Below are 72,089 nucleotides of genomic sequence, written 5' to 3'. Positions count from 1 at the left end.
TGGGGAAAGAGGAAAATAACAAGAATGTCCCCACTTAAAAGTGCAAAAAAAGTTGCCCAGTCATCACGGGTCACCTTACAACTCATGATGTCTGGCTATGAGTCATCTCCACAACTCGTAGTTTGAATAGTAGCTTAAGGACCTATCACTTTTGACCCGATGAGTTCATACACTACGACTTGTAGTATTACCTTATGACTCGTAAGGTCCAGTCATCAGGATAGAAACATTTAGGTACTACATTGGTTTGGCTACGAGAAATACTATACGACTCATTTATAGTCTTGATGACTCGTTAAGTCTAGTCGACTCAGAACAAACACCTTGTGTAACCTTACTGGTCACCCTACAATTGGTGTCCTACGACCCATAAGGTGACCCTGCAACTCATAAAGTAAGTCATAGATTAGGCAGTAAGTTCAAAATCAATGAATTTTCCAAGGTCCAAATCCAGGGTGTTACATTTCCCTTCTCCCAGGATCATTCATCCTCGAATGATGAGTGTGACACCCTAAAAAATCCAAGCCAATGTTAGAACCATTCTTTAAGTTCATGCAAGATCAAACCTCATGTGTTGGTAGTTTTATTTGTGATTTATATGCATATTAAGGTCACAAAATATCTCCTAGCTTATAGGCAAGTGAAAACATCCCTTAGCGATTAAGTTCTCATGAAGAACATAACTTTATTCATCTTCAAACGAGCATAATTTTGGTGTACTTATAATTTTTTATCTCAAGACCCATCAGCATATAGATAATTGAATTATACTTCCAATAATAACAATTTTGTCTTAATCTAATATTGGGATGAAAAGTTATGGCCAAAATACTGAAGCATTGTCAAAGCTGCCTAGATTACGACTCGTAATGTCTCATTACAGGTCGTTAGGAGGGAGTCGTAATCCGGGAAATAAACGTTGAAAATGGGTTTTTGAATACCACCCATGACTCATATCCGGACCTTAATATTTATGACCTAAGTCATTTGGACGGCTTCCAGGCGTTTACCAGATGATTCCTAGGGGTTCTTTTGGTCTTTTCCCACTCTCTTAACCCTAAAACTACATCGTTTCACCCTCCAAACAATAGTTATCAAGAGTAAATATTACCCTAACCTATCATAACACTGAAAGCATTCATCACAAAGCAAAAATATGTGATTTCTTTTTCCTCAAAGCCAACTAGGATTCTTCAAGTTCAAGTTCAACCCTAAGAAATTTATCCAAGGCTTCTACATTTGGGTATGTGGGGTATTCATCAATGGGTTCCTTCCACCCATTGAGCCCCAAAATCTCCTTCGTTAATTATGAATTTAATCCATGTTTTCTTAGTAATTTGAATTCAAGCCATGTCAGCATGTGTTTCCATGTGATTTAGGTTATTTCATGTTTTGAATTTCAATTAGCCATGTTATATTCAATTTATTTCATGAAAGATCATCAAGTTATGAATTAAACCATGTGAATATGTTGTCCTCTCAAGTTTAACACATCCCGATATTCAAATTCATGTTTCTCTCTTATCTATTGAAATGTTTTATGTTTTGGGTCTTTGAACTATGATCTTATACCACTGTTTTAAGCATTGTTATCGTATTTTATGATCAATTAGTGTTGGAGGGTTATGAACAACCAATAACTATCTGTTTATACATGTATTTATTTTCAAGTTAGAAGTCAGTCAGACCATGATTTTACTACTACATTTAGAACATCATATTCATGCTAAGCAATTATTAGTACAGTATGGTTTGTGAAAACATAGTTGCATAAGGTTCAATTCAACATCATAATGCCACAATTCAAATTCCCACATTTCTCATAACTGAAAACCAGTTTCACCATACAGGGATAGGGTTAGAACCACTTCAAGAGTCACAAGTTTAAGAAATCACAATTTCCAAGTTCTTTCACCATACCCATGCACCCACATGTTGAAAATCATATTTAAAACATGAATAATCATAATTAAACCATGGGAAAAAATCATCAACCACAAGCATTCAAAATTCCCAACCCTTGTTTCAAAACCATATCAATACCATGAAAGCCATACCTTAAAACATATGCTTTTAATAAAATAACAATGAGGGAAGAGTAACAAGCCTTAATCACCAAGAAGTATGGAGAGAAATCACCCTTCAAAGCCCCAATTGGTTAGCTTGATGAAAACCCTAAGTGTTCTTTACCTTGAGGATTTGGGAGTGTTCTGAGAGGTTATTTGATGTGTTTATGAGAGATAATAATTTCCTAAAGAAGTTGTGGGTTTTAATTTGGGCAAGCGGGGAAATGTCCAAAATTCCTTCAACTTAAAAGATGGAAAAAGTCGCCTTGGGTTACGAGCCACCCCTTGACTCGTACCCACACCTTATGACTCTTGACCACGAGTCGTAACCACGACAGTAACTAGGATCCCCGTACACTGCCACCTTACGATTCCACCAACCCACTCATAATGAGATCTTTTGACTTGTAAGGTCTAATCGTGAGCAACATAGAAACCAAATGAATTGAACACTGGACATCCAACGACTTAAACCTACGACTCGTAACATATCCTCATAGCTCATAGTGAGCCACTTGTACTCAGAGCAGAACTTTGCACTAAGTTTCTGATTTGGTTACGACTAAAGTCCTATGACCCATAACCACATCTCATGACTCGTCACTATAAGTCGTGACCAAGGTAGTGAGCCCAAAGCTCAAGAATTTTCAAGGGCCAAAAATCTGGGGCATTACATTCTCCCCTACTTAGATCGTTCATCCTCGAATGATAGGTCAAGGAAATACAAGCACAACTGGACTCCATATACCTCTACTCTTACCTATAACCAAGTTAGAAAACAAAGATGCCAAGGAAATCACCCTTTCCTTTAATAAAGTTAGAAAACAAAGATGTTAAGAATAACACATACATTAGGCACAATTTTCCAGAGAGGAAAACAAGAACAGCTACTTGGATATCATGTCCTCTTCAGCTTCCCAAGTGGCCTCTTCAACCTTGTGGTTTCTCCAAAGAACCTTTAGCAAAGTCATATCCTTCGGCCAAAACCGACGAATTTGCCGATCTAATATTTCAACCAAGACTTCCTCATAAGACAAAGAGTCTAAAATACCTAACCCCTCCAAAGGGACAATCGATGAAGGATCACCTACGCATCTTCTCTATGTCAAGACATAAAACACTGGATGAATAGAGCTCAAACTAGAAGGCAACTCCAACTCATATGCAATATTACGGACCCTCTTCAAAACCAAGTACGTACCAACATAATGAGGACTGAGTTTTCCCTTCTTACTAAACTGCATCACCCTTTCATGGGAGACACCTTTAAGAACACCCAATCACTAACCTCAAACTCTAACTCCCTACGCCTCACATCTGCATAGGACTTTTGGAAACTTTGGGATATCTTAAGCTTATCTCGAATCACCTTCACTTTATCCATGGCCTGGTAAGCTAAGTTAGGACCAAACAATTCATTTTCACCAACTTCATACCGCCCAATAGGAGAACGACACCTCTTACCATACAATACCTCAAAAAGAGCCATATCAATGCTGGAGTGATAACTATTATTATATGCAAACTCTATGAGAGGAAAATGATCGATCCAACTACCACCATTATCAATCATGCAAGCTCAAAGCATATCTTCCAAGACCTTAACCATTTTTTCTTTTTTCCCATCCGTCTATGGGTGAAATACAGTACTAAGGCTCACCATAGTTCCTAAACTTCTTTGAAATGATCACCAATAGTGAGATAAGAACTAAGTATCACGATCCAAAATGATAGAAACTGGAGAACGATACAACTTCACGATCTTCCCAAGAAACAACTTGGCATAATTCTCAACCGAATAATTAGTCCTCATTGTCAAGAAGTGAGCAGACTTAGTCATCCTATCTACGATGACCCAAATTGAATCAAACTAATTCTGAGACTGAGGAAGACCGTTAACAAAATCCATATTAATCACTTCCCACTTCCACTCAGGAAACTCGATCTCTTGAGTTAACCCACCGGGCCTCAAGTGTTCAACCTTTACCTGTTGATAGACCAATGCACTTAGCCACAAAACTGGCCACATCTCGCTTCAAATTATTCCACCAATAAATCCCCTTAAGATCATGATACATCTTCATTGAACTAGGATAAATAGTATAACATGACCCATGAGCCTTAGCCAAGATCCTTTCTCGCAATCCATCTATGTCAAGAACACATAGTCTGCCTTAGTACCTCAAGATACTAGTGCCACCAATCGCAAAAGCTATAACCTTCTACTGACCCATATCTCTCTTAATCTTCATCAAGATAAGATCCAATACCTATTCATCCTTTATCTCAGCAGCAAAAGATAACACTGCCACATCATGCACAAACACACCACCATCCTTAGAGTCTAAGATATAAACTCCAAGGTTAGCTTTACCTGGGTGGTAATAAAGATTCATATCGTAGTCCTTTAGTAACTCAAGCCACCTCCTTTTCCTGAGATTAACCTCTTTCTGAGGGAACACATATTGCATTCTCTTATGATCAGAAAAGATATCCATATGAACTCCATAGAGATAGTGACGCCAGATCTTCAATGTGAACACCACAGCTAACAACTCTAAATCATAAGTCGGGTAGTTCTTCTCATGAACCCTCATCTGCCTAGAAGCATAGGCCACCACCCTGCCATGTTGTATCAACATATACCTAATTCCTACATTGGATGCATCACAATAGACCAAGAATCCATCATTACCCTCGGGCAAGGTCAAAACTAGAGTAGAAGTCAACTTATCTTTTAGCTTCTCAAAACACCCTTCACAAGCCTCATACCATAAAAATGTTACTTTCTTCTGGGTTAACTTAGTTAACGGGGCAGCTATAATAAAGAAACTCTCCACAAATCTTCTATAGTAACCGAAAAAACCAAGAAGCTCCAAATATCATTGGAGTCATGGGTCTGGCCACTTTTTAACTACTTCCACTCTTGCGGATCCACCATGATCAATTCACTACAAAAGACATGGCCCAGAAAAGTAACAGTTTTCAACCAAAATTCATATTTAGATAATTTGGCATACAACTGCTGATCTTTCAGGGTCTGCAACACGATATGGAGGTGATCATCATGATCTGCCTCACTCTTAGAGTACACTAGAGTATTATCTATGAATACAATGATGAATAAATCCAAGAACTAGCAGAAGACCCTATTTATCAGGTCTATGAATGCTGCCGGGGCATTGGTTAACCCAAAAGACATGATAAAAAACTCATAATGACCATACCGGGTTCTGAAGGAATTCTTAGGGATATCCACTTCCCTAATTTTTAGCTGATGATAACCTGATCTAAGATCAATCACAGAGAAATATCTAGCACCCTGAAGTTGATCAAACAAATTATTAATTCGAGGGAGAGGGTACTTATTATTTGTCATCACCTTATTCAACTGAGGGTAATAAATATATATCCGCAGAGAACCATCCTTCTTACGCATGAAAAAAATAGGCGTACACCATGGAGACACACTAGGATGGATAAAACCCTTATCTATGAGGTCTTTCAGCTACTTCTTAAGCTTTCTCAACCCAGTCAGAGCTAAGGAGGTGTAGAGATATGGCGATTTTCCGAAATAAGATCAATCCTAAAATTAATTTTCCTATCAAAAGGGACACTAGGAAGATCATCAGGAAAAATCTCAGGAAATTCATTAATCAAAGTAACGGATTCTAAAGAAGGACCCTCCAGGCTAGCATCTTTAACCCGGACCAAATGATAAATATACCCTTTTGAAATCAACTTTTGGGCTCTAAGATATGATATGAACCTCCCCTTAGGCACCAAAGAACCCCCTTCCCATTCAATGACCGGCTCATTAGGAAATCTAAAATGACCTTACGGGTTCGACAACCTAAGGAGATGTAGCACGAATACAACTAATCCATCCCTCATATGACATTAAAATCAACCATGTCTAATTCTATCAAGTCTATCAAGGTTTCTCTACCACCAACAGATACAACACATCCCCTATAGACTCTTCTAGCAACCACAGAGTCACCCACTAGGTTAGATACAAAAAAGGGTTCAGGAATACACTCAGGACAAAAATCAAAATACACAGCCACAAATAGGGTCACATAAGAAAGAGTGGACCTTGGATAAAGAAAATAGTACACATCAGGGGAAAAGACTTTCAACATACCAGTAACGACATCGGGAGATTCGTCAGAGTCCTAGCGAAAAGCAAGAACATATAAGCAATTCCGACCAGTACCGATACTAGAAATAGAAGCAACGCCTTTTGGTATAGAAACTAATGAAGAGGCAACAAGAACCTTATTTGCCCCTATAGCAACATTACCTGAAAGGAAGTTTCTCTAAAAGTGGCCAAGCGGACCGCATCTAAAACATTTCTTGTTCCCTTCAATACAAAAGCCATGATGCAACTGCCCATAGAATCTACAAGGAGGATGGAATGGGGCTCAATGAGCCCCACTAATGTGAGATTGGGCTCCTTATTCCCTAGAACCATCATCACTCTAAAAATGATGATCACCCTATAGCTTCAGACAAGGAGCACTAGAGATGTGCATATTTTTATTTAAAAAGGTATCCTTCTCTCTAAAATCAACTCATGGGATAACCCAGAAATAAATTTCTCCATTCTAGCTCTCATGCTAGACACCAACTCAGGAGCATACTGGTACTGCTAATAGAGCTTCAAGGCACACTCTTTGACTGTCATCCTACCTTGATTCAGATTAACCACTTCTTCTATTTTTTTCTCCCTCAACTCCTGAGGAAAGAAGCGGTCCAGAAAGGCACTAGAGAAATATCCCACAGTGCAGAGTCAACATCATCTCCCTTAGACTGCCCCTATTTCTCATACCATTAGTAACCTACACCCTTTAATTGATAAGCAGCAAACTCCACTCCCTCAATATCTAAAGCATGCATAACCCAAAAGATTTTCTCCATCTCATCAATAAAACCTTGAGGATCCTCAACCTCAACACCAGTAAAAGTTGGAGGACTCAACCTTTTAAACTAGCCAACCCTTGTGGCATCATAAACCTCATAAATTGCCCAACTTAAAGCACCGCCCTCAGAATGAGAAGCTACCAACAAAGCTAATATATGGATAGACTGACGAAACTCAGCATTTGACACATCATCCTGAAGACCTCGAGGAGGACTAGAGGGAACCGATGGGACTCCAGGAGGACAATCAGGAATTGGACCCCTAGACTAGGTCTAAACCTTATAAGTAGGGCAAGTCCCATTAGTGTTCTCCTCAAGAAGGACAGAGGAGTTTCCATGAGCTTTAGATCATCTAGGAGGCATGATTTGAAAAGTAAGCAAACGAGAATTATAGAAATACAAGACCTTAGACTCTACAACCCAAAATAGATAATAAAAAAGGGAAATATTCCTAAATGCCTCGTAACCTCTCCCTTATAAGTATGGCACGCTACACACCCATAAAAGAGACTATACTCGATACAAATTTATGGACACCCAACTGATCATGAACCTAGCGCTTTGATACCATCTTGTCATAACCCGAACTAGCACCTGGTCGTGACGGGTATCTCAAGTCCAAAAAGGACCGAAGACCACCCCCAATATCCAAGCAACCAACAACCATACAGCTCATGTCGAATAAATTCCAAACATATAACAAGATAAGAAAATTCAATCTTAAAGATATTATAATAGTCTATAACCAAAAACAATCAAACCAAACCAAATCATACCAAGCCTTCCAAAGTCCATAGTCAAAGCCTGTTCCAAATTAGTACCAATAAAATATTAAGACATACCCCTGACTTTGAAAATGACAATCACAATGATAATGTTAATGTGAACTCTTCACTTCTAAATTATTGAAAGAAACTTATGAAATGACTAAGTCTTCCAAAGGAATGGAAGCTCACCACTTCACTACCAAAGACTAATAAACTGAGCTGATCTAACTAACTTTGTACAGGAAAAGTAAAGTTGCTCCAGTGCCTACATCATATAGGGATGTAGCATCCAGAGACGATTAGTGGGGTGAACACTAGCATATACTCAGGGATAAAGGTAAGGTAATACCATCAATTCAAAACCAAGTCAAACCAATACACATAACCATATGCAATTACATATATATATATATCATGTTAGGATAGGGGACAAGTTTAATCATAAAGTAAAATTTTTATCCTGGCTATGTAGCTCAACCATCATAATAGGCACCCATAGGCTAAATGGATTCATCTCCCCCTGTTGAAAAGTCCCCGGTACGTGTTAGCCGCACATACCCAAGAAAATCTGAGGGAAAGCTAAGACATCTAGTAATTAGCCATACCAAAATATATCAAGTGTGACTCATGCACACAGGTCATCAAGACCAAACCTCATGTCGGCGAACACGAGTTTCCAGTACAAGTCGTCCAAGACCCACACCTTCATGGCATCGATACATAGCCCCTAATAAGTCCAATTTAAAACAAGTTGCACATAATTCAAATTATTGATGAATGAACCAACCATTAAGGCACACATGAGCATCGTCACTTGCAAGTTTAACTTCATGCCAAATTAATCATATTTAACCTAGGGGAACACCACACCCCCATTTAGTTCATAAAATTAATTTGGAAGAATACCTCGACCTCCTTTAGTTCATTAAAACCATGGATTGTGAAAACATAGTTCCATAAGGTTCAATTCAACATCATAATGCCACAATTAAAATTCCCACATTTCTCATAACTAAAAACCAGTTTCACTGTACAGGGTTGGGGTCAAAACCACTTTAAGAGTCACAAGTTTAAAAAATCAAAGTTTCCAAGTCCATTCACCATACCTATTCACCCATATGTTCATAACCATATTTAAAGCATGAAGAATCATAATTAAACCATGGGAAAACATCATTCCACTACAAGCATTTAAAACCCCCAACCCTTGGTTTAAAACCATATCAATACCATGAAAGCCATACCTTAAAATATATGCTTTTAATAAAATAATAATGAGGGAAGTGTAACATGCCTTAATCACCAAGAAGTATGGAGATAAATCACCCATGAAAGCCCCAATTGGTTAGCTTGATGAAAACCCTAAGTGTTCTTGACCTTGAGGATTTGGGAGTGTTCTTAGAGGTTATTTGATGTGTTTATGAGAGCTAATGATGTCCTAAAGAAATTATAGTTCATAGGTTTTAAGTTGGGAAAGAGAGAAATGTCTAAAATGCCCTCAACTTAAAAGTTGGAAAAAATGGCCTTTGGATACGAGTCCACCCCTTGACTAGTACCCACACCTTACGACTCATGACCACGATTCGTAACCATGACAGTGACTAGGACCCCCATACACTGCTACTTTATGACTCCACCAAACCACTCATAATAAGGTCTTACAAATCATAAGGTATAGTCATGAGCAACACAGAACCCAAATAAATTGAACACTGGACATCCTATTACTTGAACCTATGACTCATAACATATCCTTACGGCTCATAGTGAGACATTCATACTCAGAGAAGAACTTTTCCACTAAGTTTTTGATTTGGTTATGGCCAGGGTCCGATGACCCATAACCATATCTCACGAATTGTTACCACGAGTCATGACCAAGGCAATAAGCCTAAAGCTCAAGAATTTTCAAGGGCCAAAAATTTGGGGTGTTACAACATTCTTTTAGATTTTCTCATGATTATTCTTCCGCTTAGCAAATTTAGCTTTTATATATAATTTAAATTAGTTGCTCAAGCAGTATGCTAGTACATAGGTTATTTTTGTATTACTTGTGGTTTAAGCACCATGTTATGACTTGGGGGTAGCCTTGGGTCGTGATAATGAGATAGGGCATCCATTAGCATGATTTAACAAAAAAGGCAACCACACTTTCTTTAACAAAGACATAAAACAAAGATGTTAAGGAAAATACATACCTTAATCACAATTATTTGGAATGGGGAATAAGAATAGATATTTGGACTTCATGTCCTCTTTAGCTTTGTAGATTCTTCAACTTTTTGGTTCCTCCATAGAAACTTCACTGAAACCACATCCTTATTCCTCAAATGATGGACTTGCCTATCTAAAATCTTAATCGGGACTTCCTTATAAAACAAGGAATCCAAAATGCCAACACTCTCCAAAGGGGCAACCAAGAAAGGATCACCCATACACTTCTTCAATATCGAAACATGGAACACCGGATAGATAGAACCCAAACTCAAGGCAACTCTAACTCACAAGACACATTGCCTATTCTCCTTAAAATCGAGTATGATCCAATATAATAGGGACTAAGTTTCCCCTTCTTTCCAAACCTCATTACCCTTTCATGGGAGATACCTTAAAGAAGACCCAGTCACCAATATCAAACTCCAAATCCCTATGTCTCACATCCTAATAGGACTTTTGGAAACTTTGGGCGGCTTTAAACCTATCCTTAATCACCTTCACCTTCTCCATGGTCTGATAAACTAAGTCAGGACCAAAAAATCTAGTCTTAAAAACTTTGAACCACCCAATAGGAGAATGATATCTCCTACCATATGAAGCCTCAAACGGGCCTATTCGAATACTAAAATGATAGTTATTATTATACACAAACTCTATGAGAGGTAAATGATCAAACCAACTACTACCAAAGTCAATTATACAGGCCATTAGCATATCTTCCAAGATTCGAATAGTCCTCTCTGCCTGTCTATCCATCTGAGGGTGGAAACTGGTGCTAAGGTTCACCTTAGTTCCTAAACCTCTCTAAAATAACCACCAAAAGTGAGATAAGAACTAAGTGCCTCGATCTGATATAATAGAAATAGGCACACCATGAAACTTTACAATCTCCTGAATAAACAACTTAGCATAATTATCTCTAGAATAAGTAGTCTTTACTGGCAAAAAATAAGCATACTTGGTCATCCTATCCACAATGACCCAAATTGAATCAAACTGACTATCATACCATGGAAGACCAGTAACAAAGTCCATGTTAATTACTTCCCACTTACACACGGACGACACAATCTCTTGATATAAACTACTAGGCCTTAAGTGCTCCACTTTCACCTATTGACAAACTATACACTTGGCAACAAAATTAGCCACATCTCTCTTCATGTTGTTCCACCAATAGATATCATTAAAATTATGGCACATCTTCGTTGAACTAGGATGAAAAGTATACATCAACTTATGAGCCTCAACCAAGATCCTCTCTCATAGACCACCAATATTAGGAAGACACAACCTACCTTGGTACCTCAAGATACCATCTCCACAATCTCAAAAGCCATGACTTTCTGCAGACCCATATCATCCTTAATCTGCATCAAGATAGGATCTAAAACCTATTTCTTCTTTACCTTAATACCAAGAAAAGACTTTACCAACTCTTGAAAGATCACGCCTCCATCATCAAAATGCAAAAGTTGAACTCTAAGATTAGCCAAATAGTGAATATCCTTCACTAACCCTTGTTTCTCCTCATTTACATAAGATAAGCTCCCCATAGATAACCTATTAAGAGTATTAGCAACCACATTAGCTTTACCTGGGTGATAGTAAAGACTCATATCATAATTTTTTAGCAACTCAAGCCATCTTCTTTGCCTGAGATTCAACTTTTTTTGGGTGAACACGTATTAAAAGCTCTTGTGATCAGAATATATATCAACATGAACTACATATAAGTAATGGCGCCAAATCTTTAAAGAGAAAACTATAGCCAGTAATTCAAAATCATGAGTCGAATAATTCTTATCATGTGCCTTAATCTTCCTAGAAGCATATGCCACAACCTTACCATGTTGTATCAAAACACAACTCAGTCTTACATATGATGCATCATAGTACACAAAAAAACCATCGGTACCCTCGAATAGGGTTAAAACTAGAGCTGAAGTAAACTTATCCTTCAACTTCTCAAAGCTATCCTCACAAGAATCGAACCACAGAAACTTCAACTTTCTCTAAGTTAACTTAGTTAATAGAGCGTCAATCGAAAAAAAACTCTCTATAAATATCCTATAATACCTACCTAAACCTAAGAAGCTCTGAATATTAGTTGGAGTTATGGATCTAGGCCACTTCTTAATTGCCTCAACTTTCTATGGATCCACCATGATCCCCTTACTAGAAACAATATAACAATGAAATTTCACTGCATGCGACAAAAAATCACACTTTAAAAACTTGGCATATAAATGCTAATCCTTAAGAGTCTGCAATACTATACAAAGGTGACTGGCATAATTCTCCTCACTCTTAGAAAATACCAAGATATCATCAATAAACACAATGGTAAACAAGTACAAAAAATAATGGAATACCCAGTTTATAAGATCCGTAAATATCGTCGGGACATTATTCAAATAGAACGATATGACCAAGAACTCATAATGTCCATACCAGGTACACAAAGCAATCGTAGAAATATCCACCTCCCTAATCTTCAAATGATGATAACTCGACCAAAGATCAATATTAGAAAAATATCTAGCACCCTAAAACTAATCAAATAGGCCACCAATCCTTGGAAGATGATACTTATTCTTAACAGTCACCTTATTTAACTGGTGATAGTCTATACACATTTGAAGGGACCTATTCTTCTTATGCATAAAAAGTACAAGAGCACCCCATGAAGAAACACAGGGGCAAATGAAAACCTTATCAAGAGGATCTTTCAATTGCTCCTTAAGCTCTTTCAACTCAACTAGAGCTATTCTATAAAGAGGGATGGAGATAGGATAGATATATAGAAGAAGATCAATCCCAAAGTATATTTCCCTATCGAGAGAAATATAGGGAAAATCATCAGGAAAAATTTTTGGAAACTTATTAACTACAAGGATAGATTGTAAAGAAGGGCCCTCAAAATTAGAATCCTTAACCTAAACTAGATAATACAGGCACCCCTTGGAAATTAACTTCTGGGCTCTTAGATATGAAATAAACCTCCCCGTAGGTGCTAAAGATCTACATCCCCACTCAATCATTAGTCATTTGTGAATTGGACACTGGCCCTTTGGGTTCTACAATAAAGATATGCGTAGCATAAATGGAGCCAATCTATCACCAAAATAATATCAAAATCTAATATATCCAACTCTATTAGATCCACCAATGTCTCCATACCATAGATAGATACCAAAAAACCCATATATACTTTACTAGCCACAATAGAGTCACCCACCAAGGTAGACACAAAAAAAAATCAAAAATACACTCAGGACCAAAACCAAAATGAATAGCCATATAAAGGGTTACATAAGAAAGGGTAGACCATGGATCAAGCAGATAATACCCATCATGAGAGAAAAGTTGTAATGTACCAATGACAATATTAGGAGAAGCCTCTAATTCCTGATGGGTAGTAAAAGCATACAAATAATTTTAAGCAGCACCAATATGACATGATCCAAATCGGGGCCTTACCGTAATAGGAATATCAAGTTCAATAAAACCCAGAGACCACCCTTAATACCCAATCCAACCAAACAACATATACTCTAAGTTGGATAAATTCTGAACATATAACAAGATAGCAAAATTTAAGATATATCGACTCTATGATAAGTCTCTATCCAAGACCAACCTAATAAAGTCAATCCATCCAATAAATAACCAAACCAAAATAATAACCCATTTTTGTATCATAATCATTCCATACCCAATTTCACAGTTGTCCATACAAAACCTATAAACTACAAAAAAAATATTTACGAAATACCCAGGGTTTTGACCCTTAGAAAAGTTTTTAATTTTAAGCTCACTGGACAAAATATGGCTTGTGGGTACTAGTAGTATGATGTGGTATAGTTTATGGTCCCTCGTATCATATGATAATTAGCATAGTTGGGTTAAATTTAGTCTAAGGTACAAGTAAGAACTTCTTATATGTTAGGGTACGAGTTGTACATGGCTAAGTCGTATAATGCCCTAAACATAGCCTAGTTTATTTTGTCTAGGGTATGAGTTAAGGGGTACTTCTCATATATTAGGATACGAGTTAGCCTTAGGTGGTCGTATATTGGTAAGTATGGAGGTCCAAGATGGTGTTAGGGTATGAGATAAGGGTACCACTCGTACCCTAGGGTATAGTTTAGGGGGTGTGATCATACCCTCCTACGGTTAAGTTTTTAGCTTTTAAGCTGAGAGTAGTGCAGACATTTACCACTCCAAAACCCTTAAGTCCCCACACTATATAACACTTTGTGACCTCTCATAACTCACTTGGAAATATAAAAACACTTAAAATCTCCTTTAAACTCTCTCTTGAAGATTGGGCTAGGGTTTTCTTAAGGTATCCATCTAGTGTCTTAAAGATCAAAATCTCTCCGTGAATCTTCGTAAATAAGGCATGTTACTCCTCTATCATTGTTAGTTTAACTAAAGGCATAATTTAATGATAGTTTTCGTGGCATAATTGTAGTATGGTCTTGGGTTTTGAATTATATATTAGGGTTTTTGGTTATAAATGGTTGGTTATGGTTTTCCCATGTTTTTACTTATAGTTTTCATATTTTAATGGTGGTTTGAACATGTGGTTGCATGGGAAAGGTTCATTAGTACTTTGTTTTGGTTTTGGAAACTCTATGCCCTTAACATGTTTGATAAAATGCCTATGAGAATACTTTAGTTACATTGTTGAACTTTTATTAAAAACTTTGCATGGTATAAAGTAGTAATGGAACCCTAAATTGGTTTAGATAGTTTTAAATGGTGAAATGGTATAGTATTGGTGGTCATGGTTATGGTTTAATTGAAAGCCTTGCAGGGTAATGGCAATACCCCAAGCAAACTTAATAATTAACTACTTGTGGGGTATAAGGGAATCCCCTAAGTAAATAATAATGGGATCTACGGGTACATGGGAATCCCTTCTTAAAAGGTTGTCTAAGAACATTGCTTGCAAGCTATAGTCGGTATGAAGATACCACTTCTTATAGACTTGGTTAACAATATATGGAATTTGTATTTTGGTTGTGTTCTGATTATTTTAATTAGGCAATAATGGCGGATTGTGATAGCTAATCGTGAAGGTGTGAGTCCAATGGACAGACACTAAAAACTTATATTTTCTTACATTAGGATGGGTCATAGAGACCACACATTTATGGGGTACATAGGAATCCCTTAAGTTAAACTTGTATATATGTATCATGGGGGGAAGGGTACACGAGAATCCCCTACCCCTATGGTATATTTGGTTCATATGGATACACATACTGTGGCTCATCTAGAGGGTAACACTGGACCCATATATCTCATGGGTGGTTATAGGACAGTTAAGTTATACATACCCAGGTTAATGGTTTTAAAGGCATGCTAAACCCAGTTCCCTTTCCTGACATAGATTTAGAACATATATATATATGTATGCATATGAATATGGTTGTTTACTTAATTTTAAAGGTTGGCATTATGTTATCCTTATCCTGAGTGCATGCTAGCATTTATTTGCTAACCCTTCTTCAAGCGTTGTATCCCCACACGATGCAAGAATCGACCATACTACTTCTTCTACTCATTAATTAGATTTTCAAATGGCCGGTGTTTGATTGAAGAGGTAAGATTCCATTATCGAAAGGCTCCATTTCATGTCATGGATTTCTTTACATATTTTTGCCATATTACAAACTTTGGGTTTTAGCTATAGTCAGGGACATGTCCTGACTAAATACTCTCTGGTTTGGTTTAGAGGCTTTGATGGACAACTGTAGATTTGGGTACGGAATAGATATAGTTTTGTTTATTATTGGGTTTGGCTTTCTATAGGTTGGTTTGACTTTCTTGGGTCGGTCTCGGTTATAGACCTATCCTAAAGTTATTACATTTTGATAATTTTTATCTTGTTATATGTTCGAAATTCATCCGACTAAGGATATATGTTGGTTTGTTGGATTAGGTATCGAGGGTGGTCTCTGGTCCTTGTTAGACTTGAGATGCCCATTATGACAAGGCCCGATTTGGGTCGTGTCAAGTTGGTATCAGAGCCTAGGTTTTGGTGTCATGGGGTGTCCACAAAGCCGAGTCAAGTAGAGTCTTTCTTATGAGTGTGTTGTGCATCACACTTATAATCAGGAAGCTATAAGACATTTAGAAATGTTTCACTTTCTTATTGTTCTATTTTTAGGCTATAGAGTCTAAGATCTTAAACTCTCCCCTAAATCTTCTTTTGTTCACCTTTTAGATTATACTCTCTCGATGATCTAAAGTTCATGGAAACTCACCTGTCCCACTTGAAGATGTAATGGATGGATCTTATCTAATTCATAGGGAACAAATATGGTCAAGGGTCGTAATTTCTAATTTTTCCCGCGGAGTTTCACTAATCTCCACTAACCCTACTCCAGAAGGTGGCACTCATACTCAGTTACCATAAGGAGAAGTTACCAATGCTGAGTTTTAATGTTTTATTCATCTATTGACCCAAGTAGTGGCATATCTTTCATGCCAATCCAGTTTTATTGGTATAGGAAACAATAAGGTAAATTTGAGAAATAGGAAGAGTAGGAAGTCTCGATATTCAGAGTGGGGGAGAAGTCAGAGAAATAATGGTAGAGATAGTGGACAATAGTCTGGGCAGGGAATTTTGGGAACTCCCTATGTAGTTTTAAGTGTCTCTTATTCAAATACTTCAGGAAAATTCATTATAGGGCTGGTGGAGCTCGATCAGCACCACTCTATCCTCTCTGCCAATTTTATGGTCGGTTACATCCCAGTTATTGCCATAAAGAGAGGAATCAATATTTTAATTATGGACATTAGGTCACATACAGCGAGAGTGTCCCACAAGGATTACCACTGGGGAAAATAGGATACTAGTTGCCACTTCTATAGCTATTGCACCAAGGGGTTCCCCTTCTGGCTCCGACACTAATCACGACCGTCTCAACGCCCTAACTATCCTTAAAGAGTTTAAGGCATCTACTGATGCTGACACTGGTATGTTGAAACTCTTTTCCCATGATATGTATTGTTTACCTGATCCAGGGTCCACTCTATCCTATGTGACCCCATTTGTGGTTATGTATTTTGGTTTTGGTCATGAGGTTATTTTGGACCCTTTTTCTATTTCTACCCTGGTATGTGACTTTTTGATTGCTAAAAAAATCTATAGTGGTGTGTGGTATCTGTTGGTATCAAGGAGACTTTGATGGATTTGTTTGAATTAAATATGGTGGATTTTAATGTTATTCTGGGATGGATTAGTTGCACTGGTTCTATGCATCCTTAAATTGTCGAACCCGTAAGGTAATATTTAAGTTACCTGGTGAGCCGGTTATTGAATGGAAGGGTGGTTCCCTAGCTCCTAGCAGGAAGTTTATATCATATCATAGGTCTCGAAGATTAATCTCCTAGGGTGTCACTATCATTTGGTTCGGGTTGCAGACTCTAACTCGAAAGGTCCTTCTTTGCATTTTGTTCTGATGGTGAATTAATTTCCTGAGGTCTTCCCTAATAAACTTCCTGGTGTTCTCCTAATAGGGAGATTATGCTTGGGATTGATCTTGTTTTGGACATTTGTCTAATTTCTATCCTTTCTTTATATAATGGCTCCGATTGATTCAAAGGAGAAATTAAAGGATCTCTTAGATAAAGGTTTCATCCGTCCAACTATTTCTCCACAGGGTGCTTCCATTCTTTTATGCATAAGTAGGATGGTTTCCCTTGGGACTGTATAGGTTGTCGGTGGGTCAATAAGGAATTTAAGGTGTCCTCCTTGTGGTGCGGACCTCATATGCATATTCTATAAGGGGCACTCTGTTAGTAGTGCATAATGGTTGATAGATACTGAGTGGAACTTAAGGAATTGTTTGTAGTTGTAATGCACCAAATATAGGTCCCGAGACGTCACACAGTGCTCAAAACTATGAATAGCATTAAGCTAACCCTGTCAGCCTTCAACTAAATCTGAAGCTCAAAGTAGAGAATATGGATATATAATCAAAGCTAAAATGCGCAATCCTGTCTGAGCTAACTAAAATTATCTAAATATAATCTATGAAAATACTAGACTCAAGAGTCTGAACAATCGATACTGGATAATTTGAATCATATCAAGCGGTTTGACAAGTCTTTACTACTAATAACTAAAGAGTCGCTAGGACAAACCCTAGATGACTCGAACTGTCTATACATACTAAATCATCTATACTAAAAATCTGAAAAACTAAATAATTGGGTCCCAGAACTATGAGGTCTCACAAACTATCGGGATGCAGATAGAGATGCTCGAAATAACTCACGTTGCTGAAACTGAGCACCTGAACCTATATTATAAGACAATATAGCACATAGATATATATATTGATCAGTACTTCTGGATTGTATTGAGTATATAGGGGTGAATGCATAAGTAAAAACAATATCTCAACATCTTTATAAATTTGCAAAAGAATGCATGCTAAGTATAGATGACTCACATAAGCTTGAATAACTGAAAGCTGAAAATCTAAAGCAGGTTGTATAAATCTAGTGAGTCATAACACTTAGTTCTAAAAGTTGTACTCGTGTTCCATCTTGAAATCATACTGTCTAAGTGTAGAAAGGACTCACTTTTAGATCTGCAAACTGAAATCTGAAATCTCATAGCTAATATCTTTTGTAAAACAATATCTGAATAAAGTTGTGAGCCTTTACACTTAGTTTCTAAAAGCTTTTCTGTTAGGACTATTATGTTCTGAAATCTATAGTCTATAAGCTTTAGGGAGGCTCTTGTAATCGATATACACTATGTGAGCTATCATAGTGTCCAACGTCTAGTCCCTTATGGGAAAACCTCATATTGGGGAGATGTGTCATACTCTTGCCAGGGAGTATAACCTAATCTAAGTGACCATATCTGTATCTTTCATCCATATAGAAATGGGAGTAATCTGATAATCTGAACCTACACTGGCTCATAGTTCTAGGGCATGAAAACATACCCAACTCGGTGCTAAATACTACTCCCTTTAATCTGTATGCTTATTTTGTTGGAAGTCCACTTTAAAACTAGTATAATGGTTTATAATGAAAACCAACTGTATATCTGTTAATTAAAATTGTAAGTGAAACTGTAAAGTGGATTCCATGTCTAAGTTGAGATCAAAAGACAAAATCTTTATCAAAAATCTTAAAATAAACTAATTATAGGGTGCTTGAAGCATTAACATTCTTGAAAATTCAATATCAACTAGGGCTTAATAACTCATGTATCAAATTCATGTCAAATCATCATAGGGTTTATGCTTGGTAATAAAAATAATGATAATTCAATTCTAAATCTGGGAATTTATATCATACGCATAAAAATATGATAATAGACATGCAATTCAACATCTAAATCACTTGAAATCTCATAATCTTCAAATAGCAATATTTGGGTATGAACCCTAATTTGAAATTTATGGGTAATCATACAAAGCCATGTAAATTTTTAATTAAAAACTAATTTTGGGCACAAGGATGAAAGAATATCCTTGTTCATAACCCCGCATACCTTAATTGATGCAATTACTAAGGAAACTTGAACTAGAATTCCTATTTGAGCTATTGAAGAAGAATTCTTGAAGGTCCAAAATTAGGAACCTTGAATTTTGAGTTATCATGGAAAAAGAATGGTGGAATTTTAATTTCTTGGGGATTAAGTTTTGAGTTCTAGGGTTTTCTTGGTGAGTAATTTGATGAAAAGTGCACATATAATGCTTAGAATAGGTTTAATCTTGTGTTTTACACAATTTGGGGGCTTGGGAAAAGACTAGATTGCCCTTATTAAAATTTTACTCAGAACTGAAAAACCTAATTTTTTGCCCCACCGTGATGCGGTACTATCACGATGGCTTACTGGAAAAGGGAAAATTTCCATCTTGGCCTCTGGCGTGATGCGGTGTAATCGTGTTGCACCACTGTAAAATGACGATTGCCATTTTGCACTTCATCACGACGCAGTGGTTGTCCATTGGGGAATTTTGACGCAATATAGGCAAATCTAGATGAGCTTCTGGAATGGGAAAAACAAGAACCGAAACTTCACCACGACGCGGGATAATTGAGCTGCTCTACTAGAAATCAAAAAATAGCAAATTTGTCATTCATCGCGACGTGGTTCTTATCGCGATGCCATACTATTTTTACTAAAAACACCATAACTTCCCAACTGAGCTGATTTAATTATCTACACATTGGTGGATCTTGAGCTAGAAAATTCCATATGCATCAAGATTTATACCCTTTCAAAGCTAACCCTTGACATACTAGAAGCTAAACTGAGATAGGAAAAAGTATGTGGTATTATAATATCTCCCCCTTGGGAATATTCATCCTCGAATGAGACTATTTAAACTAAAAATGCTGAGAAATCAAGTTTATATGTTGGCATGCACAACTGAAACAAACAGCATGACTGAATCTAAATATACTGAGTGATTGAACTGATTTGCGAATGCATGAATTTTATATGAAGGTGGCTATATGGTTGAATCAGAGACTAGAAAAGAACTGAATTAAGGAAGAGTGTTACCTTCGGCTGAATTTGAGTTCATAGAGAAGAGATGAGGATACTTGGTTCGCATATTTGCTTCTGCTTCCCAAGTTGCACCCTCAACAGATTAATTTTACCAAAGAACTTTGACCTGGGGAACTTCATTGTTCCTTAGTCTACGGATCTGATGATCAAGAACCTCTACTGGAAGTTCTTCGTATGAAAGGTTATTCCGAATATATGTACTTTCTAGAGGGACTACAACAGCTGAATCATCCATGCACCTCTTCAATAAGGGCACATAGAACACTGGATGAACTGATGACAAGTCTGTGGGTAACTCAAGATCATACGCTACCTTTCCTACACGACTCAAAATCCTATAGGGGCCTACATATCGGGGACTAAGCTTCCCCTTTTTGCAAAATCTCTTCACCTTGGGTAAAACTTTCAAATAAATAAGATCATCAACGTCAAACTTAAGATCTCTCTTTCTTACGTTTGGATAATATTTCTGACGGCTCTGAGTTGATTTCAATCTCTCTAGAATCAACTGAACTTTCTCCATGTCCTCAAACACCATATCTGGCCCAATCAAAGTGGCTTTACCCACTTTGAACCAACTAAATGGTGATCTACTTCTCCACCCATAAAGAGCCTCAAACAGGGCCATCTCAATACTAGAATAGTAATTGTTATTATAGGCAAAATTGATCAACGGCAAGTGGTCATCCCAACTACCTTTGAAATCAAGAACACATACCCTCAACATATCCTTTAGAGTTTGAATGGTCCTCTCTACTTGACCATCTCTTTGCGTATGAAAAGTTAAACTGAGATGAACTTGGGTACCAAGACCCTTCTAAAAGACTTTCCAAAACTGAGAGGTAAACTGAGTACCCCTATCTAAAATGATGGACAAAGAAACTCTGTGCAATATAACCAACTCTCTAATATACAGCTTAGCATAATCTTCAGCTATGTAAGATGTGTGAACTGGCAATAAATGAGCTGATTTAGTCAATCTATCTACTGTAACCCAAATCGAATTATATTGTCGACGCGAATAGGGTAGCCCTGTCACAAAGTCTATGTTCACCTCTTCCCACTTCAAAATGGGAATACCAAACTCTTGCAACGTACCACCGGGTCTTTGGTGCTCTACCTTAACCTGTTGGAAAGTTGTACACTTAGCTACAAATTTTGTGATATCTCTCTTCATACCACTTCACCAATAGATTTCCCACAAGTCATGGTATATTTTGGTGGCTCCTGGATGAATGGAGTAACGCACACCATACACTTCTGCCATAATCCATTGCCTTAAATCATCAACACATAGGATACACAATCTATTCTGGTACCTCAATACACCATCTCTACCTTCGGAGAAAACCTCTACTTTTTGGTCTTTAACTGAACCCTTCAGGTTGACCGAACTAAAATCCTTATCCTGCTTCTCCTTCACTTCAGAGACTAGAGAAGATTCTGAACGACTCTGAACCCAAACATTCCTCTCAGCTAATCCAACCAACCTGACACCCAATCTAGTTAACCGATGAACTTCTCAAACTAATTCTTTCTTATAATTCTTCACATGAGCAACACTGCCCATAGACAGTCTAATAAGGGTATCTACCACCACATTGACCTTACCCGGATAATATAACATACTCATATCATAATCCTTCGATAATTCTAACCACCTTCTATGACAAAGATTTAAATCCCTTTGAGTAAGCACATATTGTAAGCTTTTGTGATCCATGAACACATCAACATGCACCCCATAAAGATAGTGCCTCCAGATTTTCACAGAAAACACAACTGCAGCTAACTCAAGATCATGGGTTGGGTAGTTTTTTCATGAGGTTTAAGATGTCTAGAGGAATAGGCTATAACCTTACCTCTCTGCATCAAAACATAACCCAGACCGATTCTAAAGGCATCACAATAGACAACGAACCCATTTGTACCATCAGGTAGTGCTAAAATTGGGACTGGAGTGAGTCGAGTCTTCAACTCCTGAAAACTCTTCTGATAAGAATTTAACCACTGAAACTTAACTTTCTTCTGGGTCAATCTAGACATAAAGGATGAAATAGATGAGAAACTATCAACAAAACATTTGTAATAGCCAGCTAAACCCAAGAAACTTTTAATGTCTGAGGGAGAGATAGGTTTAGGCCAATTTCTCACTAATTTAATCTTTTGGGGATCAACTCTAGTGCCCTCACTGGAAATAATATGAGCAAGAAAATCTACTGATCTTAGCCAAAATTCACTTTTGCTAAATTTGGCAAACAACTGGTGACCTCTAAGAGTTTGTAACACAATTCTAAGATGATCTGTATGATCATCCGCACTATGAGAATAGACAAGAATATCATCGATAATGACTATGACAAACATGTCCAGATACAATTTGAACACTCTATTCATCAAGTCCATGAAAGTTGTTGGGGAATTTGTTAGATCGAAGGACATGACTAGAAACTCAAAATGACCATAACGGGTTCTAAAAGTTATCTTTGGAATATCACATTCCCTTACTCTAAGCTGATGATAGCCAGATCTAAGGCTTATCTTTGAGAAAGAATTTGCACCTTGGAGTTGGTCAAATAAGTCATCAATCCTAGCAAGATGATATGTGTTTTTGATTGTGAATTTATTCATCCGATGATAGTCAATGCAAATTCTCAAAGAATCATCTTTTTTTTGAATGAATAAGATGGGAGCGCCCCATGGAGAAACGCTAGGATTTATGAAACCTTTATCTAAGAGGTCTTTAAGTTTCTCTTTTAACTTTTTAAGCTTGGCTGGATCCATATGATATGGAGGAATATAGATAGGCTAAGTATATGGGAGAAGGTTAATACCAAATTCTATTTCTTTATCGGGAGGTACCCCTGGCAAATCTTCAGGAAAAATATCAGGAAACTCATTGACTACACGGACTGACTGAACTGTTGGAGCCTCAGACTTAGTGTCTTTGACTCAGATTAGATGATAGATACACCCTTCTGAGATCAACTTTCTGGCTTTAAAATAGGATATGAAATGACTCTTAGGAGACATTAAATTACCTTCTTACTCAAAGACTGTCTCATCTGGAAACTAAAGCTTCACCACTCAGGTATGACAATCTATAGCTGCATAAAAAGAATAGAGTTAATCCATACCAAGAATAAGGTCAAAGTCAACCATATCTAACTCTATTAACTCTTCTAGCATGATCTTATGAAGGACAATGATAGTACACTTTCTACAGATTTGCTTGGCAATAACTGTCTCACCCACTGGGATAGAAACCAAGAAGGGCTCAGAAAGCTTTTCAGGACCTACTTCAAAATTAATTGCAACTAATGGGGTCACATAAAAAAACTTGACCCGAGATCTAACAACACATAAACATCAAGATAGAAGACATGAAGTATACCAGTAATAGTATCTAGTGAATCCTCCTACTTCTAATGGGATGGTAAAGCATAAAACTAATTCTGGAGCTGACCGCCACCGATACTGGATGATGCACCCTAAGAATGGCCTGGGCAACCTAGAGGAGCTAGTGCACTAGTATCCTGAGTCTGGGGATGAACATCCCTGTTTCCCTGCTGAGCATGCAGACACTCTTTGATTCTATGACCTAACTTACCACAACCATAGCAACTTTTCTATCCAAGCAAGCACTCACCAGGATGATTCTTACTATATTTAGCATATGGAGGATAACTGGGCTTTTCACTCATACTATTCTAAGATCTGGACAGAAGTCTTACCTTACTGTTCTTGCCTAGATTTAGGGGTGGGAGCTAAAGCAGAAGATGGTACTGGCATAGATTAACGATTTTGAAACTACGAACAATTTCCCCCTCCAAACCTAGTCTGGCTATACTCAAACTGCTCGATTCTAGTCTTCTTATTCCTCTCTCTCCCCTTTAACTTCTTTGCCTCAATCTGTTGAGCATGAATCATCAATCTAGAAAGATCTGTTTCCCCTATGAGCATGCAATCCTACACTCCTTGACTACCAAACCAGATAATCCAGTAACATGCAATCCTACACTCCTTGACTACCAAACCAGATAATCCAGTAACAAACTTACTCATACTCACCCTAGGGTCAACCATTGTATCAGGGGCATACTTAGACAACTGATTGAACTTAAGGCAGTACTCTTTCACTATCATCGAGATGTACCTCAGGTTCACAAACTCCTCTACCTTAGCTTCTCTCATTTCACACGTAAAGAACCTGTCTAGAAATACATCCTGAAACACTTGCCAACTTATATGAGCTACATATTACCTCTACCATTCTTTCATATAACCACCCAATCATACGTTATATCTTTCAATCTATAGGATGCCAACTCTACAGTCTCCATCTCAGAAACATGCATAATCTGGGTGATCTTTTTCACCTCATCAAAATAAATTTGTAGGTGCTCACCTGCTTTTGACCCAAAGAACTCTAGCGGATTCATTCTTATGTAGTATCGGATTCTGCTTGCTACTGAATCCCCATTTTACTGAAATGGGACTACCGCCTGATGGTTTTCCTAAATATTAGAAATCACAGCTTTAGCCAATACCTAAAAGGCAACTCAAAATTTAGAATGGTATACATTCTCATTAAGAGGGTCAGCAGGCTGGGGTGGCTGGTTATCATTTCTGCGAGCATTAGCTCGACGAAAAGGCATATTCAACTATCACATAAAAGCATGAGTTAAAATTAGATGGAGATACTGTAACCATGATAGATCATAAAAGAAAGAAATGATTTCCTAAAAATATCCCATAGCCTCTTGCTAAAAAATGTGGCACGCTTCACACCCATGATCAAGACTCTATGTAACACGGCATGTCTAACTCTCTGGGACTCTTATAAATCTTAGGCTCTGATACCAAGTTTGTAACGCCTCAAAAATAGGTCCCGAGATATCACACAGTGCTCAAGACTATGAGTAACCTTAAGCTAACCCTATCAGCTTTCTACTAAATCTGAAGCTCAAAATAGAGAAATATGGATACATAATCAAAGCTAAAATATGGAATCTTATCTAAGCTAACTGAAATTATCTGAATATAATCTATGAAAATACTAGACTCAAGAGTCTGAACAATCAATACTGGATAATCTAAATCATATCTAGCAGTCTGACAAGCCTTTACTACTAAAACTAGAGAGTCACTAGGACAAACCCCAGCTGACTTGAACTATTGTAAATACTGAATCATCTAAACTAAAAAGCTAAAAAACTGAATAATTGGGTCCCCGAACTATGAGGACTCACCAACTGTTGGGATGCAGATAGAGATGCTCAAAATCACTCACACTGCTGAAACTGAGCACCTGAACCTACATTATGAGACAATGTAGCACATAGACATATATATGGATCAGTACTTCTAGGTTGTACTGAGTATGCGGGGGTGAATGCATAAGTAAAAACAATATCTCAACATCTTTATAAATTTGCAAAAGAATGCATACTAAGTGTAGATGACTCACATAAGCTTGAATAACTGAAAGCTGAAAATCTAAAGCAGGCTGTATAAATCTAGTGAGTCATAACGCTTAGTTCTAAAAGTTGTACTTGTGTTCCATCTTGAAATCATACTATCTAAGTTTAGAAAGGACTCACTTTTAGATCTGTAAACTAAAATCTGAAATCTTATTGCTAATGTCTTTTGTAAAACAATATCTGAATAAAGTTGTGAACCTTTACACTTAGTTTCTAAAAGTTTTTATGTTAGGACTATTCTGTTCTGAAATCTGTAGTCTGTAGGCTTTAGAGAGCTTCTTCTAATTGACATACACTATACGAGCTATTATAGTGTCCAACATCTAGTTCCTTTATGGGAAAACCTCACGTTGGGGAGAGGTATCATACTCTTGCAAGGAGTATAACCTAATCTAAGTGATAACATCTGTATCTGTCATCCAAATAGAAATAGGAGTAATCTGATAATCTGAACCTACGTTGGCTCGTAGTTCTGGGGAATAAGAACATACCCAACTCGGTGCTAAATACTACTCCCTTTAATCTATATGCTCATTCTATTGGAATTCCACTTTAAAACTAGTATAATGGTTTATAATGAAAACCAACTATATATATGTTAATTAAAACTGTAACTAAGACTGTAGAGTGGATTCCATGTCTAAGCTGAGATCAAAATATCAAATCTTTATCAAAAATCTTAAAATAAACTAATCATAGGGTGCTTGAAGCACAAACATTCTTGAAATATCAATATTCAATTAGGGCTTAATAACCCATGCATCAAATTCATGTCAAATCATCATAAGGTTTATGCTTGGTAATAAAAATAATAATAATTCAATTCTAAATCTGGGAATTTATATCATACACATGAAAATACGATAATAGACATGCAATTCAACATCTAAATCACTTAAAATCTCATAATCTTCAAATAGCAATATTTGGGTATGAACCCTAATTTGAAATTCATGGGTAAACATACAAAATCATGTAAATTTTTAATTAAAAAGTAATTTTGGGTACAAGGATGAAAGTATATCCTTGTTCATAACCCCACATACCTTAATTGATGCAATTACTAAGGAAGTTTGAACTCGAATTCCTATTTGAGCTATTGAAGAAGAATTCTTGAAGGTCCGAAATTGGGAACCTTGAATTTTGAGTTATCATGGAAAAAGAATGGTGGAATTTTGATTTCTTAGGGATTAAGTTTTGAGTTCTAGGGTTTTCTTGGTGAGTAATTTGATGAAAAGTGAGCATATAATGCTTAGAATAGGTTTAATCTTGTGTTTTACACGATTTGGGGGCTTGGAAAAAGACTAGATTGCGTTTTTAAAATCTTACTCGGAACTGGAAAACCTAATTTTTAGCCCAACCGTGATGCGGTGGTACTGCGGTGGCTTACTGGATAAGGGATAATTGCCATTTTGGCCTCTAGGGTGATACGGTGTAATTGTATTGCATCATGTAAAATATATGAGTGCCATTTTGCACTCCACCGCGATGCAGTGGCTGTCCATTTTGGAATTTGGACGCGATATAGGTAAATTGCGATGAGCTCCTAGAATGAAATGAATGGGAATAATAACTTTACCACGATGCGGGCTAATCGCGGTGCTCTACTGGAAATTGGAAAATAGCAAATTTGTCCTTCATCGCGATGCAGTGCCTGTCGCGATGCCATACTACTTTTACTAAAAACGTCATAACTTCCCAACCGAACATCGAATTAAGAAAAAATTGGTATCATTAGAAAGTTGATTCAATACATATTGGTGGGCCTAGATCTGGAAAATTCCACATGCATCAAGAGTTATACCCTTTCAAAGCTAACCATTAACACACTAAAAGATAAACTAAGCTAGGTAAAGTATGGGGTATTATAGTAGTAAAGGAAGTCTGTTAGCTCGGGAGATAGCAATATGAGAATCATAGAGGTAGATAGTAGGCTTAGTGAGGTATGCAGAAAGGGTGAGGTTGATGGCTTAGGGGATACAGGAATGGGAAAGTTGTGACTTATAGGCCAGACATTTAGGTTGAACTGATAAAATTGGAGCTAAGTCATTGGATGGGTTAGGGCATGGAGCTTGTAAGATCATGCGTGACTTTAGGTAGCATTTGGACGGATGACGTTTTAGTTATAGGATTACCAAGTGTCCCTAGTGTACGCCCTTGGTGGTACCCATTAGAGAGAAATATTGTGCTTATAGGTTTAATAAGATAGAAGTCGTGGGTTAATCTTATATTTTCTTCTAGTGGTGGACTTCAAGGGAAGATTTTGGGGTGACTACTAAAACTAAGGTTATGGAGAAGAAGGGGAGGATGAGGTGAGGTTATTGTCATGGGGACTAGTTAGGAGAGGATTTGGTGGTGAAGAATCCTTATGATAATAAGAGGTTACTAAATCTTTAGAAGGGTAGGCCATACCGTAGGTATAGAAGAAAGAAGCTCAAATGTTATGATTGACGGATATGCCAAATCGTTATGTTGAGTACTTGAGAATCTTGATGGGGCATGATCTTGACTATAGTGATAGAAGCGGAGCTGTGATTCAGGATGGATGTAAGGAATAGAACCCCGTTGCCTAAGTGACATGACCCGAACCAGGGCCTTGTCATAATAGGCATCCCAAGTCTAACCAGGACTAGAGACCACCCTTATTACCCAACCCAAACAACCTACACATATCCTAAGTCGGATGAATCCCGAATGTATAATAATATAGTGTGTAAGCATAACCTAAGAATCTGGGATAGGTCTATAACCGTGACCAACCCAAATAAGTCCAACCATCCATTATCCAACCAATAACCATTACCAAACCAAACCGTGAACCAAATGAACTCCAATATAAATATATACAATCCAAAACAAAAAAAAGAATGGAACAATCATAAATTCAGTCCAACAGTATCAACCCCAATACCAAAGCCAATACTATGGCTTACACCAATACCGATCCCACCCATTCCAACCCATAGTAGTCACACAAGCCTCTATCCAAAGAAAAATATTATTCGGTTGGGACATGTCCCCAACCATAGACAAAACCAATATCCATAAAATAAACTAAGTATGTAAAGACATCCATGATATGAAATAGAGCCTTTCGGAATATGGAAGCTTGCCACTTCAATCCATTAGCTGATCCTGGATTCGATTGCTAAGCAGGAGGAGTAAATTGGCCGGTTCTTACATCGCATAGGGGTAGAGCCACCCAAAGATAGGTTTGCGAGTGAACACTAGCATAAACTCAGAATAAGGATAAAATAATACCATCCAGTAAAATCAAGTAAACCAACCATATATATAACCATGCGAGGGAAGGGAATCAGGTTTATCATGCCTTTAAAACCATTAACCTGGGTATGTGTAGATTAATTGTCCTAAAACCACCCATAGGCTATATGGGTCCAGTGAAACCTCCTGAACGGGCCCTAATGTGTGTAACCACACGAACCGAAGATACCATAAGAGTAGGGGATTTGAAAGTACCCTTCGCTCTCTATGATACATGTGTAGAGTGTACTTAGGGGATTCCCATGTACCTCATAGTATCATATAAGGTCACTATGACTACCCCTCATGTTGATAACTATGAGTTTCTAGTATCCGTCTTTAGACTCGCACCTTCACAGTTAGCTATCACACCCTGCTATTAATTCCTAATTAAAACCATTTCCAACTAACCAAACCATTATTCCATTATTATTAACTAAGACTATAAGTAGTGGTATAGTCATACCGACTATAGCTTGCAAACAATCTCCTTAGCCAACCTTTTTAAGTAAAGGGATTCCCATATACCCATAGATTATATTATAAAGTTAACTTGGGGGATTCCCGTGTACCCCACAAGTGTTCCATTATTAAGTTCACTTGGTGGAATCCCATGTACCCCACAAGTTGCTCATTAATATGTTTACTTGGGGTATTCTCTTTGCCCAACTAGGATGTTTAATTAACCATAACCATGACCACTAAACCTTACCATTTAACCATTACAAATCATTTATGCCATTTAGAGCTCCATTATCAAACCATGCCATGCAATAGTTCCATTAAAAGTTCAATAATCTAATAAAAGCATTCTTATTGGCAATTTATCAAATATGTTGGGGGCATGGTATTTTCGAAAACCAATTCCAATTACAAATTAATCATTCCCATGCAACCAATTGTCCAAACCACCATTAAAGCATGTAAAACATAATTAAAACATGGGAAAATCATAACCAAATATTTAATACCAAAACCCCAACATATATTTAAAAACCCAAAACCATACAATAATCATGCCATGAAAACATTATATAAATCATGCCTTTAGTTGGAACTAACAATGAGGGAGGAGTACATGCCTTAGTTTATGAAGTGGATGGAAAGAAATCACTCAAACAAGCCCCAAGTTGCTCCTCTAGATGAAACCCTAGACTTCTTTAACCCAAGATACTTAGAGAGAACTAGAGAGTGTTTCTAGGTGTTTAAGATTAGAATAATAGGGTAAATGATATCCCAATAGAGTTATAAGTCATGGGGCCTTAAGTGGTTAAGTGGAAAAATATCCAGATTACCTCCAACTTAACTGTATAAAATCCCTGCAGGTAGGTACGACTCCACCATACCATCCGTACCCTCCAATACGACTGGTACCCACCACTCATACCCTAGACCTCCTTCTTGAACCCAACACTGTCTAGCATATGACTTACCCAATTCGTGTCGTACACAAACTATACAATCAGTATCCCTAAACCGTATCCCTGGCGGAATAGAATCAAAAGAGGTTTGATCACTGTCTTCCATACGAGTCAATGGTATGACTTGTACCCTATCTTTTGGCTCATGGTGAGCCACTCGTACCCAGATCCAACTTTTGTTACTAAGTCTCATATTAAGTAAAGGAACAAACCAAACCATACTACCCGTATCCTCCAAGTCGTACCCATTCCAGAACCCAATCCAAACCACTAATCAACACTGGTTAGTATAAGACCAAGCCTTACCAACTGTACCCCAACATATGACTTGTACCCGCTAGTCATATCTTTACCAGAAACTAGAAATCCCAGAAATTTTCTAAGATTTCAAAAATCAGGGTGTTTCAGTCTCTCCCACTAGGATCATTCATCCCCAAATAATGAACAAGGTAGGTCAAACACAAGCACGATTCATTTACATTATCAAATATCAATCCAACCTTTAACCAAGTTAGAAAATAAATATGCAAATATATATTCTAGCCCTTAACTAAGTTAGAAAATAAAGATGCGCTCAAGAACACATACCTTCCGCACAAATATCTGAAGCAGAAAACAAATGCAAATTTTTGGACTTCATGTCTGCTTTCGCTTCCGACGTAGCCTCTTCCACGTTGTGGTTCCGCCATAGAATCTTAACCAAGCAACATCTTTGGTCCATAACCGATGAACCTGTTGATCCAATATCTCAACTAGTATCTCTTCATAAGACAAAGAATCCGAGATATCCATTTCTCTCATAGAAACCACTGAAAAAGGATCACCAAGACACTTTATCAACATAGAGACATCAAATACCAAATGAATGGAGCTCAAACTAGAGGGAAACTCCAATTCGCACGCCATGTTATAAACCCTCCATAAAATCACAAAAGGACCCACATACCAGGGACTGAGCTTCCCTTTTTTATCAAACTACATCACTCACTTAATGGGAGATACCTTTAGGAATACCTTATCCCCAACCTCAAACTCTAAATCTCTACGCCTTACATCCGCATAGGATTATTGGAGAATTTGGGAAGCCTTAAGCCTATCTTTAATCACCTTTACCTATTTTATATCCTGATAAACCAAATTTGGACCAAAAATATCTCCCTTACCTAGCTCAAACTACCCAATAGGTGATCTATACCTCCTACCATACAATGATAACTATTATTGTAGCAAACTCTACCAAAGGTAGATGCTCAACACAATTGATATCATAATCAATCACACATGCACGAAGCATGTCCTCCAATGTCTGAATAGTTCTCTTTGCTTGCCAATCCATCTGCGGATAAAAAGCAGTACTCAGACTAACCTTAGTACCCAGCCACTTCTGAAAAGATCGCCAGAAGTAAGATAAAAACTACGTACCACGATCAGAGATAATCAAAACAGGTACCCTATATAGCTTTATAATCTCTTGAATATACAACCTCGCATAGTCCTCTACCGAGAAGTTAGTTCGCACCGGTAAGAAGTGAGCGGACATTGTCATCCTGTCCATGATAACCCAAACTGACTCAAATTGGTTTTGATACCAAGGAAGACGAGTAACAAAATCCATATTTATTACCTCCTATTTCCATTCAGGTAACTTAATTTCCTGATACAACCCTCCAGGCCTCATGTACTCAACTTTGAGTTATTGGCACACCATGCAATTGGCCACAAAATCAGTTATATCCTTCTTCATACCATTCAAACAATACATCTCCTTGATATCATGATACATTTTCTTGAACCAGGATGAACAACATAGTGTGATTCATGCACCTCAGCCAAAACTCTTTGTCGCAACCCATTGATGTCAGGAACATATAACCTCTCTTGGTACCACAAAGAACCATTATCATTGATCTTAACCTTCAACCTTACTCTTGTTTTTCATCAAGATGGGATCTAGTATTTGTTTCTCCTTGACCTCTATACCAAGATATGATCAAACCACTTCATGTACCATCACACCACCATCATTGAAATCTAAGAGGTGAACTCTAAAATTAGCCAAGCAGTAAGTATCCTTCACCAATTTCTATTTCTTCTTATCCATATGAGCTAAATTTCCTATGGACAACCTGTTAAGAGCATCAACAACCACATTATCTTTACCTTGGTGGTGGTAAAGACTCATATCATAGTCCTTGAGAAGCTCCAACTATCTCCTCTGCCTAAGAGTTAGCTCCTTCTGATTGAACATATACTGTAGACTCTTGTGATCTGAAAAGATGTCCACGTGCACTCCATATAAATAAAGTTGCCAGATTTTCAAAGAAAACACCACAACTAAAATCTCTAAATCATGAGTAGGATAATTCTTCTCATGTACCTTCAACTGCCTGGAAGCATAGGCAATCACCTTACCATGTTGAATCAAAATCCATCTAAGTCCTACCCGAGATGTATCATAATAAACCACAAACCCCTCATTACCTTTAGGTAACGTCAAAATCAGAGTTGAAATTATCTTATCTTTTAGATTCTTGAAACTCCCCTCACAAGCATTCAACAAAGAAAACTTTACCTTCTTCTGAGTCAACTTAGTCAATAGGGAAACTATCGTCAAGAAGCTTTCCACAAACCTCCTATAATATCCAGCCAAACCTAAGAAACTTTAAATATTGGTTGGAGTCATAGATCTAGGTCACCTTTTAACCACAACCACCTTTTATGAATCCACCATGATCCCCTCACTATAAATAATATGATAAAAAAAGTTACAGTGTTCAACAAAAACTCACACTTGGAGAATTTGGCATATAACTACTGCTTTTTGAAGGTCTGCAACACCATACAGAGGTGATTAACATGATATACCTCACTCTTAGAATAAACCAGAATGTCATCAATGAACATAATGAAAAAAAGATCCAGAAACTGCCTGAAACCCTGCTCATCAAATCCATAAATGCCACTAGGGTATTAGTCAAATCGAATGACATAACTAGGAACTCAAAGTGCCTATACTAAGTACGAAAAGCCATCTTAGGGATATCTTCCTCCCTAATCTTAAGAGATGATACCCAGACCAAAGATCTATCTTCGAAAAGAATTTAACACCTTGCAACAAATCAAACAAGTCATCTATCTTTGGAAGAGGATACTTGTTCTTAACTGTACCATATTCAATTATCGATAGTCAATGTACATCCAAAGGGAACCATTCTTTTTTCGCACGAATAACACCGGTGCACCCCACATGGATACACTAGGGAAAATGAAACCCTTATTCAAAAGCTCCTTAAGTTACTTCTTAATTTTCCTCAACTCAGCAGGAGCTATTCTATAAGGAGGAATATATATTGGACGAGTGTCTAAAACCAAATCAATCCCAAACTCAATCTCCCTATCCGGAGGAACACCAATAAGATCATCCAGAAAGACCTCAAAAACCTCATTTACCACTAGAACCGAATGTAAAGAAGGACCTTTCGAGTTAAAATCTTTACCTGGACTAGATGATAGAGAAACCCTTTTGAGATTAATCTCCAAGATCTAAGATAAGAAATAAACCTTCCCCTAAGAGCTAGGGAACCACCATCCCACTCAATAATTAGTTCACCAAGGAACCTAAAGACAACCTTATGGGTCCAATTATCTAAGGACATGTAACAAGAGTGTAACCAATCCATCCCTAGAATAATATCAAAATCCACCATATCAAGGTCAAACAAATCTACCAAAGTTTGTCTACAACCAACAGATACCACACACACCCTATAGACCCTTTTAGCAATCACAGAGTCACCTACCAGGGTAGAAATAGAAAAAGAATCCAAAAGAACCTCAGCATCAAAACCAAAATACACAGCCATAAATGTGGTCACATATAAAAGAGTGGACCCCGAATTAAGCAAATAATATATGTCATGGGAAAAGATTAATAACGTACTAGTAATAATATTAGGTGATGCCTCAGATTCCTGTAGAGTAGCAAGAGCATATAACCTATTCCAACTTGTGCCTGTACCAAAAGTAGAAACAGATACAGAAACAGCATCTTTTGGTTCAGGAGCTATAGATGAAGCAACCAGAGCCTAACTCGCTCTTGAAGAACTCTTACTAACCAAACAGTTTCTAAGCATATAGCCTGGCTAACCATATTTGAAACACCTATCCCTTCTCTTATCATAGAAACCCCTATGCAACCTACCATAAAATAAAAAAGGAGCACATGATGAGGCCGACTGAGACCCACTTGCCTGGGATTGGTCACCCTATGCTCAAAAGTTATCTCTACCCTACTGACGCCTATCACCCAATTATTTCGGGTAAGGAGCACTGGTTGTAGAGAAGAAACCAAAACTCCCCCACTTTTTCTTTGGCCACTTGCTACCATCCCGACTACCTTGTTGTTGCCCACTACTTTGTTCAAAAGACCTGAACTTCTTACCCTACCTTTACCCAAATTCATCCTACTTTCTCTTTTCTTTCTCCACCTATTGCATACAAACCACTAACCTAGACATATCCATACCCTTAATTAGCAATGCAATCTTGATTTCAAGGGTCAAATCCCAAGACAGTCTAGAAGAAAAATTTCTTATCTTGTCCCTCATATTAGACACCAAATCTGGAGCATACCTTGACAGCTGATGAAATTTCAAGAGATATTCCTTGACAGACATCTTTCCTTGTCTCGGATTAGCAAACTCCTTTGTCTTTACTTTTCTCAACTCCTAAGGAAAGAAGTGGTCCTAAAAAGTATTATAAAAAGTCCCCTATAATGTTGACTCCTCAACATTACCTCTTACCCTATCCTACTCCTTGTGTTATTAGTATGCCATATCCTTAAACTGGTAAGCAGTAAAAATCACCCCTTCCATATTTATGGACTGCATCACTGTAAAGATTTTTTACATTTCATCCAAGAAACCCTAAGGATTCTCCTCTACCTTCACATTAGTAAAATTAGGAGGATTCATCTTCATAAACTGGCTAACCCTTATGGCCTCAAGAGATGTAACACCAGATGCATCCCGCTTAACCTGAGTAACCAACTGTGCAATAACATGAATCAATTGATGAAATAATGCATTTGTCACCTTATCCCGAGGAAGACGAGTACCAACTGGTGAAACTCTAGAAATATCAAGGACCAGACCTCTAGATCGAGTATGGATCCCTCATGTTCGTTCAACATGGTCCCTAATTAGAACATAAGAGATACCGTGCATCTCAGATTGTCGAGGCATAATTTGAAAAATAAAAAAACCAAAATGAGATAAGATTCCAAGACTTAGACTCCAAGCTTGAAAATAGAATACTAAGAAAGTAAAATATTCCTATATATTTTGTAGCCTCTTCCTTATAAGTGTGGCGTACTACACACCCTTAAAAAAGACTCTGGTCGACGTGGCTTGAGGACTCCCAATTGACCATAAACCTAAAGCTTTGATACCAACTTGACACGACTTAAACTAAGGACTTATTATAATAGATATCCTATATCTAACTAAGACTGGAGACGGCCCCTGTTACCTAACCCAAATAACCTACATATATCCTGAGTCGAATAAATCTCAAATATATATAACGATAGCAATTAAGAATAACCTAAGACTCTGGGATAGGTCTATAATCATGACTAACCCAAACAAGTCCAACTATCCATTATCCAACCAATAACCACTACAAAACCAAACTGTGAACCAAATGAATTCCAATATAAATATATATAATCCAAAATAAAAGAGGATGGAACAATCATAAATTCAGTCCAACGGTATTAGCCTAAATACCAATGCCAATACTATGGGTGACACCAATACCGATCCCTCTCATTCTAATCTACAGAGTCATACAAGCCTCTATCCAAAAAAAATATTTGGTTGGGACATGCACCCAACCATAGAAAAAACCAATATCTATAAAATAAACCAAGTATGTAAAGACATCCATGATATGAAATAGAGCCTTTTAGAATATAGAAGCTCACCATTTCAATCCAGTAGTTAATCCTTAATTCAATCACTAAGCAGAAAGAGTAGAATGTTTGGTTTCTCTATCATTTGGGGATACAGCCACCCAAAGATGGGTTAGTGAGTAAAGACTAGCATAAACTCATGATAAGGATAAAATAATGTCATCTATTAAAACCAAGTAAGCAAACCATTCATATATATAAATATAACCATGTCGAGGAAGGAAACCGAGTTTAGCATGCCTTTCAAACCATTAACCTGGGTATGTGTAGCTTAACTATTCTAAATCCATCCATCGTCTATATGGGTTAATTGCAACCCCTTGAATGGGCCTTGATGCATGTAGTAGCACAAACCAGAGATACTATAATAATAGGGGATTCCTAAGCACCCTTCGCTCTCTATGATACATATGTACAGTGTACTTAGAGGATTCCCATGTACCTCATAGTATCATATAAGGTCACTAATGTCCGTCTATTAGACTCGCACCTTCATAGTTAGCTATCACAGCCTGCTATTAATTCCTAATTAAAACTATTTCCAACCAACCAAACCATTATTCCATTATTATTAACTAAGACTATAAGTAGTGGAATCGTCATACCGACTATAGCTTGCAAATAATCTCCTTAGCCAACCTTTTTAAGTAAAGGAATTCCCATGTACCCATAGATTATATTATAAAGTTAACTTGGGGGATTCCCGTGTACCCCACAAGTGTTCCATTATTAAGTTCACTTGAGGGAATCCCATGTACCCCACAAGTTGCTCATTAATATGTTTACTTGGGGTATTCCCTTTGCCCAACTAGGATGTTTAATTAACCATAACCATGACTACTAAACCTTACAATTTAACCATTCCAAACTATTTAAACTATTTATTCCATTTAGGGTTCTACTACCAAGCCATGCCATGCAATAGTTCCATATTGTCTAAGTCATACCCATTCCAGAACCCAATCCAACACACCAACCATCACTGGTTAGTGTACAACCAATCCTTACCAATTGTACTCCAGCATATGACCTGTACCCTCTAGTCGTATCTTGACTAAAAACCAAAAATTTAGGAAATTTTCTAAGGTTCAAAATCCAGGGTATTTCACTAAGTTAAATTCTTTTAGACCTGAATAGGCTTAAATTTGGAAGTAGTGTGTAGCTAGATTCAGGATCTCATAGTGGTGTGTCTCTGGGAAATTGTAAGTTGAATTGGAGTTTCCATCTAGCATGAGTTCCATTTATCCAGTATTTCATGTGTATGTGTTGCAAAAAGGTGTAGTGATCTTTCATTTGTTGTTCCTCTGGGAGGGTTTGATATTTTGGACTGTTTGTCCTATAAGGAGGTCCCAGTAAGGATCTTGGGTTGGAAAGTTCGTCGGTTGCGAACAAAAGGAGTGGCTTTAGTGAAGGTTCTATGGTGGAACCAAAAGTCTGAGGAAGCTATTTGGGACGCTCAAGAGGATATGAAGTCCAAAGTACTCATTCCTAACACTGATTTTGAAAATTATGCTTGAGGTATGTGTTGATCTTCTCATCTTTATTTTATTACTTTTTTTTCTAATTTGGTTGAAGGGATGTTTGATGTGTATTAATGTGTTAACTTGTGTTTGTGCTTGCCTTTACCCATCATTTAAAGAAGCATGATCCAAGTGGAGGAGTTTGAAATACCCTGGGTCTTTACCTCTAGGAAAATTTCTTAATTTTAAGCTCAGTAGACATCATATGACTTTTGAGTACTAGTAGATGATGTGGTATGATTTAGAGTGCCTCCTCTCGTATGATAATCAACATGGTTGGGTTGTATTCTTTCTAAAGTATGAGTAGCCATCTTGCTTTGCATATGTTAGGGTAAGAGGTGTACATGGCTAAGTCGTATGATGCCCTAAACTTAGCCTAGTAGATTTTGTCTAGGGTATGGGTTAAGGGGTACTTCTCGTATATTAGGATATGAGTTAGCCCTAAGTGGCCATATGTTGGTCAGTATGAGGGTCCAAGATGGTTCTAGGGTATGAGATAATGGTACCACTCATACCCTAGGGTACGGTTTAGGAGGTGTGGTCGTACCCTCCTGCAGTCAAATTTTCAGCTTTTGAGGAAAGTTTGGACCTTTCCCACCTCAAAACCCTTAAGTCTCTACATTATATAACACTTGGTGGCCTCTTATAACTCACTTAGAAAGACAAAAACACTCTCAATATCCTCTCTAAATGGTAAGGTCTTGGTGGTCATGGTTTAATTGAAAGCCTTGAGAGGTACATGGGAATCCCCCAATCAAACTTAATAATAAACTACTTGTAGGGTACATGGGAATCTCCCAAATAAATTTAATGATAATGAGATTTATAGATACATGGGAATCCTTTCTTAAAATATTGGATAAGAACATTTCTTTCAAGCTATAGTCGGTATGAAGATACCACTTCTTATAGCCTTGGTTAATAATAAATGGAATTTGTGGTTTGGATGTGTGCTAATGGTTTTAATTAGGCAATAATGGTGGATTGTGATAGCAAATCGTGAAGGTATAAGTCCAATGGACGGACATTGGAAACTCATGTTTCCTTACATGAGGATTGGTTATAGAGACCATATACTTATTGGGTACACGGTAATCCCCTAAGTTAAACTTGTATATATGTATCATGGAGGGCGAAGGGTACACAGGAATCCCCTACCCCTATGGTATCTCTGGTTCATGCGGCTACACATATTGGGATAAGCGGGTGAACGCTAACATGCACTCAGGATAAGGATAACATAATTCCAACCTTTAAAACCAGGTAAACAACCATATGCATACACATCCATACACATATGCGCATATATATATATATGTGCAGGGAAAGAGAACCGGGTTTAGAATTCCTTTACAACCATTAACCTGGGCATGTGTAGCTTAACCGTCATAAAACCACCCATAGGCTATATGGGTCCAGTGTTACCCCCTGGATGGGCCCCAGTATTGTAGCTGCATGAACCAAAGATACCATAGGGGTAGGGAATTCTTGTGTACCCTTCACCCTCCTTGATACATATATACAAGTGTAACTTATGGGATTGTCGTGTAACTCACAAGTATATGGTTTCCATGACCAATCCTTATATCGGCAAATATGAGTTTTTAGTATCCGTCCATTGGACTCACACCTTCATGGTTAGTTATCACAACCTGCCATTATTACCCAATTAAAATCATTAGCACGCAACCAAACCACCAATTTTATTTATTACTGACCAAGGCTATAAGAAGTGGTATTGCTATACTGACTATAGCTTTCAAGTAATGCCCTTATCCAACCTTTTAAGGGATTCTCATGTACCCAAAGATTCCATTATTATTAATTTTACATGTGGGATTTCCATGTACACCACACGTATTTCATTATTAAGTTTGCTTGGGGGATTCTCATGTGCCCCGCAAGGCTTTTAGTTAAACCATGAGAACAAAGACCTTATCATTTAACCTCTAACATTATTTAATACTTCAAATACCTTCACATAATAGATAGTTAATAATTTAGCCACTTATCATCTTATCATCTCAATATTGAATAAATTTATCCATATTCGACTAGTCTTAGGAGGTACCGGATATTACAATCACGGCATTAGAATTTTAGATTTTGACAATATTCCCTCCTAATCAATAAAAAAATAAAAGGTGAAAGTCATCTTTTTTGTTTAGCTTTATTAGGAAAATCAAGTTCTTCAACACATAATTAATTCATCGAATCCCTCTATTTAACTTTTTATATAATGATATTGTTAATCCCTTTTCACCTTTATTATTTTACTTATGATACAAATGTGCCATATAAAAGTTAATTTTGTGAGGCAATTCAATCAAAATATAAATCTTGATTTTTTTTTATTTTTGTTATAGTTTTAATATTATGTGTATTAAGTAGTTACATGGGGCTTTGAGCTAAAAGTGACAAAAGAGTTTGAAAATGAGGTGTAGGTGACTCAAGTCCTAATAATTGAGTGTAGGTGACAATTACTTTATTATGGATTAAGAAATTTGGTTAAGTTTGAGAATAACTCATAAATTTTTAAATTTACACTTTGATCCAAATGATTACACAATATAACGGGAAATGGAGGGAAAAAACACATTTCTCTCTCTTCTCATCCATTATTTTTCTCTCTCTTAGTGATTTTTGTTGTTCATTGTTGCTTCTACTTTATTCATAATCTTATGCTTCATTATCATCATCTTTATCTTATTCTTTTTGGCCATTGTTGTTGTTGTTGTTGTTGTTACCGTTACTGCTGCTATTTAACCAATTTCTTAGGTCAAATTTTATTTCATACATTACTTTTCACTTTGGCATTACTTCATAGGAGACTTTGGTAAATGAAATTATGATTTTTAGTTGAATTTTCCATATTATAACTATTATTATGTTGTTTTTTCAACAATAGATAGCATGCAAACGCGAATACAACGTACGAGACATCTGTTTAAATAGATCAATCATCTGTTGCGACAGATGAACCATCTGTTACAATGGAAGACATATGTGTAGACACCTAATTTCGTCCCTCCCCGATATCGTTTTTACCCATTTTTTACTTTATCCTACCATGTACCCTCACCTATGTAATTATACCCCGCAAAAAATACAAAAATAACAACCCTTAACAAATTTTATCTTATTTTAATCCTATCCTAACAACCTCTCTAATTAAAAGTAGACACCTCACCATACCCTACCCTTCCTACCCTACCTACCCCATGCACCCCCCATTATCAATACTCAGGGCAAATAGAAAAAAAAGGGGACCACTCACGAATTTGGCTTCTCTTTAAAAGAAAAACAATGAAGATAAAGTGAAAAAGAGGAGAGCATACACTCATTCACCTGCTTCTTCATGGGCACACATAAAAGAATCTTCTATTCTTTAATTCTCCACACATATACACTCATTCACATAGAATTCTCTACACACTACACACACAACCACAATAATCGCTCATCCTTAATAATTTGCACACACACCCATATACGGGTATATACACACATCATCAAAAAGGGAAAAATATAGCTGAATTAGAGATTGGGAAAGGTGAACGGAGGAAGATAGGTTAGAAACAGTGACAGAATAGGGGAGGGGATATCAAACAAGACAACATCAACAGGAAAAGAGAGAAATCGCAAGAGAAGAGGATTTTTCCTATAGGTTCTCACCAGAAAATATTGCTACCGTCCTTTCTTCTCCATTTCGTTCATTGTTGGAGCTCACCAGAGCTCTAACGATACGAAGAATTAAACCCAACTCCATTCGACCAAATTTACTAAGTTCAATACGTTTTACGTCTGACTCCATTTGAAACTCACCAGAAAACGTCTCAAAATCGCCCAAAATAGTTCCATGATACGATTGTTTCGATGAAAACCACAATCAAATAACTATATCAAGGTTGGTTTTTTTCTATTGGTGAGTTCAAGGTTGAGGTTCATTGATTCTGAGGCTCTTTCGCTGTTGAAAGCGGTTCAAGTTAATTGAATAAAAGAAACCTTGAGGTCCAATTCTGTCTTCACTCCCTTTAATTTTACGTAGTCCTGAATGATTTATGTGTTTAGTGTGTGTGAATCTTTGTTGTGCATTGTTTGACGTTGGAATTAGATGTGAAATTTTTATTGGTAAACCACGTATCGAATTAGTTTAATTATTTTGAGATTCGATTCGGGGGTGGAATTGAGAAATTGACAAAAGGGTAAATTTGGATTGATTAATACGTTGTTTAATTTGGTTTAAGTATGAATATTGTTGAATAAAATAGTAGCATGATTAGGTCATTAAATCGATAGGCAAATTCTAGATTTTAGGGTAGACAACTCATAGGATTCTAATTATCGAATGTGTAAATATTTGTGTTGAGTGATTTTTTTCCATTTTTATCGCTTTAAAAATTTACTTATTTGGCCAGGGAATGCCCCGAGGGATTTTTATTGATTTGTCCAGGGAATACCCCAACATACCATGTATGCAAAGGAGGTTCGTGATCAAGGCCTGAGGCATCGGGTAAGGCATTGGAGCATAGTTTCAGGATTAGCTTAGAATAGGATTTATATTTTCGCATTGTTTCTATTTTTATACTGCATAATTAGACTGGACACTAATTTTGGATTTATTTTATTTTGAGTGTTTGATAGATTGTTTATGTTCTTTTTTTGTGTGGTTTATGCATTTGCCATGTCAAATTAGCCGATACGCTCCACCAAGTGATGGTGGTTGAACCACGAGATCGAGGGGTGCCTAACACCTTTCTCTCGATCAACAAAATTCCTTAACTGAATCTCTGTTCGTGGATCAGTTTTAGAGTCAAAATTATTTTGAAAAAGGATTTTCAAAGGTGACTTGGCACACCCGATTTATGCCAAGTGGTGACTCTGAATTTTAAATATAAAAGTCCTTTTCGAAACAAATTTTTATTTTTGTCACTTAATAATGAAAACCCTTTTGAAACATAAAATCATTCTTTTTTTGAAGTGAAAAGGGGGTGTGACAGCTCTGGCGACTCTGCTGGGGAATTTTCAGAATTCGAGCTTATTTTTGGAGTTGTATCGACTTAGTTTGACATTATGGGTGTATAAACTTTGTTTGTGTTATCATTTGTTGTTTATTTTATCATTATTGAGTGCTACGTGTTTACAGTTTTCTATTGTGTGTTACCGCTTTATATCTGGCATCATGAGCATAACCCGAGTCAATTCTTTCTGCAATAAGTATTAGAGTGAATGTGTGCGCACGAACTCTAGTTGAGTCACCCTTATTTTAGGAGGGGGAGCGTTGGATGTATGGAGTAGGTGGAAATCAAAGCAGGCACTATCGACTATATACTTCCCCGAATGGCCTTGTTAGTGAACCATAACGTAGGTCAGCCTTTAGGTCATGTTTATCTGCCTCATATTGAGACCTAGCGGGATCCACTTGATCCTTTGTAGGAGACTCGCCTTTAAAGCATCCGTATATGCTAAATGTTGCATCTCTGAGAGTAGCGTGGTTATTTGATGGAACGATTTGGGAAAAACATGTGTTAGAAGTAAAGTGTGCAGACAAGAAACTGTTGAAAAAAAAGGAGAAAAGGAAAAGGTGAGTAAAAAAAATGAGTGTTTCGTAAGTTTTTACAATTCTTTATGGCTTTTGATTTTTTTTCACAATTCAAAAGATTTTTTACCTTTTGCACTCATTTTCTCAAAAAAAAAAAACATCCAAAAGATTTTTCTTTTATTTCTTTACCATGCATTCATAATTCGAAAATTTTAAAAAGATTTTTTTTCATAGTTATTGGTGTCAGTTTTATGTGAAGTGTCAAATTGAAAAACCCCAAAAAATATTTTATTAACGGCTTTTATTGTTTTTCTTTGGTAGTGTCTCTTAAATCTGGGTTCAGTTTGCTAGTTAATCCTTAATTGTTCAATCTAGACAAACTACGCACTCCTGATTCTCCTCTCTCGGGAGTGAGATACGTAGGTAGCCTATTATAGGTTCGGGAATCTTATTTAAAAAATTCAAAAAGATTTTTTTCACTTTTCTTTTTGAGTAGGTGTTTCATACATGTCTTGAAAAGAAAAATACAAAAAAAAAAAAAGATTTTCCTCAATAGTTGTAGGTTTCATTTTTGGTTGATCTTATTTCAAAAATCCAAAAATATTTTTTTTTCACTCTTCATTTAGAGTAGGTGTCATATGCATCAATAAAAGAAAACTACAAAAGATTTTCCTTTAATAGGTTCAAGTTTCATTTTCGTATGAAGTGCAAAATTGAAAACCCAAAAAGAGTTTCTTTGGTAATCATAGGTTTCATTTTTTATAGGTTATTAAAGCTGAAAAATTCAAAAATATTTTCGTCAATTCTTTTGACAATTTGTTATTTTCTTTTCTTTGTAAAGTTTCAAGAAAAAAGAAAAAAAAGAGTTTGATTGGCCATTTTGGCAAGACTTCACGAACTACACACACCTGATTCTCCTCTTTCGGGAGTGAGATACGTAGGCGCCTTTCTTAGGTTCGGTGATCTTTTCAAAAAAAATAAAAAAAATGGAGAGATTTTGAGAAAGTGTTGAACTCTAACGCATTTGCTATCTCTTTTTTAGTTAGTTTGAGGTGGTTGGTTTATGGCATTTTGGCTAGTCCTCCATATTGCACCAAGTCACAGAGATGGTTATGGCCTACAAGGATACCGAGTTTGTTGTGACTAACCAGATAGGGAGTTTGGGAAATGAGAATTTAGGATCTAATAAAGAGATTCAGAAATTAAGGCAGCAAATGATAGAAATGCATCGAGCTTGGGCTAATGGGTTGCCGCCTCCTCCAGTTCTCACTGATAATCTGGAATATCTTTCTAGCTTGCCTCCCGTGTCACATGCATAATTTCCCATTTTTGTTGATATGCCACAACATGCATCAGGATCGATTCTGGGGAAACAATATCCAACCACTTCTAATGTTTATTTTCTCACTCCATAATCCAAGACTACCACATACTCGGCTCCACCTGATGTTCATTCTTTTGCGGTGCCACCCCTACCTAAAGCTCCTACTTTTGATGTTCATCCATAAGTTGTGCCTCCCTACTCTACAAGAGAGCCTGCTTGAATATTAGTGGTGATCAGCGTTACACTTTCGAACCTACATTCAAGTTGACTGGTCTTTATGGTGATACTCACCCGCCTGAATTTCCTCCTAACACTGAGAAGCCTGTTATGACAGAAGAACAAGAGGAAATGATCAGAAAATTGAGAAGTTTAGAACTAGCTATGAAGAACTTGCAAGGACTTGGGGGACAAAAGTGCCTCATATAAGGACTTATGCATGTTTCCAGGTGCCAACCTTCCTCCTGGCTTTAAAATGCAAGAGTTTGAGGAATATGATGGACATGGGGACCCAGTGGCACATTTGAGGCGCTATTGTAACCAATTAAGAGGCGCTGGAGGGAAGGAAGAACTACTCATGGCTTATTTCGGGGAGAGTCTTTTAGGCCTAGCTTTGGAATGGTTTGTTGACCAAGACATCGACAAGTGGATTCATTGGGATGACCTAGATAATGAATTTTTACAACAATTTTAATATAATGTGGAGTTGATCCCTGGCAAAAAATCCCTAACAAGTATGAAGAAGAATACAGAGAGCTTCAGGGAGTATGCGATCAGATGGCGCGAACAAGCGGCTAGAGTGAAACCGCCAATGAAAGAAAGCAAAATAGTGAAGGTGTTTATTCAAGTACAGGATAAAATATATTATCAATACTTATTAACTGTATTGGGCAAATCATTTATTGAGGTCCTTAAAATGGGGGAGATGATAGAAGAGGGAATTAAGACGGGTCGCATTGTAAGTTTGGTAACATTGAAAGAGACTATTCAAGCAATTCAAAAGGGTTCAGGAAGTATTGGGGAGACAAAAAATGAGGAAGACGCATCTTCTATTGTAGTTGGACAGCAGGAACGGTCAAGAAGACCCCATCGTAATCACTCTTAGGCAAAAACCCAAGTTCATGCCCAAGCTCTACATAATCACTCCCAAAATCCATTATACTCTGCTCCTCCACCTCCATATCCAGTATATAATGTACAGCCTCATATTCAACCCTCATCTTACCCACAGTGGAACATACCAACTCCTCAGAGTCATCCTCTAACTCCACAAACATACCAAAACTCTTCTAAGCCTGATTTTCGATCCAAGTCAAACGATGAAATGAGGCAGAAATTGAGAGATAGCTTCACACCAATTGGAGAGTCATATGCCAGTTTATTTTAGAAATTGGTACAATGGGGCAGGATCACTCTTCTCCTTGGGTGCACTCTTAATCGGCGTTCAAGAAATTTTGATCCTAATGTACGATGTACGTATCATTCTGATGCTCAGGGTCATAGTATTAAAGATTGTCAAGATTTGAAAAGAGAAATTGAAAAGATGATTCAAGATAGATCAATTATGGTGCAGAACATTGATAGTAAGGGAAGCTCTAGTTATGCTGATATGCAAACCAGTGGCTAAGTTGTCAGGCTAAGCAATTGAGAAGTCACCCCTCTTCCTACTAGAAAGAAGTTTGTTAGTTTGTTTTCTTTTCTTTTCTATTTTTTGAATTATTTCAGGGTTGTAGTTCAGGATCTATCTTGTTTTGTCCTTTTGTTGTTTATGTTCAAACCCTTCTATCTTTTATTTCAACTAAATGAATTGTCCTTTTTCCTTTGTGTTTTAAATATGTGTTTTTTGTTTGTTTTCTTTATACAGTACATTTTATGTTGACTCTAGTGATATGACATGCTTGCAAAATTTTCAGCCAGATCTTAAAGTCTAATTTAACCATGAAACATGGAATCAGAGGGCTAAGATTAGAAAAAACATCTGAGAAAATAGGTAGAGTGATGAGACATTTGGTGACAAGTTGAAGCCTTCTTTCAAAATTAAGGCGATTATTTTGAGAATCACAAGAATAACTTGGTCATCAATTGAAAAGCATAGCTCAATTATGTCAAACAGTGTCTGTGTGATCCTATCAAAAGTAACTAAAAAATCAGCTCCACAAAAGCATGAATCATTCAATGTGAGGAATGCACAACAAAAGTAGAGTTGTATGCCAGAAAAGTGCAGAAGAAATAGTGACGTACAAACTCAGTCAGAGTTAATGCTGTAAAAGATATCTCAAATGATCTTCATCTTTTACTTTTATATTGCATGATTTGTACTTACATTTTCAAGGGTTGATATGACGAAGGCATTTTATTCTGCTATTCAAATATTGTGCCATCCTTTGTTTACCCTATTTGAACCTTAGTGCTATTTTCTTTCATACCTCTCTTTTGGAATCAAGATAGAGTCAGCAAAGCTCAAAAGAAGAATGTCGAACAAAAGAATTAAATTAGAAAAGCTTCATAAAAAAAAGAGAAAAAAATGTGTCAAAAAATAAAGAAAAGATGTGTGTCAAGAAAAATGGAATAAAAAAATTCCCAAAGAGAAAAGAAAAAAAAAGAAAGAAAAACCAGATCAAAAGAAAGAACAAGTTGCCAGAACTACGCATGACCTGATTCTCCTCTCTCGGGGGTGAGATACATAGGCTGCCCTACTCCGATCTCAGTCCAACGAAATAAACAATTTAAAATTGCCCAGTCAAAAGAAACTGGGGCATGAGTTAATCCTCATTGTTTGAGTCGATTCCAAAAATTGTAAGTCATACCCCATTTCAGGTGTTATTTAGGCCCAATGTCATTCTTTCTTTCTAAACCTATCAAAAGCCAAGTTACAACTAAAAAAAGACCTTCAGATCAATCTTTGAGAATGTTAGGGCTAGGCATACAATGAATGTGATGACGCATTTTGAATACTACTTATCTTCCTCGGTATAAGGAATTAAGAGAGAAATAAAAATAAGAGATTTATTGGTGAAAACCCTCACGGGCACCGTAAGATAATGGTAAGTTGAGAGAGATAAAAATGAGAGTCTTATCAGTAAAAACCCTTATGGGCACTGTGAGACGACTGTGAGTTGAAAGAAATAAAAATAAGGGAATCTTATTGGTAAAAAACCCTCTCGGATACTATAAGGCTATGGTCAGGTGATAAAAGGAAATGAGAGAGGCTAGTTGGCGAAAATCCTTCAAGGCACTACTAGCCGAATGAGGTATCCGAATGCAATTGGCCCAAGAAAGCAACTCACTTTCAGGGTCATTAACTCAATAACAATTTGTGAGAGTTTTAGATGGAAAGATCAGGCAGTTTAATCCAATATGCATGTCATAATCATTAAAGTTGACTGTCATTTTTAGATAAACTTTTCTTTCATATTTTTCAATGGGGACATTCATTATCATTTCTTTATTTTCTATAGTTATATTTTTATTTTTCTTGATTCAATTATCCAAATAAAATCATTGTCATTTTTCTCTTGTCTTTGAGTCAAGTCTATGTCAAAACAAGTGAGAAAAGATTTCAAAACTGGCTACCAGCTTCTTCAATTGTACAAAGCAAGGCAGAAAGGCCAACGCATGAAAGAGACATGATTGTGAGCCAAAATGAGGCAAGTAGAAAGTTTTGTCAACAAATAAGTCTTGGAACTCATAAAATACCAAGGTTCCAAGTGGTATATCTGAGAAGCATGGAAAAGCAAAGATGTTGTGTTTGTCTCAGTCACTCTTAATAATCTGAGTTTGGTCAATGAAGCAACAAGTCAATGACACAGGCTAATGGTTGGAAGCAAGGTTAAATATGATAATGGCAAGAGCGTTTGCCACAAAAGCCAAAGCCACAAATCATCCACTATGTTTTTAAACTCACAATCTTTCTTTGCATGAAATAGGAACACATGTTACCTTCAAATCAAGGATTTCAAAGCCTAAACATCAAGGCCCGTAATTTCTCACTTTTACAAATGTAGGAAGCAATGTTACTGCACAGTTTTGACAATTAAATCATGATAAAAATTCATCATCTTATATCCCTCGGAGACACACTTTCTTGTCCAGGGTTTTCAGTTTTCATTTGCTGGGTGATACACTTCTTAAATTGAACCTTCACTCCTAGAAGACGTACATTATAGTCGAGTCATTCTCCTTGACCCCTAGAAGACATACCTCTTAGTCATGTCATCTCCTTAGATTCCTATAAGATATACCTTTTAGTCGAGTCATTCTCCTTGACCCCTAGAAAATATACCTTTTAGTCGAGTCATTCCTTTTGATTCCTATAAGACTTACCTTTTAGTCGAGTCATTCCCTTTGATCCTTAGAAGACATAGCTTTTAGTTGAGTCATTCCCTTTGATTCTTATAAGACATACCTTTTAGTCGATTCATTCCCTTTGATTCCTATAAGACGTACCTTTTAGTCGAGTTATCTCCTTTGATTCCTATAAGACGTACCTTTTAGTTGAGTCATTCCCTCTGATTCCTATAAGACGTACCTTTTAGTTAAGTCATTCCCTTTGACCCCTATAAGACGTACCTTTTAATTGAATCATTCCCTTTAATTCCTATAGGATGTACCTTTTAGTTGAGTCATCTCCTTTGATTTCTATAAGACGTACCTTTTAGTTGAGTAATTCCCTTTGATTCCTATAAGACATACCTTTTAGTCGAGTCATTCCCTTTGACCTCTAGAAGACGTATTTTTTAGTCGAGTCATTCCCGTTGATTCATATAAGACATACCTTTTAGTCGAGTCCTCTCCCTTGATTCCTAGTAAGACGTACCTTTTAGTCGAATCATCTCCCTTGATTCCTATAAAACGTACCTTTTAGTTAAGTCATTCTCCTTGACCCCTAGAAGACGTACCTTTTAGTCGAGTCAATTCCTTTGATTCCAATCAGATGCACCTTATATTCGAGTCATTCTCCTTGATTTCTATAATGATGTGACTTTCGCAAAAGTCCTTTGATGATAAACTGGGGAAAAATTTAATTCTTGTGTTGAAACTTCACTTTTCTGGCAAATGAAACCTCTTTATAATAATCTTTGTTTAGAATAATTTTCTTTTCAGTTTTGATGTGATTTCAGGAGGCCGCCTGAAGAGTAGGGCGAATAAATGAAAATTCAAGAAATATGGTGAAGAAGTTGAAAGTCAAGAAACATGGTGAAAAGTTGAAAGTTAACAGATTAATGAAATAGCAAGTTAGGAGCCCTCCTAAAGAACAAGGTGATGAAATTACAAGTCAGGAGCCCACCCGAAGCACAAGGCGAATAAATGGAAAGTTAAGCAATAAGGTGAAGCAATTGAAGACCAAGCAACAAGTGATGAAATTGCAAGTCAGGAGCCCAGCTGAAGAATAGGGTGATGAAACTTAAGTCAGGAGTCCAACAGAAGCTGTATAGATAAGATTTTGTAATTTCATTTATGTTTCAACTTGTAATTTTCATTTTGATGTAATGACAGATCCGCGGAACGAAACCTTGATGGAACCTCACTCGACTCTCCTATTTCGTATAGTCCATTTTCTTCCAATCATTTGAGACACCGTCACTTGATTCCTCCATAACTTAGGTGGGTAGGATGGCTTAAGCCAGAACTCGGTTGTTCTTCTTCTTTCTGTTTCTTCCTTTGAATAATAGTCGAGACAAAATTCTATCTTGTTGTCTACTTTTTTGTTTGAAAACACTTCATGTTTACATTCAAAGAGGACATTATGTAGACACCTAATTTCGTCCCTCCCCCATATCGTTTTTACCCATTTTTTACTTTATCCTACCATGTACCCTCACCCATGTAATTATACCCTGCAAAAATATACAAAAATAACAACCCTTAAAAAATTTTATCTTGTTTTAATCCTATCCTAACAACCTCTCTAATTAAAAGTGGACACCTCACTACACCCTATCTCTCCTACCCTACCTACCCCAGCACCCCTCCTCATTATCAATACGTAGGGCAAATAGAAAAAGAAAAGGACCACTCACAAATTCGGCTTCCCTTCAAAAGAAAAACAATGAAGATACAGTGAAAAGAAAAAGAGCACACACTCATTCACCTTCTTCTTTATGGGCACACATACAAGAACCTTCCATTCTTCAATTTTGCTCACATATACACTCATTCACACAGAATTCTTTACACACTACACACACAGCTCATAATAATCGTTCATCCTCACTGATTTGCACACACCCACATACAAGTATACGCACACATCACTGGAAAGAGAGAAATATAGATGAATTGGAGATTAGGAAAGGTGAACGGAGGGATATAGGTCAGAAATAGTGAAGGAACGGGGGAGGGGAGATCGGACAAGACAACACCAATGGGAAAAGAGAGAAATCACAAGAGAGAAGGATTTTTCCAGTGAGTTCTCGCTGGAAAATGTTGCTACCGTCCTTTCTTCTTTGTTTTATTCATTGTTGGAGCTCACCGGAGCTCTAACGATACAAAAAAGTAAACCCAAATCCATCTGACCAAATTAACTAAGTCTGATACGCTTCACATCTGTCTCTGTTTGAAACTCACCGAAAAATGTCTCAAAATTGCCCAAAATAGTTCTATAATGCGGTTTTTTGGTGAAAACCACAATTGAAAAACTATATCAAGGTTGGTTTTATTCGATTGGTGAGTTCAAGGTTGAGGTTCATTGATTCCCGAGGCTCTTTCGCTATTGAAATTAGTTCAAGTTGATTGAATAAAAGAAACCGTGAGGTCCAATTCTGTCTTTTCTCCCTTTAATTTTAAGTAATCCTGAATGATTTGTGTGTTTAGTATGTATGAACCTTTGTTCTGAATTGTTTGATATTGCAATTAGATGTGAAAACTAGATTGGTAAACCACGTATCAAATTAGTTTAATCATGTTGAGATTGGATTCGGCGGGTGGAATTAAGGAATTGACAAAAGGGTAAATTTAGATTGATTAAGACTTTGTTTAATTTGGTTTGAGTATGAATATTGTTGAATACGATAGTAGCATGATTAGATTGTTAAATCTATAGGCGAATTCTAGAATTTGGGATAGACAACTCATAGGATTCTAATTATCGAATGTGCAAATATTTATGTTGAGTGATTTTTTTCCATCTTTATTACTTTAAAAATGTACTCATTTGGCCAGGGAATTCCCCGAGGGATTTGTATTGATTTATCCGGGGAATGCCCTGACATATCATGTATGCAAAGGAGGTTCGTGATCAAGCCCTGAGGCATCGGGGTAAGGCATTGGAGCATAGTTTCAGGATTAGCTTAAAATAGGATTTATATTTTCGTATTTTTTCTATTTTTGGACTGTATAATTGGACCGGACACTATATTTTAGATTTATTTTTTTTGTGTGTTTGATTGATTGTTTTATGTGTTTTTTTGGTGTGGTTTATACATTCGTAATGTCAAATTAGCCGTACGCTCCACTAAGTGACCATGGTCGAACCACGGGATTGAGGGGCGCCTAACACCTTCCCCTCGGTCAACAGAATTCCCTAAGTGGAATCTCTATTCGCGGATCAGTTTTAGAGTCAAAACTATTTTGAAAAAGGATTTTCAAAAGTAACTGGCACACCCGATTTATGCCAAGTGGCGACTTTGAATTTTGAATATAAAAGTACTTTTCGAAACAAATTTTTATTTTTGTCACTTAATAATGAAAACCCTTTCAAAACTTAAAATCATTCTTTTTTTGGAGTGAAAAAAGGGTATAACAATATGTTGGATTCATGTTTATGATTCTATATTGTCGTAACATGAATTGAACAGATGGGTCATCTATTACAATAAACTAGTTATTTGTTGTAACAGGGTAAATATCTATTATAACAGAACCTGAACTTGATTCCAACAGACGTGTCGGCTGTTGCAACATAGTAAGAATCTGTTGCAATAGATTAGTAACTTGTTGCAACAGAACCTGAAGTCAATTCCAATAGACATGTTATTTATTGCAACAGATGTATAGTATGTTGCAATATATGATTTTCCCGTTACAACAGATGACTCATCTATTGAAATCAACTTCAGATGCATAACATGAATCCCAATAGGTAAGTAATCTATTGTGACTGATCACTTACCTATTGCAATAGATTACACATCTATTAGGATTCATGTTATGGCACTATGAAATCGCTATTAAATTTTTTTAACAAATGACTTTATTTAGGTACAACTAATGGAAGGATTAATAACAGTAGGGGTAGATTGTCATGGTCAATAAATTGACAAGAGCAATCGATATGTATGGTATTGGAAGGAGGGTAAAATGCTAGAGAGAATAGCTATGATAGTCTAAAGTGATGTTTTGTATGATAATTTTGTGAACTTAATCATCATCTATTGTGGACTGAACATACACAGCTCCTTGGAAAATCAGAGGGTACTACCTTTCAAGATAATCGATCAGGTTCAATTGCGTTCTTCTTTTGGTGATTCATCCAGGTAAGTGTTAAGGGTGTACGTGGTTGAAAATATGAGAGAGAATAAGAACTAAAATGTAGAAGAAGAAGAAGAACAACAACAACAACAAGACTTCTTTGATGATAGGTTAGATGATCTAGACATGAACATTCTAGATGATGATCAAATACCTACGCCCGTTGATGCGACCAATAAAGTGGGCAGTTCTTCTCGATCGACACAGTCTGACATTCATCAAGATGATGAGACCAGCTTTTACAAGAGAATTTCATTCAAGGACAATAAAGAACTATCTACTACTTTGGTTATTTCTTTCTTGAAAAAAGATTTTAGAATAATGAAGGTGATTAATTCGAGCAAAGTCTTTTGCTACAAATATGCTAATCTGAATTACAAGTGGTGGTTAAGAGTGGTGAAGTACTTAAGTTTTAATAGATTCGTCATTCATATACATAAAATGTATCACATATGTGGTTTGGAGCATATCTCGGGCCAAAATCCTCACGCCACGGTAAAGGTCCTTATGAATATTTTAAGAATAAATTCCCCGATGGCAAAGGCCCTTCTATAAGGGTTATAGACAATCAACTCCTTATGAAATTGTGTGTCCTGGTCAGTTATTGGAAGATATATATGACTATGGGGATTGTCAAGGACTTGGTTAGGGGGACACACGAGCATGGGTATGCAGTCCTCAATGCCTACCGTTACATTCTTGGGTCCACAAATCTCGAAAGTAAGACGGCATTGCATGTTAATAAAAACGGAAAGTTCAAATACTTTTTTGTATCCTATGGTACTTAGATTCAAGGTTTTGACATTTGATAAAAGGCATAGCCGTTGACGGTACCTTCTTGAAGAGCAGGTAAAATGGAGTTCTGCTATCGGTGGTGGCACAGGATGTAGAGAATCACATATTTCCTATCACTTTTTGTGTAGCGAACAAGGAATATGATGCCTTTTATGGATATTTTTTTGAACAACTGCGAAGCTGCATCAAAGATAATACAGAGTTGTGTTTTATTTTGGATAGGCATCCAAGTATTCCAAAGATGGGTTCAATTTTCTTCACTTTTGCTTACTTTAGTTATTGTATCAGGCAACTTGGAGAGAACATTCTAACCAACTTTCACAACGAAAGGGTCGTGGCCTTTTTTTATAGATCATCTAAAGCATATAGTAGATAGTAGTTTTTAGACCATTTCAATCAAATGGCGGATATAAATCCCAAGGCAGCAGAACATCTCGTATGTGTCAGTTTTGAGAGATGGAATCTAGCATTCTGTCTAGCAAATAGGTACATTCTTATGAATTTAATGTCTTGTTTGAGTTACAAGTTTAGTATGATATCGTACTAAGTGATTCTTTTGTATAGGTACAATATTATGACGTCAAACATAGCCGAAACGGTGAATTCATTATTTGGTGATGAAAGAGAATTTCCCATCGTGGCTCCGTTTGAAATAATAAACAAGAAGTTTGGCCAATTTTTTCACAAAAGGTATGTGGAATACGAGGACCCAGGAACCCCATTTGTTCTAGAAGCGGAAAAAATAATATCAATGAACATCAATCTAGGGAATAGGTTATTATCTCATCAAATAGCAGATTACAAGTTCAGTATCAATGGTCATGGTGATGTTGCCACGGTTGATCTTCAAACAAGATTTTGTAGGTGCAGAGTTTTTGACTTGGATAAAATTCCTTATCCATATGGTATGACAGCTCTTCAAGCTCAATACAGTGCAAAATATAGAAGTAAAATTTATGAGTACTCCTCTTCATATTATTCGATGGAAAAATATACAATGGCATATAGTGGGCATATTACTCTGGTGCCTGCCAAACAATCTATGGGTATATTTACACATAAAAAACTTACCTCAACGAAAAAGAAATATGCTCTTTGAATAAAAGTGGTTGAAGACGCAATACAAAGAGACAAAATGCAAGAAATAAATAAAAGAGGAGTAGAATGAAGATTAAGGAGGGATTTACTTATAGAGGATTAAATCTGAATGTGTTAGGCAAAAAGGCACGACTATTCAGCTCCACTGTATTAACTACATTCAAACTGCTGCCTTTTTATTTTCTGTGAAAATTTACGACTTTTTCTTTTACATTCAAAATTCTCACCTTTTTAAAATGGTTTGATACTTAATAACAATATTTATTATTGAGTTGTTGAAATAGATCATCTATCTATCACAACAGATAACCCACTGGCGCAACAAATTTACCATATATTGCAACATATGTATTATCTATTGTGATAGATGGACCATCTGTTGGAGGAGATGTTTTTATTTCTTCTAACAGCAGATTCATTAGTTGCAATAGATGAGGGATTTAATTCATCAGCTGTTTTGAATATGTTAGACAAAAAGTCACAACTGCTCACCTCTTTTTTAATAGTCATCACATACCTTAATTAATTCAAATTGGTGACTTATTATATAAATATATTTAAAAACAAAAAAGGTAAAAAATCATGACTTATAGCACTTTTTTTTCTTAACGGGCAAGTAGTCATCTGACATTAAAGCTGGCTACCCTTTGAGCCTCTGTAGTTTTGTACACTACTTAATGATGGAAATTGAAGAATAAACACTGTCTGACATTGATGGGGTAGGAAGAATAAGGTATGTGCAGATGAATGGATCCACTTTCATGCGTGGGAGTTATGAATTATTGATTAGGCTATCATGACAGACACACATAAAGTACAATGATTTTGTGAATGCAATTTTTACCGATTACACATTGATCCTTCAAACAAGATCCTGTATTTTAAAGTTTAGTTTGATAGGTGAGAACTGATAAGGACAAAGGGTTCGAAGACGGTGGTGTCGATACCCTGTTATAATTTAATAACAGTTTTGCTTATGTTTATGTGTTAAGTTTGGAGACGGGTTCAAGTGTTTGGCGGAAATGTAAATATCCAATAGTGATTGGACCGATTTTAATAGTGCAATGGACTTTTGAAAGGCCTCCAAAGCCTCGCACTACAGCAAACAAGAATTAAAAACCAATAGAAATTCCCCTGGTCCAAATTTTATGGATGGGTTTCTCAAGGAGACTATTATACAATAGAAGGTGCTTGGGAGAATACCTGTGTGGAAAGGTGGAGGTGGATAAGACCATATATCATCTCAGACCTTGTTTAAGAGGAAACACAGGAAAGCAAGTAAGGAACTTCTAGCGAATCTGGCCAAAGAAATTAACTTGAGAGATGAAAAACTGAATAAGCTTCAAATGTGGAAGTGTATCAAAATATTAAAATTCATCATTCATTCTTGAAAAAGAAAGATGCTGAAGAGGACTAGAGCTGGACACTTTGCGAAAGACTACGACTAGTGAGCGTGGCCTCTATGAATACCCACAAAGTGCAGGACTAGAACTCTAAGAAAGCATCTTGGCGAGCACAGAGGATTGGTAAGATTTTCAGTCAAGAATGAAAACTGAACCAATAACTCCAGAAGTAAAAATAAGGGAAGCCAAGGCGTCAATTTCTTAAGTCTAACTTACATCCCATGCCTTCTGTTTGTGGTTTTGATCAGGTCAATGGAAGTAGAAAGAAAAAGGTTTGAAGTTGGGTAGAAATCCCATGCCATGTTGTTTCCACTTACTTTGACCAGACCAAATCCATAAACAGGAGGCATGGGATGCAAGTTTAACTTGAGAAATTGCCACCTTGACTTGATCCCTTATTTTTACTTCAGGATTTGTTGGTTCAGGTTTCATTCCTGACCAATAATCTTACCACCATCGGTGCTCACAAAACTGAAACCTTAGAGTTCTGATCCTGCATTTTGTGGGTCTTCATTCAGGACCCGATAGCTAGTTGCAACCCCTAACAAAATGCACAGCTCCAATCCAATTCAGCATTTTTCTTTTTAAAATGGACTGATGGATTTTCATTTTTGGATACATTTTCACATTTTAGCTCATTTAATTTTTTTATTTTTCATGTTAATTTCTTCAGCTAGTTTTGCTACGCTTTCCTTTTTACCCTGTGTTTCTTCTTTAATAAGGTCTAAGTTGATATATGGTCTTCTTCACCTCCTCCTTCCCATATAGGTATTCTTCCAATCACCTTCTCTTGTATAAGTCTCTTCAAGCAATCTATATATATAAATTTGGACCAGAGCAATAACTATATTTATTTTCATTCTTATTTGCAGTAGTGCAAGGCTTTGGAGGCGTTTCAAAAGTCCATTGAACCCTTAAAATCAGTCCAATCACTATTTGAATATCTACACGGCCACCAAAAACTTGAACCCTTCTCCAAACTTGACACATAAATATTAGGAAAATCTTTATTAAACCATAACAAGGTATCGAAACCACCTACTTGGTTCCTCAGCCTAACCAGTTCTAACCTAACAATCTTAACTATAAAATACCATATCTTTTTTGAAAGATTAACTCCTAATAGGTAAGGAACCAACATTTACAAAATCAGTGTACTGGATGTATGTTTTCATGATAGGTTGATCAGTAATACATACCTCTCATATATGAAGTGGTTCCATCTACAAGCAACTTATTTATCTGAACCCATCTTTACTCTAGCCTTTAATGTTGGTCGGGAAAAAGTTGATTCAGTTTTACTTTCTTTTATCTTCAAACAAGAGAAAAACATTTGATATCAAATAAGAAAAGAACAAAAAGAATATTACAAAGGGGTAACACAAAATTGAATGAATCAATAGATGGCCCATCTGATGTAACAGATTCCCCATTTGTTCGACTGATGAGTAATCCATTGCAACAGGCGACGCATCTGTGGAAACAGATGGATGACATATTGCAATAGATGGATCATCTATTGGAATAAATCAAACTAGCCTTACTATTGGTTTGATTTCTTCCAACAGTTGTTCTGTCTGTTACAACAGCTGATTCATTAGTTGCAATAGTTAAAAAACTGTTGCAACACCACCATCAACATCAAAAACAACAACATCAACAATAACAAAGAAACAACAGCATATGTTCCAACACTATCAACAATACAAACACCACATATCAACAACACCAACACCCATTTCTCAATAAATAGGAAATTGGTAATGGGTAAATCAATAATAAAAATAAATGTAAATATCTAATTTAAATAACATACAAAGAAAATGATGAGAAGAAAGAGCAATAGTGAACCATACCTGCAATGTCAAAAAACCAAAGGGATCAAAATATCCATTTCAGTTGATCAAAGATATTGGGGAATGGGTTGAGATCCGAAAGGATCCTCATGCGAAAGAGGTGAAAAAAGAGAAAAAAAATGGTTGTGATTACCCTGAAGAGGAGAGAAAGAGAATTCTAAATTTGAATAAAGATGAGAGATGAGTTGAGTTAATTTATGGCTAAAGGAAAGAGAATTCTAGAGATGGGTTTTAAATATTCATTAATAAATTGTAAGGGGAACGAGGAGACAGTGACATTGAAAAGAAAAAATAAGACTACTCAAGGAGGAGATTTTTGAGTTATCCAAGTAATATTTTTTACCGCCTTAGTATTTTATCTCTTTTATCTCATATAGGAAATTAGGAAATTTCTTTAAAATAAAATAAAAAAGATGATCTTAAAATATATAAGTCATCCGTTACAACAGATGACAATTTTTACTTGAAAATTTCCAATGACTCAGTCATCTGTTGCAATATATGACAATTTTTGTTTGAAAATTTCCAATGGCTAAGTCATCTGTCGCAATAGATGGTAATGACTATTTGATAATTTACAATAAATAGTTAATCTGTTGCCACAAATGACTTAATTTGTTTGATAAATTCCAATAGATAAGTTATCTATCGCAACAAATGGCAATGCCTATTTGTTAATTTACAACAGATAGTTAGTCTATTACAACAGATGACTTAATCTACTTAATAAATTCAAACAGATAAGTCATCTGTTGTAACAGGTTGAACATTTGTTTTTATACAATTTCAATTGAGTTCGTTCAACTACAACTTTAATTAATTTAGCTATAACTAAGGATGAGCTGATAGGGTTAACTACAACTTCAATTGAGTCTTTGCAAGTACATAATATTGGTATGATGTTCCTTCCGACCTGAGTCATCGATCGATCACTCTGAGTTAAAACGATTCTTATTAACTCATTATCAAGGTAATACCTAAATTGATTTAGCTAGAACTAGGGGTGAGTTCATGGGGTCAACTACAACTTTAATTGAGCCTTTGGCAATTGCATGATGTTAGTATTGAGTTCCTCCCGACCTAAGTCATCGACTGATCACTCTGAGTTGAAATGATTCTTATTAACTTAAGTAATCATCAAGCTAATACCTAAATTGATTTAGCTAGAACTAGGGGTGAGTTCATAGGGTCAACTACAGCTTCAATTAAGTCTTTGGCAATTACATGATATTGGTATTACGTTTCTCCCGACCTGAGTCGTCGATCGATCACTTCGAGTTGAAATAATTATTATTAACTTAATTAATTATCAAGCTAATAACTAAACTGATTTATCTAGAACTAGGGGTGAGTTCATAGGGTCAACTAAAATTTTAATTGAGTTTTTGGCAATTGCATGATGTTGGTATTGTATTCCTCCCAACCTGAGTCATAGATCGATCACTTCAAGTTGAAATGATTCTTAATAACTTAATTAATTATCAAGCTAATACCTAAATTAATTTAGCTAAAACTAAGGATAAGTTGATAGGATCAACGACAACATCAAATGAGTCTTTGTAATTATATGATATTGGTATTGCGTTCCTCCCGACCTGAGTTGTCAATCGATCACCTCGAGTTGAAATGATTCTTATCAACTAATTATCAAGGTAATATATAAATTAATTTAGCTTGAAATAGGGGTGATTTCATGTGGTTAACTACAACTTTAATTGAGTCTTTGGCAATTGCATGATGTTGGTATTGAGTTACTCCCGACCTGAGTCGTCGATCGATCACTCTGAGTTAGAATGATTTTTATTAACTTAATTAATTATCAAGGTAATACCTAAATTAATTTAGCTAAAACTAGGGGTAATTTCAAAGGGCCAACTACAACTTGAATTGAGTCTTTGGCAATTGTATGATGTTGCTATTACATTCTTCCTAACCTGAGTCGTGATCGATTACTCCAAGTTGAAATAATTCTTATTAACTTAATTAATTATCAAGCTAATATCTAAGTTGATTTATCCAAAAATAAGGGTGAGTCCATGGGGTCAACTACAACTTCAATTGAGACTTTGGCAATTACATGATATTGGTATTGCATTCCTCCCGACCTAAGTCGTCGATCAATCACTCCAAGTTTAAACGATTCTTATTACCTCATTATAAAACTAATACCTAAAATTCATTAGTGTTTAAGTTGAACTTAATACACTTTATTATGATAAGATGGTTAAAAAATATGTATATCTTTTAACATTTAAAAAAATAATTAAGATCAATTTGGACCAAATTAACATTTTCAAAACTTGACATTCTTTTCCAAAATACAAATCATCCATTTGCGGTAAAAATATTTCATCATTTCAAATCTCAAGTTCTCACTCTTTTTTCTCTCTCTCTCTCTCTCTCAACAGTACAGACAACAACTACTCAATAAATTGCTCAACCCTTCACAACAAATCGATTTTCTTCCCATTTTCAACCATATAGGTGTTATTTTCGACTTTATTCTTTCTTGTATCCATTGTTTTGTTTGTCTTCATAGGTAACATAGTTTGAGAAGAGTTTTATATTTGTTATTTTTTGTAAAAATTAGGGATTTTAAGTTAATGATGAAAAAAAGACTTTTAGTTATATTATCTTCAAGAATGAGTTTATAATTTTAAGTTTTGATGGTAAGATCGTAGGAAGAATTTGAGAAAACCCTAGTTTTTATCACAGTATTTTATTGACTATCATGGAATTGGTAGTGGTGGTGGTTGGTGGTCGTGGTAGTGTTTTTGTGGTGGCTATTAATGGTGGTGTTGGTGGCATTGGTTGGTGGTGTTTGTGGTGATTGTTGTGGTGTCGGTATTGGTGGTAATTGTAATATGTTTTTTAACATTTATGCATACATCAATTGTAATGTAATTTTTATTTTCAACTATTTTTAGGTAAACATGTCTCCCAAAAGAAAAGAAAGTAAAAGTGGATCAACTTTTGACCACCTAATAAAAAAGGCTACAGTACAGAGGGATTTGGAGGATCTTCCTGAACAATCTTAGCCAGGGAATAGTAAAGCTGAGGAAAGATATAAAAATAATATTGTGGGAGATAGAAAAGGGTCTGGAGATAGTGATAAGGAAAATGAAAGTGAGGAGGAAGAAGAAGAAAATAAACAAAAAGGGAAGGAGGTATAAAGTGAGAAAGAGGATGATCATCAACATGATGATAATGTATCACCAATGGGGCATGAATTAAGATCGAAATCCCAACATGAGGCTATCAAAACTATTAATATTGAAAGGTTTCAAGTTGTGATGCCTACAGATGACCCTGCAGAACTAACTGGTGATCTTGTACTTAAAGGTCAGTTGGAAAAACCTTTTGATAAATTTAGGAAAACTATAAAGAATGAAAAAATAGACAGACTTTTTAAGAAGAGCTACTTTGGATATGTTCTTGAGCTTCCTGAGGACCACACTGCCTATTTCTGAATGAGCATGGTATATGGTCTTCTCAAGCACAGGATCAAGTACATGGGGGATGATAAAGATTCGAAGTAGGGCAAAAAAAATAGATAAAATCTGGATCAACTATTGTGGGATACTGGTTTTTTTTTGCTTGAAAGAGTTTGTCGTAGTGAAAGGCTTGAGATGTGATCATCCAGAAAAACTTCTCACCAATAAAACACCATGAAAAAGGTCCAAGGCAAGCAGGACAGCCAAACCACCACCATTAAATACAAAGAAGGCATTATCCCAGTGATCACCCACCAAAGCCAATATATGGGTTGTTGGAAATTGCTAGACGTGGTACAAAGCCAATAAGTTGATAAAACATCTCAAGGTGTAATACCCCATACTACTACCTAGCTTAAAAATTATCCCAAAAATGTTAAAGACTTGCTTTAAAGGATGAATCCATATTCATATACGTGGAATTTTTAAGATTTTGACCTTTTGTTGTGTGGGAAATTGAATAAGCTTTTCATCGATACCAAATTCTCCTAAATCCGATATCAGGTTAGAAAGTTATGGCTAAAATATAGAAAGCAATCTGAACCGCCCAAGTGTGATGGAAAGGGCCGACGGACCATCGATCTAGCGACAGGCCATCGCCCAAACCATCGCAGTGGAGGCAGTTAGTCAACCTTCTGGCCAGGTGATACGGAATGGCCCATGGACAATCGAGCTAGCGACGCACCGTCACCTAAACCATCGCAACCAAGGAAGAAAGATCATATTCTAGCCTAGTACGATGAGAATTTTGACAGATCATCGAGCCAGCGATGGACCATCGCCCAAGCCATCGCAAATCTCGTTCAGCAATTTAAAGCCATTTTTATTAGGGTGTTTGCGTCTTTTCCACCCTTTTTAACACCTAATTATACCAGACCAGGGCTCATAACTTTATTATTCATCTACAACACCAAATCAGGGTTTCTCTCAAAGATCAATCCCCAAGAACAAGATCCCAACCCTTCTTCAAGAAACTAAGAGATTTAAGTTCTTCAAGTCTAAAAAATTTAAGAAACTCACAATCAAGGTATGTCAAGTGTTGATTCATGGGTCCCTTTCACCCATGAAGCTCAAGAATCTCTTTTCAAATTCCAAAGATTGTGTATTTATGAATGTTCATGATTTAGTTAAATTGAAACCACATCCATGTTGTTGTTGGGTTTTAATTCATATTTCAAATTACATGTTCCAATGATTGATCCTAGTATGTGATAATTTGCATAATATTAATGATAAGCCCTTAAAATAACAAATTTATTTATGTAACCATGATAATTAGATGCATTGATGATGGTATAACCAAAGTATGCTTCCCATATATTTGATGAAATGTCTTAGTCAATGAATTATAGATATATGTGTAGCCATTGTTGTGCTTTCAAACTTTTGCAATGAATTACTTTTATGCTATCAAATCCTGGGGGTATTTATACCTGACAATTTAGTTGTATGCCTAGAGTCAGTGTCTATTTCATAAAAATCTCAATCACGCCATGATCAGTAGAATTCAGTCAGTTACATGACTTGGGAAAACTCAGAAATCTTATGAACTTAGTCAGTTAACAGGATTCAGTAACATTCCATCAGTCCACGAAACTTAATGAACTCAGTCCAGTTTATCTCAATATAATCAGTTCAGTGTCTACTCAGTTGGGAGTAGGATTCAGCACTGAGCGAACCCAAGGATGAGGGCATATACTGATAGTAGAGGGTGTGGCCCTTAGAAGCAATCCTTGCATTCCAGAACTATGTAGCCATCATAGGTTGAGACATCAACACTGCCAGATGAGGGTTGATGAGGTGGATCAACACTTCTAGATGAGGGTCCCACCGTCCTCCTTTGGGGATACTACCAGATAAGGGTCACTCACAGCTTGTCCTTACCAGTGGAGTGGTATTGACACCCTTTTAATTAGGGTTACAGATTGGACACCAACTCAACTATAATAGCTTGTTAGGGGCATGTCGATTAGATAATTATCTCCCACAGTCTCAGTCTCAATCTCAGTCTTAGTAAAAGAACTTAGATAGTTTTTCAGATTCAAGACTGTCAGATACAGTCACACAGCTTAGCACAAAACTTAGCTAGTTTCATTAGAATAGGGACTTTCAAACACAGTCACTCAGTTAATATGAAACTCATGTTACCTGTATTCAGATTTAGTATTATCATGACTTCAGTTACAGTTCACGTATTTATGCTTGTATCCTTAGTAATCATGTTTGTGTTAATGTTAGTCAATTATAGTTCATGCATATAAACCTTTGCATTCAACTTACCTTACTTGCGTACCAATACATTCTCACATACTGACGCATACTTTTTTTTTGCATTATGGTGTTTTATATCATAGGTTCAGAAGTATAATCTTTAGAGCATTCTTAGTAGATCAGTTGTTCAGTAGACAGACTAGTAATGAGTCCTCATCATTCGAGAATGTTATTATTTGACTATTTCATTCTTTCAGTACTTAGTTTATTTCAGCAGTTGGAGTTAGTTAGGGACATGTCCTATCAACTCTTTATTCAGAAAGTTTAGAGACTTTCAGACTAACATGTTTAGACAGTTATTTCAGTTATTTTGGTATTGATATATCATATCTCTTGATTTTATGTTTTAATAGATTTTTGAACTTTATGGCTTCTCAACCTTTTATTTTGTATTTATACAGTATGTTATGCAGTGCTCAGTTATAGATATTAGTCATGGGTTAAATTATGGTCCTTCGAGGTCATGAGCATCGTGTGGCATTCTGGGTACCAGATTCGGGGCATTACACAAGGATAAAACCATATCAAAGATGTCCAAGGAGCAATTGTACTTAGCTTGGTTTGCCAATTCCATTATATTGGCAAAAGACATCTACAAAGTTATAAAAGATGATTTTTTGAAGCTTGTTGAGGATTTTGAGAAATTTAACAATCATCCATGAGGATATAACAACTACTACTTGACTGTCAAATAATTACTGACCAAGTTATCCCCAAAGACGATCAAATTATATGGCTTTTCTTGGGCTTTCATGGTAAATTTATTCATTATTTGTTTACTCATCCATTAATTTATATTGAATAATTATTTACTTGCCTCCTACTTGTATTTTTTAGGTTAGCCATACCTTCAAAAGCAGGTCAAGGATTACTCAGACGAGGTTTCTCGTCCAAGGATCCTTAGGTGGTTGGCTGCAAAGAGAAACATAAGAATTAAGGAGGCTAATCTTTTTAATACTCCGGATGATGCAGGACATCTTCTTTCGAGTAAAATAATTTGACTCAAAGAAAGATATTAAAATAGATGTGCCATTTTTTGCGACAGACGGGTTATCTATTGCAACAAATTACCCATCCACTATAACTGGTACAACAGATGGGTAATCTGTTATGACAGATGATTCATATTTTGTATCAGATTACCCATCTGTTGCTTTGGTTCTCTGAACTCGACTCAACAAATTACCCATCTACTATAAATTATATAACAGATGGGTAATCTGATGTAATATATTATTAATATATTGCGACAGATAGATCAGCATTTGTGACAGAAAGATTATTTATTGCATAAGTTGTCTGTGTTAACATGTAACCCAACTGATTGCAAATTATTATATGATTTAAACGTATTTATCTTTTTTATAGGTTGTGCTCCCATGGATTGTGCCTACTAAGCAGGAGTTGGGGATGACCTTTATTATTACTCTAGGTCTTGTTGATACAATAGCAGACCTAATGGTGGAGTTAATAAAGAAGGAATTGGTTGTAGCAACATCCATAATTAGTTGTAGCAACAGCCATAAGAAGAACAGTTAGGCAAGGTCAGCTAATGTTGAGGCTCTTCATAGCCAACCTACTGCAACAGATCTGGGTGCTTCTTCTGGGGGTGTTGCTGGTGTAGTTATTGATGTTGGTGGCAGGCATACTGATGTTGCTGTTAGTTATGATGATGAGCATGTTAGCGCTAAAAAAATATGTTTGAAAACACCCTTTTCATAGGTCCCTCTCACCTTTACACAGGACCTATCACCCTTACACCAGTCCCTCTCACCCCTCTTTACCCTCATGTTATTATTGGAAATGCAAAGAGTGCAAGAATAAACAGAATAAACTCATTGAAAAATTAGAGACTATCGCTAAAGTTATTAAGGAGTTGAAATCCAAGAGGGGTGTCATACCATTCAAGAAGGTGAGTGTGCCATACACTCCTGCAGTGGCGGTTTGGAGGATGAAAAGAGCAATTAGCCAAGTACTCTCTAATAAGAAATCAAAAAATTATAACTTCTCCCTCTTCAAAAGTTGTTGAAGTTTAAGGGTCATTCAAGAAGGTGGACATATACGCGGAACTTGGCACCAAAGAGAAGAAAGATCTACGACAGGCCAAAAAGGCTAAGCAAGACGCATAAGACTACCCCATCCATACCTTTTCCGCCCATGACTTCAAGAGTATGATAGATATGTGTACGCAGTACATAGACAGGGTAAGTTTACTTTTCCTAACCTAGCCTTCTAATCTACTCCATGAAGAAGAAACTACACAATAAATGTGTCATCTATTGTAACAGTTGTGTATTTTAGTGCAACTTATGGTGGTTTTATTGTAACATATTACCCATCTCTTGTATAAGTTGTGCTAGATGGGTAATCTGTGAACCAATTCAGAGAACCCTCTACTAATGAACAATCTGTTGCATCTTTTCACTATGTTTTCCTTCTTTATAATTACTAGCATATTTAAAAATTAACTTTTTATATCACAGTATGTTGAAGAAATTCTCTGCCTTATGAGGGGCAGGCAATTAACGTACCCGGAGATTTATAATGGTGCTGATGGGATAATGGACCTCAACTTATATAAGAATTTCAAGGATAGGTATGATGATCTCAGTAAGCGAGCGTCAACTCTCGGTGGCGCTGGATTTTATTCTTTAGTTTCTAGGTTCCAGTGGGATGAAGAAATGATAAAATATGTTAGAGGGGAGAGGCCAAATCCACACAACAAGATTTGGGCCGGGGCAAAGATGATTTTTGGAGTCATAAACATGGACGGCATATGTTATTGGGCTGTTAAGATACAACTCGATGAGGGAAAGATCAAGGTTTATGACTGCAATTTACCTATCTTAAACGAGGCTGATTTTTGTACCTATAAGCAGCCACTGTTGGAGTTGTTCCCCATCTTATTGAGGCAGAGTAAACTGATGGATCATTTGCCAACAAAAATATTGATGAAGCAACTATGGGATTTTGGAGGTCAAAAAAAGGACATGGACCTTCCAAAAATGAAACCAGTGTCATGTGTGGGTCGCACGCGCTTGCCCACATCGAATGTTTCATGACCGGCAAAAAACTGGCCGAGCCAATGACCTTTCTGGGCAACAATGTTGTGGCAAACATACAAGATGTCTGTGCCTTTGGGATACTAACTGGACACTTGGATCCTGTGTATAAAGAAGAGCCTCTAAAATAACAATTTTTATTTTGTCACTTCACTTTACATTTGTAACTTTACATGTAGTGGCAATTTTTTGATATTTTACAATAATTACGCTTGAATATCTATGTGCTCTACAACACCAAACCAGTAGTAAATACAAATACACCACCATAAAAATTTTAGCAATTAGGCTTGAATATCTCATGTGCCCAACAACACCAAATCAGTAGCAATAACGCCAACATTGTAGTATCTTCTTGCTCGATTTTGTTTCTCTCCAAAAGCCTTGACTTTCTTCAACAAAACCCAGATTATGTGATTTGCTTGTGAAGGGTGTCGTTCTTCATACAAATCAAAGTAATCACATCTATCCAACTTCTATAAAAACAAGACCACAATTACTAAATAATTACATGTCAATAAATAATCAACTAATTAAATAAAAAAATATTACCTTTGAAATCTTACAAGTAAAAAACCTACGACCTGGATTTTGTTGAGTTCAAAAAGTATTCAATAGAGCTTCATGATCACACTTACAATATCGAAAATCTTTATCACAAAAATTAGTGAAAGATGAGCTCGACATTGTCAAGCTTAGTATGAAAAAATGAAAAAAAAAAAAGTGGAGAAACCAAATACAAATAATTTGAAGAATTTGGATAGAGAGAAAAAGATGATGAAGAAGAAGATTTGGCAATTTAGGGTTAAATTTTAGGAAGAAGATGAATATATAAGAGCAAAAAATAATTGTTGAGGGCCAAATCAGACGTCAAGTCAGTGAAAATGGGGGTTTAATGAGCCTTGGCTGATGAATTACACGCAAGCTGCCAAAGTGAAAGATCACTACAACTTTAGGTAACTGTCGATGGGTTTCACCTTTTTTATTTCAAGTCACTTCACTTTACATGTAGTGGAAACTTTTTATGTCTAATGAAAGTTGAATTTTTTATAATGCAACAGATTGTCCATCTGTTGTAATAAATATTCTACCTGTTCTGACAGATAATTTATCTGTTGCAATAGATTGGTCATCTGTTGCATTATGTCGATGTTTTATTGCATTATGTCGATATTTAAATCTAAGTTTATTTGTTGCAACAGTGGAAAGACCTGTTTGATAATTTTCGACAGATTACCTACATGTTGCAACATGTGTATAAATATGTTTGATATTTTCTAACAGATATGTCGTCTGTTGCAACAAATACCTTATTTGTTGCAATATATGAATCTAGTATCCCATTTCAATTAATAAGTTCAAATCTAAGGACAAAATAAAATTCATAGACAAAATAAAATAAATTAAAGCCTTAAGAAATTACATGAAATAAATCAACAAATAAATGAAATATAAAAAAATTGTTATGGGTACAGATCTCAACAAATAAATCAACAATTTAAGTTTTGATGCCATCAATTCCTAAGGAGGGGTGAGGTTATTACTTTGACAGACTCAAGCTATAAATAGCTACTCAATATGGACAAGTTGTTCTTCATCCTATGCTATGGAATTTGACTTTGGTTGTTGTGGATCTTTAATGTCGCTTGCATATAGTTTCTGCGCTTTCGCTTCTCCATATTTCCATAAAAAGAGTAGTATATTATCAATGTTGTTCAGCAGTAGCTTCTATAGTGAAATCCACCTAGAAAGCCAGAATTGGTCAATGCTAATCATAGATAAAAAAACAGAAAAGGACAACTCATTTATTTTAGCAAAACAAATAGGTCTTCTTCCTATTTTAAATTATCCCAAATAGATTATATTTTTGTTTCAACAGATGGATCAACTGTTGGGACAAATTATAACATGAGGAAGACCCGTAAGATAATTTCCAATGAATGAACCATCTATTGCAATATATGACTCATCTGTTTCGAAAAATTGAAAAGGTAGGAAGTCTTGATTCAATTTGTCCCAACAGATGACCCATCCATTGTAGAAGATAGGTCATCTGTTGGTACAAATAAAAATGATACGTAGAGCTGTTTGATTTGCTAAAATAGATGAGACATATGTTGCAATAGATATGGTATCTGATACGACAGGTTAATCAACTATTGCAACAGATGTATATATTTGTTTGATAATTTTCAGCAGATATGTCATCTGTTGAAATAGATGTATATCTTTTAGTTTGAACAGATGATATATATTCACCTTTTTCAGCTTGTGCTTCTCTCCTATGGCCTTTGTACATTGCTCAATAGTGCAACACGCTGATAGAGGAGTTGCAATTTTATTTTTTAGGATGATTGATAATGCATTGGAAATTACTTTCCATCTTGTCTTAGCCTTAATCTCTAATAGAGTACATAGATATAAAATCCTCTTTGATGGAATGACACCCTTCTTAGATGTTAATTCCTTTACAGAAGTAGTTAATGTATTAATAGCATTAATTACTACATCATGTTTCGCCTTATAGTCTTGACATTTGCATGCAGAATATTTGCTAGGAGAGGCAAAATCTATATAACAAGTAGGATCATACTCATAATGGTTTGTTTTAAAAACTGTAAGAGGAGCATCATCAACACCAATAGCAGCACTACTACCACCAACAACAACTCCATCACCACTAAGACCATCATCAATAATAACAAGCCTACCCTCTAAAATTACTTTTCTTGTGATGGATATAGCTCCAAACAATTTCATTTTTATTATGTTAATGATCTTAGAGTCCGATAAAGTTTGCACAGACCATTTGTATTTGGATCATATCTTTTGAAACATTCCTCCTCCCCATGTTCATCATATTCTACTCCTGATTGAGATAACGCTTAGCAAGCTCATAGAGTGGTGGAAGTAGCCTAGCTGCTTCACTTGTTCCTTTACTTGGGCTTTTGGGAGCCATATACTCTAAAAATAATAGGAATATAAAATAGATTATAATTGAATAATGCATTGTTAAAAATGGATAACAGTATATCTAACATGTACAACAGTAAAATAATAGTTCCAGTAGATCACATATCTGTTGCACCAGGTAGGTAATTTATTGGAATATATAACTAACCTGTTCAAACAAATGAGTAATCTGTTGCAATAATAAAACAGATCACTCATCTATTGAAACAGATGTCTGGTCTGTGCAACAGATTCACATCTGTTGCAACATATAAGGGATCTATTAGAACTATTATCAACTATCAATATTGTATAGATTTTCTCCAATAGAAGGGTTGTCTATCACAACAGATAAATGATCAATTGGAAAAATGAAGTCTTAGATATGTCTTGTTGGAATAGTTAGTAGGATTTTAACCATCAGAAAGTTCATCTATTGCATCAGATGATTTATCTATTGTATTAGAATTTTAATCTGATGGTCCCTATATTGCCTCAGATGGTTGATCTATTACATCAGATTATAAATCGGTTGGTTCCTCTGTTACATCTAATAGTAAATCTGTTGTAATAAATATTTAATCTATTGCATCAGATTGCGAAACTATTACATCAGATATTTAATCTATTGTATCAGATAGTTAATTTATTGTAACAAATGGTCAATCTGTTACATCAGATGGTTAATCAATTTTGTCAGATGGCTAATCTATTACATTAGATGGTTAATTTGTTATGTCAGAAGGTTAATCTATTGCATCAGATGGTTAATCTATTACGTCAGAAGGTTAATCTATTACATCAGATGGTTAATATGTTGTATCAGATGGTTAATCTGTTACAAAAAAAATAGTATATGATTTTGGGCAATTGAATAAGCTCTCCATCGATACTGAATTCACCTAAATTTGGCATCGAGGTAGAAAGTTATGACTAAAATAAAGAAAGCAGTCTGAACCGCCCAAGTGCGACGGAAAGGGCCAATGGATCGTCGATCTAGCGACGGGCCTTCTCCCAAACCGTCGTAGTAGATGCAGTGAGTTGACCTTCTGGCCAGGTGCGATAAAATGTCCAACAGTCCATCAAACTAGTGATGGACCGTTGCCCAAACCATCGCAACCAAGGAAAAAAGATCATATTCTGGCCTAGTACAATGGGAAGGTCGACGGGCCGTCGCCCAAGCCATCGTAGATCTCGTTCAGCAATTTAAAGCCATTTTTATAAGGGTATTTAGGTCTTTTCACCCCTTTTAACACCTAATTATACCAGACTAGGGCTCATAACTTCATTATTCATCTACAACACCAAATTAGGATTTTTCTCAAAGATCAATCCCCAAGAACAAGATCCCAACCCTTCTTTAAGAAACTAAGAGATCTATGTTCTTTAAGTCCAAGAACATCAAGAAACTCATAATCAAGGTATGTTAAGTGTTGATTCATGGGTCTCTTTCACCCATGAAGCTCAAGAATCTCTTTTCAAATTCCAAAGATTATGTATTTATGAATGTTCATGATTTGGCTGAATTGAAATTCATGTCCATGTTGTTGTTAGGTTTTGATTCATGTTTTAAATTACATGTTCCAATGATTGATCCTAGTATGTGATGATTTTCATAATATTAATG

This window comes from Capsicum annuum, chromosome 6 (assembly GCF_002878395.1).
Source record: "Capsicum annuum cultivar UCD-10X-F1 chromosome 6, UCD10Xv1.1, whole genome shotgun sequence".
NCBI classification, from domain to species: Eukaryota; Viridiplantae; Streptophyta; class Magnoliopsida; order Solanales; family Solanaceae; genus Capsicum; species Capsicum annuum.
This window is presented reverse-complemented; position numbering follows the sequence as displayed.